The 72,089-nt window shown below is 41.8% G+C and overlaps 3 protein-coding genes across 4 annotated transcripts; 2 read left to right on the plus strand and 1 right to left on the minus strand.

The window, feature by feature from the left end:
* The first annotated feature begins 21,522 nt into the window (after positions 1-21,522).
* LOC137816875 (probable UDP-N-acetylglucosamine--peptide N-acetylglucosaminyltransferase SEC) lies at positions 21,523-31,010 on the plus strand. The gene is made up of 28 exons (XM_068620035.1): positions 21,523-22,183; positions 22,622-22,767; positions 22,894-22,992; positions 23,103-23,153; positions 23,566-23,682; positions 23,822-23,878; positions 24,626-24,745; positions 25,042-25,104; positions 25,184-25,262; positions 25,980-26,089; positions 26,185-26,238; positions 26,331-26,398; positions 26,488-26,590; positions 26,784-26,986; positions 27,303-27,399; positions 27,948-28,019; positions 28,129-28,205; positions 28,304-28,420; positions 28,512-28,596; positions 28,696-28,863; positions 28,999-29,109; positions 29,203-29,289; positions 29,395-29,522; positions 29,659-29,741; positions 29,866-29,971; positions 30,105-30,251; positions 30,426-30,546; positions 30,634-31,010. The coding sequence occupies exons 1-28, from the start codon at positions 21,997-21,999 to the stop codon at positions 30,745-30,747; spliced, it is 2,970 nt and encodes a 989-aa protein (XP_068476136.1). The 5' UTR covers positions 21,523-21,996; the 3' UTR covers positions 30,748-31,010.
* Positions 31,011-33,348: 2,338 nt separating this feature from the next.
* Positions 33,349-34,478, plus strand: LOC137816876 (germin-like protein subfamily 1 member 7). 2 transcript variants are annotated; one of them, XM_068620036.1, is made up of 2 exons: positions 33,349-33,631; positions 33,728-34,478. In XM_068620036.1, exons 1-2 carry the CDS (start codon positions 33,502-33,504, stop codon positions 34,282-34,284), a joined length of 687 nt encoding a protein of 228 aa, XP_068476137.1. In that variant the 5' UTR covers positions 33,349-33,501; the 3' UTR covers positions 34,285-34,478. The 2 variants fall into 2 exon arrangements, with proteins under 2 accessions (XP_068476137.1, XP_068476138.1); XM_068620037.1 differs by having other exon boundaries at positions 33,397-33,619.
* A 21,164-nt stretch (positions 34,479-55,642) lies between these two features.
* LOC137816893 (leucine-rich repeat extensin-like protein 5) lies at positions 55,643-56,458 on the minus strand. Its single transcript, XM_068620054.1, has one exon. The coding sequence runs from the start codon at positions 56,456-56,458 to the stop codon at positions 55,643-55,645; it is 816 nt and encodes a 271-aa protein (XP_068476155.1).
* Between the last annotated feature and the right edge of the window lie 15,631 nt (positions 56,459-72,089).

Here is a 72,089-nt window from a genome sequence, read left to right on the forward strand (position 1 = left end):
TATGATTTCATCAACATAGATTTGCACGAGGATAATTTCAGAATTTGACTTCTTGATGAAGAGAGTCTTGTCAATCATTCCTCTTTCATAACCATGTGACAAAAGGAAGTTGCTAAGCCTCTCATACCACTGCCTTGGAGCTTGCTTAAGCCCATATAATGCCTTTTTCAGCTTAAAGACATGATTAGGGTGTTGATGATCTTCAAAGCCTGGTGATTGATCCACATATACTTCCTCATTGATGTAGCCATTGAGAAAAGCACTCTTTACATCCAGTTGAAAGAGTTTAAATCCACTCATACATGCAAAAGCCAGCAGCAACCTCGTAGCCTCCAATCTTGCAACAGGAGCAAAGGTTTCCCCATAGTCAATTCCCTCCTCTTGATTGTAGCCTTTGGCAACTAGCCTTGCCTTGTTCCTTGTGATCATTCCATCCTCATCCAGTTTGTTTCTGAAGACCTATTTCAATCCAGTGATGTTCATATCAGTTGTTTTAGGGACAAGAAACCATACCTCTAGCAAACTAATTCAGTTATTCATGCATAGCTTCAACCCACTTTTCATCCTTGAGAGCTAATTCAATTGACTTTAGTTCAATTTGAGAGACAAAGGTAGTGTGCCTGTAGAAGTTTGAGATAGAGCAACGTGTAGAAACACCCTCCTTTATTTGCCCAATGATGTTCTCCACTGACAGATCTCTAGGGATCCTCCATTCTTTGGGTAACTCACTCTGCTGCAGAATTTCAATCGGTTGTTTCGAGCATTCAACCGGTTGTTTTTCTACACAATAGTCCAACTTCTCAAAATTGATGTTTTGTTCATCCTCTTCAGTGCTGTTCTTTGAGACTTGAATGCTTTTGCGGTCAACTTCATCAAAGACCACGTGAACAGACTCTTCTACAGTCATTAGCCTCTTGTTGTAGATCCTATATGCATGACTATTTAGGAAATAGCCAATAAAGATCCCATGATCAGCTTTTTCATCAAATTTCCCTAGGTTTTCCTTTCCATTATTTAGAAAAAAATAGTTGCACCCAAATACTCTAAGGTGACTGATGTTTGGTTTCCTTCCATTGAAGAGTTCATAGGGAGTCTTCTTCAAGATTGGCCTTATTAGCACTATATTCATCATATAGCAAGAGGTGCTAACAGCATCAGCCCAAAAATACTTGGGTAGAAAAGATTCACTTAGCATTATTCTTGCTAATTCTTCAAGGGATCTATTCTTCCTTTCCACTACACCTTTCTATTATAGAGTTCTTGGAGCAGAGAAGTTGTGCAGAATACCCATCTTCTCACAGAATTTGTTGAATTTCTCATTTTGAAATTCCCCTCCATGATCACTTCTTATTGATCCAATTTTGTTGTTCTTTGTATTTTGCAACCTTCTAGCAAGCTTCTTGAAGGCAGAGAAGGCATCACTTTTTGATTCCAAGAAGAGAGTCCATGTGTACCTAGAAAAGTCATCCACAATAACAAGGGCATAATAGTTGCCACCAAGACTCATGGTTCTTGAAGGTCCAAAAAGATCCATGTGAAGTAGCTAAAGGGGTTTTAAAGAAGAAACAACATTTTTTATTTTGAAAGAATTTTTAACTTGTTTCCCCTTTTGACATGCTTCACAAATGTGGTCCTTCTCAAACTTGAGTTTGGGCAGCCCAATCACAAGATCTTTTGAGATTAATTTGTTTAAGTGATTCATGTGAAAGTGAGCAATTCTTCTATGCCATAGCCAAGACTCATCATGCTTAGAAAGAAGGCAACCAATAGAACAAGGAGAAGAGATATCCAAGAGATAGACATTGTTGATTCTCTTACCAATCAACATTACCTCTTTTGAGTTGGGAAGACAGATTTCACATGAGTTTATCTTGAAGATCACTTGATATCCTTTGTCACACAGTTGACTAATGGTTAGCAAGTTGTGCTTTAAGCCTTCTACAAACAAAACATCATGGATGATCAAGATATCCTTGTCTCCTATAGAGCCTCTTCCAAGAATTCTTCCCTTGTTGTCTCCATAAGTTACATGGCCTTCTTGTTTAAAGGTGATGCTTACAAACTTTGATTTATCTCCAGTCATGTGCTTTGAGCAGCCACTATCCAGATACCATTGTTGCATGTTCTCCTTCAAAGTTTCCTACAAAGTAGATTTTCAAGTACAAAGATTTGGTCCCCTTATGAATGTGGGTCCAATTGGTTTACATTCATCATTTGAAACTTCACAGCATTTGGGAATCCACTTCATGAAACCTCTAGGAACAACATATTTTCTTATTTTACAGAATCTAATAGAATGACCTCTTTTCATGCAATAAAAGCATGTAACAACCAGTTGTTTCGACAGATCAATCGGTTGTTTTTCTGGCAGTTTTGAAAATGACTTTGAAAATTTGTCTTGCTTGTTCTGTTGATTAAAACCTAATCCTGCTTTTCCAAAAACACAATTTTGAGATGCCAAGACATTCTCAAAGTTTGATTCACCTTTTGAAAGCTAATCCATAGTTTTAACAAGATAATGAACTTTCTTTTCAAGATTTTCACAATTTTCACAAATAAGAGTGTCACACTTGCAAGAAGAGTTTTTGTAAACGATTTCAAGGTTTTCAAAATCTGTTTTTGAAATTTCCAGTTCTTCTTCAAGCGTTTTGACTCTGTTTTCAAGCCAGCTGTTCATTCCCTTTAACCATTTAATCAAGAGAGCCAATCGGTTAGCTTCCTCATGTGTTTCTTGAAAAGCTTGAAGCAATTGACTGTAATTTTAAGTATTTGAAGAATTAGAGGAACTTACACTGCTTGAATCATCTTCCTTTTTGGCCATGAAGCAGAGGTTGAGGCTTTTTCGATTTTGCCTCCTTTTTCTTCTTGCTTGACTTCTTGTCTTTATTTCCTTTGATTCAATGATGTTTCCATGAGTAGCTTTGAGTGTGTCCCACATTTCTTTAGCATATTTGCATTCTAATATCCTGAAAACAATTGGTTGTTTCGACAAAACAACAGGTTGTTTTTCACTTAGTTTGAAAAACACTTTAAACATAAAAGATTTGAAAACACTTAAGCTTTATATTCAACAAAGAGTGGATTACAAAGATAATCTACCCCAGATCCTTCTCTAAAAAACATCAGCAACTCTAGCCTTCCATCAAACGCTAGGATTTGGATTCTTCAAAGCTTGAACACACTTGATTCAAAAAAGTTATCAAAAGGTAAGAAAACGTGTAAGTCTGTAAATAAACAGGAATACATATAGAAGAAAGGTTGCTCGGTGGGAGACCGACCCATACATATGGTCTCGGTCGGCAAGCAAGGCTCAACGGTCAGAAGGTCAAGGCTAGCATATGCCTTCAAAATCGGGACCCTTCCCAAAAAATTCGAAACAAAGGTCCCGCTTCTAAAAGAAAAGGTGATCCTAGTCACCTTAGGATCCACCCAGTCAAGCTACGGGGGGAGATGACTTGCTCAGGGGAACCCAATCGGTCGACAACACCTACCGGGTCATCCCCTTAACCACATTCTCCACAGGGTGCAACACTTGGATTGCACTAACCGATATAGGCTAGGTCGTGGAAGAATTGGAAGAATAAGATGGAGAAGAAGAGGACGAGGACGAAGGACCCACAGGAAAGGAGAGAAAAGGGAGTCGGAGAAGAAGGGGTAGAACAAGACAAAGAAGACATCCCTAACCTTTTTGAAGGCTCGGAAAGCGCTCGATAGGACAAAAGATTACTCGATTGTTTGAGCAAGAAAGCACAGTAGAAGAGCAGTGCCTCGACACTATTTATAACCCTAGGAGTCTCAGAAGGCGAAACGTCACACCCACCTCAACCGTTAGATCTCCCTAGATCCAACGGTCCTCATCCAATGGCACCAAAAAAACCCCTCATTAATGTGGGTCACGTCACGCGTGCAGCCGCCGCCTGACGTCATGTCAGACCTCGAGAAACCCAACTATCACCACGAACCTGGGGAAGCCCGCCCATCACATCTTCGGATTAATCATCCTCGAGCCTGGGGGAAAGTGTACAAGTGAGAGTCGTACGATTGGTTACATGTCTCGGTCCCCACCATTGGGCCAACCGATATCATTGTCCACCTCAATGGGTCGATCGATACCTCAGACCTAGTTACGCTTAAATAGAGTCAGTAAACTTAATCCGCGATTAAGAGCTAGGTAATGTATTTCTAAACGTGGTTCAAATCCCTAATTTGGCTCAATAAGGAAACCCACTAAAGGTTATATAAATAACACATATTCCAAGATCCAGGAATGTCATCATATACAGTGCTCTAACAACTGAACGCCAAATGTTTTTACTGACTTGAATGTCGAAGTTCCTTTTACACTGTTACAGGAAGACTGAGAGGTATGACGAGTAAAGAGGAGGAAGGAGCTGGCAGGGAGGGAAGTTGAAGTACAATACAATCGACCGAAAAAGACAGAAGAAGAGTGATCTCAATAATTGTATCGGCTCCAACCTCGTTCGAGAACATACTTCATTTAAAAATGAAGAAAAACGAATTTTAAAATTTTAAAATAAAAACTATTACCTTAAAAAACAATTATTTTAAAAAATTATTTTGAATAAAATTATAGAAAAATATATATTTTAAAAAAATAAAAGTTCGAAAGGTAAATTATATGGAGAAATAATATTTAGAAAAATAAATATATTAAATAAAACTAATTATATTAAGAAATAATTATTTAAAAATGTTATATTTTAAAACTAATTATTTAGAAAAGTATTTCTTTTAAGAATTAATTAATTAGAAAATTAAAAATGTGAAAAATTTAATTTGTTAGAAAATTAAAAATATAGATAGTGATTATTTAGTTTTGTATTGAAATAAAAAATTAATATTAATGACGATTCATTTATAAATAAAATACACATTAAGGATTAAGGAAAGGAAAATGTAAAAAAAAAAATCTTATGTTAAAAAACTATTCTAAGATCATTTACAATTTTCTTATTTATACAATTTTAAAATTTATTTTTAATCACACACATAATTATTAAACAAATATTGTACTGACAATACTTGGTTTTCAATAGGACTTTGTGAATGCTCGATTCCTGGGTGGAGTGGAAGGACAACTTGGTTGTTGGGCCCGAACGAGACTCGCACAAATGGCCCTCATTCAAATGGGCCAAAGCGCAATAGGCCATTACACGAAACAATTTTATATGTTCGTACTTATAAATATATTTGGGGCGGGGAATAGAATGTTTTTTCATTATTTTGTATATTTGTTGGGAGATGCACTAGTAACAAAAGGTGGGCAAGCGGATAGCACTTGAAGATCATTGGTGCCCGTTGCAGGTGGTTTTTCTATTAGATATAAAAGTTTAATATGATTATTTTCAGTTAAGATTTGCTTATAAAGGTTTGTTACATGTTGCATGTGTGGTGATAAAAGGAGAGTAGGTCTCCAGGTAAAGGAACGTTGTTTTTTGCATACTAAACTAAAAACTGTTTACTTTTGGTGAACCCTAGCTGACTTGATCGTCGGAGTGTAATCAACATGTAGGGCGCCCTCTATCCCAACGGAGCCTTAATCTAGCACCCAGGGGGTACGTGAGCCTGATTCCCAAAGAGGTAATCCAGGAGGAGGCGTTCAACCTAGTCAACCAGCAGGAGAGTCAACCGGCGAGAACATTTGGCGTCCACTGTGGGACCCGCTAAAAACTTGATCCCATCCACATTCTGGTTTGAGTCTACAAATGATGATGCGGAATACGAGACAAGTGCCATCAGGACAAGAAGAAGGTGAGGCTCGCACACTGCAGCAACTTATGGAGACCATTAGGATTCTCTAGGAGGCCAACAAACAGCTCAGACAACAGCAAGAAAGAGTACGAGAAGAGTTACGTAAAACCAATGAGGATCTGCATAGAGACCGACAACAATGAGATCAGCGTATCTCGAGGGAGCGGGATTCAAACCCGCCTAAGAGAGATTGCCCAGAGTCTTTCTCACGAGCCAGTACCCGCGCATTACGTGGCACCTAAGATCACTTTCACGGGAGTAGAAGACCCTGAAAGTCATCTTACTATGTTTAAAGTTCAGATCATCATCTCAGGTGGGTCAGACGCAGTGAGGTGCAAGATGTTCATGGGCACTTTCACGGGTACGGCGATTCAGTGGTTCAGCAAACTCCCGGACGACCATATTACCACTTTTACACAATTTGCTAGGCTGTTTCGAAAGCAGTTTTATGCCAACCGGGTTAAACCCCAAGTCTTATATGATCTCTTCAATGTGCGCCAGAGGAAGAGAAGACGTTGAAGGATTATCTGAACCGATTTTGGGCTCTCACTGTGAGACTCTCAACTCATGATGAGAACATCCTGGTGTCCGCCTTCAAGCAAGGAGTCGCTCCAAGACCGTTTTGCGATTCCCTTATCAGAAATCCGATAGAGACTTTCTCCGAAATTAGACAAAGAGCGGTTGCCCACATTAATGCTGAAGAAGCAGTGGTGGCTAGAAACAATGGTTCACATTCCCGGCTGGCTAAGCCGAAGGAGGTTAGCAAAGCTTCTCTGCCTTTGAGGGTTAATGAGACCTCAGTTGGGAAGAGGGTAGAGACCAAACATCACCCTTAGCAGGAAGGGCGAGTTCAAGGCAGGAGGCAAAGAGGAGTTTCGTCCTAAGTTTCACATATCGTACAAGGAGCTGATAAGCATACCTGCAAGGAGCTGATAAGCATACGTGCAATGGCTGAAAAGCTGAGGTTCCCCCAAAAGTCTGACAAAAATTTAGGGGGAAGAAAGGATATTTGGTGTGAATTCCACAAGGGATTCGAGCATGATGTTGAGCGGTGTATGGCTCTAGGCTACCAGTTGGTCGAGTTGTTGAAGGATGGTCACTTGAAGGAATATCTTGAAGCTGACCAATGAGAACCGCAGGGGGAATTTGTCCTAAGGGACCAGGCACATGAGGTCCCCGTGCACGCCGAGTTAAATACGATCTCAGGCGGGTTCTCTTGGGGAGGCAGCATGGCTACCAAACGCAAAAGGTACGCAAGTGTGGTAATGTCATTGGAAGCAAGGGATCACAATGATACGCCCGAGCTAGATCTCTGCTTCACGAAGGCAGACTTGGTAGGTGTAGTCCCTCACGACAACGACCCAGTAGTGATATTCGTCGTCATGGTGGGAAGGAAGGTGCATCGGGTTCTCATCGACCAGGGGAGCTCAGCTGATGTGTTGTTTTGGTCCATGTTTATCAATCTACAATTATCCCCCGATCAGCTAAGACCGCATGATGGTTGCTTAGTTGGTTTCGCATGAGACCAAATGGAGGTATGGGGCTATATTGATTTGAGGACGACTTTTTCAAATAAGGAAACAGCCAGGACTATCGTCGTCAGGTATGTTGTGGACAACGCTCCCTCCGCTTATAACCTGCTATTAGGAAAACCCTCGTTGAACAAGTTATTGAGAGAAAGGTAATTACGATAAAATCCAACCAGAAGGCTACTCAGAAGTGTTATGAGAGTAGCCTGAAGAACAGAAGGAGTTTCAACTCGGCCACCATCTCTCATGAGGGAAAGGTGGTCGAGGTCTTAGAAGCGGAGATAGGCCACATACAACGGCCGGGACCAGCTGGTGATGTTCATAAACGAGAAATCGAGGGAAAACTTTTCAAACTCGATATCTCGTTAGGTCAAGAGTTGCAAAACCAAATAGTTGGGGTGATAGCCAGGCACCTGAACGCGTTTGCATGGTCCTCTGCTGACATGTCGGGTGCCACAGGCTCACTATGGATAGTAGGGTTCGACCAATAGTGCAAAGGAGGAGGAAATTTAATGAAGAGAGATGCCTAATCATCAAGACGGAAACTCAGAATTTGTTGAAGACTAACCATATTAGGGAGGTCCAGTACCCTGAATGGTTGGCAAACGTGGTGCTAGTTCAGAAGGCCAACGGCAAATGAAGGATGTGCGTCGACTTCACGGACTTGAACAAGGCATGTCCGAAAGATTCTTACCCACTCCCAAGCATCGATTCCTTGGTGGACAGCGCCTCGGGTTGCCGACTACTGAGTTTTTTGGATGCCTTCTCGGGGTACAATCAGATCCGGATACACCCCAATGATGAGAACAAGACTACTTTCATGACAGAGCTCGTTAGCTATTGCTACAAGGTCATGCCCTTTGGCCTAAAAAACGCGGGCGCTACTTACCAGCGTTTGATGGACAGGATTCTCGCCCCTTTGCTCGGGTGAAATGTGCAGGCATACGTAGACAACATGGTCGTTACCTCCAAGGAGAAAGAACAGCATGTGACAGATCTTGATGAGTTATTCGCGACCATAGCCAAGTATAACCTGAAGTTAAACCCTGAAAAATGTGTGTTCAGGGTGGAGGCAGGGAAGTTCCTCAAATTTCTCTTAACTAAGAGAGGCATAGAAGCTAACCCTGACAAGTGTACCGCAATCATCAAAATGAGGAGCCTTGCCACCATCAAAGAAGTCCAACAACTGACTGGACAGATGGCTACTCTCTCTCTCGTTTCCTGTCAGCTAGTGGAGACAAGGGTTACCCGTAGTTCCAGTGCCTAAAGAAGAACAATCGCTTTGTGTGGACTTCTGAGTGCGAGGAAGCTTTCGTCCAGTTGAAGGAGTATTTAGCCAACCCTCCCGTTCTCGGAAATCTGATGGTCAATGTTCGTCTCCGCCTGTATTTTTCCATCACATATCGCGCGATTAGCTCAATGCAGGATCAGGACCAAGTTTAAAAACCAATTTACTTCATCAGCAAGGTGTTACAGGGGCCTGCGGAACGTTACCAAGTGATTGAGAAAGTTGCGCTGGCAGTAATGTTCAAAATTAGGAGATTACGACACTATTTTCACATCTTCACTGTGATAGTGATGACCGATCTGCCCATCCGTAAGGTTTTACAGAAATCTGACATAGCGAGGTGCATGGTGCGATGGTCGGTAAAGCTGTCCGAGTTTGACATCCACTACGAAACAAGAGGGCCGATTAAAGGACAAATATATGTTGACTTTGTTGTTGAATTGATGCTTGGGGGCCCTCACTCAGACCCCAAGGATTTTCAGTGGATATTGTTGGTGGATGGATCTTCCAATCAACAGGGCAACGGAGTCAGGGTTATCCTAGAAGGGCCCAGTGGCTTGTTGATCGAACAGTCATTGAAGTTCGCATTCAAGGCTAGCAACAATCAAGCCGAGTATGAAGCACTGATAGAAGGGATGCAGCTATCCCAGGAGTTGGGACCTCAAAATCTGTTGGTGAAGAGCAACTCGTTACTTGTTAACGAACAGGTAACAGGCAGATATCAGGCCACGAACCCGCAAAGGGCTACATATCTCAAGTACGTCACGTTACTGGAAGAAGCTTTCACTAAGTTTGAACTTGTTCACGTACCAAGGGAACAAAATTTCGGGCCAACCTCTTGGCCAAACTAGCCAGCTCGGGAAAGGGAAACCGGCAAAGGTCGGTGATCCAGGAAACCTTGAAGGACCCTAGAATGACGGAAGAGAACCCACCTAAGGAGGTCTTGGTGGTAGGTTCCTGGGGAGGTGGGAGTCACCGGTCGTTGACCCAATAAACACTGAAAGTTCCCTGAGTAGTGGTGTGCAAGGTGCTAGAGGAGGAAGTAATGGCTATCTCCCGAGGTAGCACTGCAGATACATGTATCACTCCTTACTAACGCTACTTAGCCGATGGATTGCTTTCCAATGAGCCCGCAGAGGCGAAAACAACCAAGAGAAACTCGGGAAAGTACACGTTGATTGATAGCAAGTTTTTTCGTCATGGATATGCTCATCCTGCCCTTATTTGCATCAGTGGGGACCAGTGTGTGCGTGTAATGACCAATTTGCACGAAGGCATATGTGGAAGTCACATTGGAGACCTCGCACTCACGTTGAAAGTCGTTCGAGTTGGATACTATTGGCTGACGATGAAAGAAGATTGTGGGAGATACGCTCAACAGTGTGAGCAGTGCCAAAAACACGTTGATTGGCATCACGCACCCGCAGAGGAGCTGTGGTCGATCTACAGTCAATGGTCATTTCATACTTGGGGGATAGACATTTTAGGTCTTTTCCCTTTGGCAATACGCCAAATGAAGTACTTGGTGGTAGCCATCGAATACTTCACCAAGTGGGTTGAAGCCGAGCTGGTTGCACAGATCATTGTCCACAAGGTACAACACTTCGTATGGAAGCACATAGTATGCCGCTTCAGGGTTCCCAGGCATCTGGTGTCGGATAACGGGACACAATTCACCAGTCAACAATTAGGCAAGTTATGTTCGGAACTCGAAATAAAACAGATATTTGTCTCTGTGGAGCACCCTCAGACGAATGGCCAAGTAGAATCGCCCAACAGAGTTTTGCTCAGAGGCTTGAAGAGAAGGTTGGAGAAAGCCCAGGGACATGGGTAGAGGAGGTTCCCCGAATTCTGTCGGCTTACCACACCACGCTCCAGTCCACCAACAAAAAAACGCCATTCAGCTTGGTGTATGGGACAAACGCCATGATTCCCGTAGAAATTCATGAGAACTCTCCTCGTTTTTAGAATTTCGTTGTTGAAGAGTCTAATGAAGGGAGGAAGGTGAATTTAGACCTATTAGATGAGGTCTGTGAGCAAGCACACATTAACTCTGAGGTGCTGAAAAGAAGGGTCGAGTTGAAACAAAAAACCAAGGTCAGACCTAGGCATTTCTAGGTGGCTGACTTGGTAATGCGGAAAGCTCATCCTTACCAGTTGGAGAATAAGTTGTCTCCAAAGTGGACAGGACCGTTTCGTGTGGTTGAAGTGCTCGGAAATGGTGCGTACAAGTTAAACACCTTGGAGGGAGGACCTATTCCTCGGACATGGAACGCTGCTAACCTCAAATTTTATTTCAGATAATTCATGAGATATTTGCGTTGGGTTTATTAGTGTCTAAGTTCAAGAGGGGAGGGGTGAATTGAAGTTATAATATTTCGCAAACACAAACTGGTTTACAGATCAGACGAAAAAGAACAGATTGATTTTAAAATGAACAGATTGATTCTTCAAATACACTTTAACACAATCAGGAATTATTCAGATTAAGATTGAGATCAAACAAAGAAAGTTTAATATAACAAGATTGGTTGATATTCAAACAGCTTGAAGAACACAATTTATACTAAGAGATCAACTAAATTCTTACACCACAAATCTTCAAAGAAAATAAATCTTTAACCAAGATTTAATGAAGAAACTGTTTGTTCTTAAACCAATTAAAACCTCATATTCAAAAGGTTTGTTTATGATTAAAGAGATTTTCCAGATCAAGAGGAACAGTTTGAGTAAACCCAGAAATAACAAGTTCAATTTTAAATGAACAGACTTCTTTCTTGACAGATTATTTGAAATATCAAAAATGAATGCAGAGATGAGAAGAATAAGGCAAGCACACTTTATACTGATTCACTCATAATGAGCTACATCCAGTTTCACCTTACTCCAAGGTGGAATTCACTAAACACCAGTTGCAATCAATTACAACACACAATAGTTCTTGAACTCTACAAGAACATTACAACCAAAGCTGAAAAACCCTATTTCAGCACACCTTGCACTCCAAGAAACCCTATCAAGGAGTGACTAACACAAATCACCTTTACAAACAAGAATTAAAGGAATGATAACACCTGAAAGAAGATGCAAGAACTAAAACCAGTTGTCCCAATTGCAGCAGAACAACACCAACACCTTCACCAAGATCAAGGTTCTTTTAGAACTAGCACACTTGAAGATCTCTTTGAAAAATCTTTCAAAATCTTATTTCAATCCTTCTTCTCACACAAAAAATGTTTAATCTCTGTTAAAACCATGATTGCTCAACAACCTTTCATGTGAGAAAAGCCTTTCATTATATAGAAATCAGTTTCTAACAACTTTTCAAAAAACAGTTAAAAAGTTGTTATAAAAACAACAGATTGAATTTAAACTAACAGATTATTTGTCAGAAAAACTATCAGCTCAGCTTAATCGAAATAACTGACTGAACTGCACTTTTGGTGCCCTAACAAAATTTCGAAAATTCTTTCAGCAGAACAAAAATAAACCTATTGTTTTCCAAACAAACAGATTTATGTTTGTGCAGTAACCTGATTCTTGAGAAAACTTTAAAAAGCTTTTTGGAAAACATTTAATCACTTCATGTGCTTCATCTTACCACCTTGATTAGGCATCTAGGATAGGTCATGTAGCAAAAGGCAACCTTAAACTCACACTAGTCTAAATACAAGATCATCTAAAGACACATTACAATCTTCAAAGCAAACTAGTTATTTTCTACATCAAACACATACTAAGACTAGGTAGAGAAGAAGCTTCATCCATCTTCAACAATCTCCCCCTGTTTGATGGAGACAAATCTCCTTTACTTTGCATAGCTTTGAAGGAAAGTCATGATCAATACCTGTACTACACTAGGTTCCAGTATATGCACAGAAAACTGTTAAAGACAAAACCAGAACATAACACATCAACAACTTATATGAACAATTCTTCAACTATCATAATTTGTATCAAGCTATTCTTCTCCCCCTTTGGATTCATCAAACATAATGGGAGCATGGGATAAAAGAAACACACCATAGTCATACATGATAGTTCAAAATAAAACAGCATAAAGTTCTATTACAAACCAGAAAACAAAACATAACTAGTGCAGAAAATCAGAAACCAAATTGTTCAACAAGACATAAAAGAGAAAGATTTGAAAAGGATCACATGTGCTTATAGTAAAGCAGTATTAAGTCTTCCTCATGAAGAATAGCACGTTTTCTTCCTCTAGGAGTGACTTGCCAAGCAATGATGTGAGCTGAGAGAGTCTTGGAATTAAAGTCAAATTACCTGCATGAAACCTAGTCACTGGTTCAATAGGATTCCTCACACAGCTTCTATAAAACTGCATCTTGTTGAACCCTTGAATTCCAGCAGTGTTCCCTTTGCTCACTTTCAGCCTTGAGTATTTGATTCCACCAATATTGCTCCATATTTATCTAGTGATTTTCAGCTTTACTCCTTTCACAAAGGGGACAAGATTATTTCCATCTTGTACAAGGTTGCTATAGAACACCTTCACTAGGTCTAGATAGACATTTCCAGTCATTTCCAAAAAGCTTTTCAGTTTTTGATGCTTAAGCAAAGTTTTTTGCTTCTATCAGATTTTCATCCCTCAGCCATGAAACTTCCAGCACCTTAGGTACATTGATTTGCTTTCTGCTTGTCTCATGTATGAACCTTGTCATAGCTTCAGAATCTTCAGCAAACCAGTTTTCCAAAATACCTTGGTTGTTGTTAGGTTACTCTCTGGATTTCTTCTTTCTGTGTGAAGAGGATTTCATTGTTAAATCTGTTTTCATTTGCATCTATTCACCAAGAGACATTTCCAGCTAGAAGGAAATTTAGTAGAAAATTCATATGATAAACAATAAAAGAAACAAAACTAATAAAACATCAGATTTGAACCTGGACACCTTGTAGTAAGGAAGAGAAAGTGTGAAATACAATTGATATAAACTAGATTTATACAGAGCACAAACCATATTTCAAGGATCACGGGTTTTGAAAACAAAATCAAGAAAACAGATACAGTACAGATTTGATTCTTATGTGGTACAGCAGGTGCAGTTTTGAATGATGCAAAAATATATTGGAAACATGTTTCTGCTTAGCAAATCAAATATGTTGCATAATCAAAGTATCAAATCAGTTTGGATTTTCACACATGAATGTCATAAATCTGCTGGTCAATAACCATAAAAGCAGTCAATGGTCAAGGAGAGAGAGAAAAATAATTACTTCTCTTTCCTAGTCATAGTTGTGATTCTGAAACAGAAAAAACAACACATTAAAGCATAAGATAACATATTTACATTTTTACTGCAATGGATGATGACTTTTTACGGCAAGCGCACCGCTTTGCCAAAAGTAATAATTGTCCCTAAGGACGGATATCAATCCCACAAGGAACAGTGAATTATCAAATACAATAATTGCTAAATATAGAACAAAACAATTAAAAGTGTGTTGAAAGTGGTTGTGTTGGCGATGATCAATAAGAAAACAGACAAAGAATTGGTTGTTTCAAGTTGGAAAAATAGGGATTAGGTTTCATCTCTCTCACTCTCATGTATTTTGATTAGCATGTCAATATTAAGTTCTTTGATTGAAATTGATGCCCGTATAAAAATCATCTATATTGATTCCTTGCATATAAAATCCTTAAGAACGTCCCCTAATTATCGATCCCTCGCATAATTATAAGAACAACTTAGAACGAAGCTCAGACATTTAATAGAAATTAACATTTCAAGTCTATTCCTAGCACTCAAATATGTTAAGTATTGTTGTTTAGGTCTGAACCCTAAAAATACCTCCCGATCATATTTAAGATTCTCAATTTGTCACAGAAAGTTAAAAGTAAAACAACAATACCAATAATCAATCAAGAAATGAGTATTAATATATAAGATATCACCTCAATATATAAGAGTTCGAGCATATTACTCCTAATCCCAAATGGTAGAATTAGCCACGCATACTTTTAGCACCTTCCATTCTCCCAATTGGGTTACCATTCACTCTATGGTGTTTTCCTCTCAATCTGACACACTAGGGTTGAGCCTCTAGTCCTCTATTTATCCTAGTTTTCTAGGGTTAGGTCGCTTCCTGTGTCGCGCTAATGACCTAAGTGATAAAACATAAAAAAATGCCCAATCTTTCTTGACATCTTTTTCCATTCTAGGACCTTCCATCTTTCTTTAGCTCAAATTATTCTCCTTTACTCCAAATCTTTAATCATCCCTAAAAATATGCAATTAACACCAAATTTCGGAATCAAATGCTCTTATTCAAATAAAGCTCATAAAAAATGTAAAAAGGTATAAATTCATAAATTATGGATTATTTTATATGTAACTTAGCAATAAATCATGATAAGTGCCTATATTTTAATATGAAATATTACTGAAATTAGACACTTATCAGTGGACAATTTAAGTTAATGATACCCAATTCGTTTAATAGAAAGTAAAACCTATCTTTAGCAAGAGGTTTAGTAAACAAATCTGACAATTGAAATTCAGTACCACATGAATAGATTCTTCCACAGTAAGCAATCTTTTGTTATACACCCTGTAAGCATGTCCATTAATAGCATATCCAATATGTATCCCTTCATCAGATTTAGGATAAAATTTTCCCATATTATCTTTCCCATTATTCAAAATAAAGCATTTGCAACCAAAGACCCTAAGATGACTAATGCTAGGCTTCCTACCTTTATACAGTTCATAGGGAGTTTTCTTAAGAATAGGTTTAATCAAAGTTCTGTTAAGCAGATAAAAAGCAGTGTATACTGCATCTGCCCAGAAATATTTAGGTAGATTAGATTCATTTAACATGGTCCTAGCTAACTCCTCTAGTGATCTATTATTCCTTTTAACTACAACATTTTGTTGGGGTGTCCTAGGAGCAGAATAACTATGTATGATCCCATGTTTTTTACAAAACCTATCAAACTTTGCATTTTGAAACTCTCCCCCATGATCACTACAAGTCTGTTTTATGTTATTTTCATTTTCATTATTCAGAACCTTAGCCAGTTTCTTAAAAGCTTTATATGCATCATTTTTAGAAGCAAGAAAGAGAGTCCATGTATATCTTGAGAAATCATCAACAATTACCAAAGCATATAAGTTTCCAACTAAACTAGGAGTCCTAGAAAGTCCAAACAAATCCATATGCAGAACATTCAAAGCTTTATTTGTAGAAACCACATCCTTTGTTTTAAAAGAAGTTCTTATTTGTTTACCCTTTACACATGCATCACACAATCTGTTATTTTGAAACTTTATATTTGGTAAACCAGGAACAAGATCCTTAGACTTCAACTTATTCATGTGATTTGTATGGATATGTGCTAACCTCCTGTGCCACAGCCAAGACGTCACATTTTGATAGCAAACATTCATTTTCAGAGCAACTATTCATAATATCTAAGAGATAAATGTTGTTTACCCTTCTACCTGTGAACAACACCTTACCATAGGTTTCATTTGAAATTGTACAGGTGTTGGCTTCAAAATTAACCTTGTAGCCCTTGTCACACAGTTGACTAATACTTAGAAGACTATGCTTTAGTCCTTCCACGTATAAGACATTCTCAATTGTGATTGAATCTTCAGTACCAACATTTCCTCTTCCAAGAATTTTTCCTCTATTGTTGTCTCCATATGTGACATGCCCCTCAGCTTTAAGTTTCAGATTTGTGAATTGAGCCAAATCACCAGTCATATGCTTTGAACATCCGCTATCCAAGTACCACTGGTTTTTCCTGCTGTTTCTCTGCAAAACAGATTTAACACATATGGTACCCCTTTTTAGTCTAGGGTCCAACATGATTAATACCTTTCCTTAGGAAGCCATTTGGCAATCCTTTAGGAACAAGGTACCTTATAACTTTACATGTTCTAGAGATATGTACAGATTTCATACAGTAAAAGCAAGATGCAGTATGCATTGTATTTGAACTGTTAAAAGAAGAAAAACCTATTTTGGAAGGAACAAAAAAATTGGACAACTTTTTCACATTGTTCTTTATTCCAGGATTATATCCTAGCCCATTTTTATTAAAAACAACATTTTGAGATCCCAACAATGTTTCAATATTTTCTCTACCTTTGGTGAAATTTGATAAGGTTTTCAGCAAATATTCAACTTGTTTTTCCAGCTTCTTACAATTTTCACAGGTTTTTATAGATGCATGCAAACATGTCAACTCAAGACTAACCAAATCAGTTTTAGCTTTATGTAATTTTTCCTCAAGTGACTTAACCTTAGGTTCAAGTACCCTGTTTACTTTGTTCAGTTTGTTACATATGACAACCAATCTGTTTGCTTCATCATGTGTTTCCTTAAAGGCAATTAACAATTGATCATAACTTTCAGAATCAGTGGAAAAGTCACTCACCAAATCAGAGATTGATCCTTCATCATTCACCATGAAGCACATATTTGCTTCTTCACTTCCAGTTGAGGAGTCACTTGTTGAGGATACTTCATTTTCCTCCTAAGAGATATATGATCTTTTTCCTTTGCCCCTTTCACTCTTCTTGCTTGCTGGTTTTTCTTTGTTTTGATTGTTTGGACAATCAATTTTTATGTGACCTGGTTTACCACAACCAAAGCACGTATAACTAGAAGAGTTTGAGTCATTGGATTTTGAGTACCTTTTTCTTTGTTGAGTTTTGTCTCGATTCTTCCTTTAAGAAATTTGCTGAATTTTCTAGTGAGCAGACTCAAGGTCTCATCATGTTTAGGATTCTCTTCTTCCTCACTTGTATCATGTTCTATAGTAGTCTTCAAAGCAATTCTCTTTTCTCTTAGATATAAAAGTTTAATATGATTATTTTAAGTTAAGATTTGCTTATCTCCAGGGAAAGTTGTTACATGTTGCATGTGCAGTGATAAAAGGAGAGTAGGTCTTCAAGTAAAGGGACGTTGTTTTTTGCATACTAAACTGAAAATTGTTTACTTTTGGTGAACCCTAGCTGACTTGATCGTCGGAGTGTAATCAACAGGTATGGTGCTCTCTGTCCCAACAAAGCCACCCAGGGAGATACGTGAGCCTGATTCCTAAAGAGGTAGTCCAGGAGGAGGCGTTCAACCTAGTCAACCGGTGGGAGAGTCAACCGGCGAAAACAAATATGATGGTAACAATAGGATATAAAAAAGGATAATAGTTTTCTTTATAAGAAAAATATTTTTACAAATTATTATTTTTCTTCCAATAATTATTTATAAAAATATTTATTACATTCATAAATATTTTAATTATTGTATTTATTATTCACAAATAAAAAATTTAAGTTATATGAAACAATTTACACTATTTTTTAAATTCTTTCTTTCCACTTTTTCCTAAGAAATTTAAATTATTTCAAAATTTATAACTGTTAATTTTTATTTTTTCTTTATTTACATATCTTTTCTAAATAATTATTGTTTAATATATATGTTTTTATAAATATTTAAATAATTAATTTTTTAATTATTATATTCTCAAAAAATATTTTTCTAAATAAAATTTAAAAAAATATCAAACCAATTACTTTTTAAAAGTACAAAATTATAAATTTTCTTCTTTCATTTTTAAATAAAAAAAAAATTAAAGAAAGAAAAACCAGCTCACAACTCAGTCCGAAAATCTAATTCTAGTTGGTATTCTGGCCAAATTTATCCAATCATATTCAGAATTTGATTAACTTTAGACCGTGATGTTTGAGTAATTATCTAGATAATATATTCTTAAAGTAAAATAATAGAAATAAGCTATTTTAGACAAAAAAAATTAACATAATGTTGCATTATAATATTGTATTTTTTCAGTTTACTTAACATACTCAATATTCAGTTGCATAATAATAATTTTATTTTTCTTTGTTGCATAATAATATTATATTCTCACGACCAAATATTTTTTAAAAAATATTAAAAATAAGTTATATAATTCACATTTAGTGTTTAGTGTCACAACACTACATATAATTATTATTAAATATTTTTTCATTAAATAAGTTATATTATATATTTTCGTTTGATCACTTACATTAAATTAAAGTTTACATTTGTAATAAAAAATTCACTAATTATATTGTTTCGGTAAGATTGACTTTAATATTAATTATTAAATCAAGCGACTATTAGATTAAATTATATCTATATAACTAAAGTATAACTCTTTCTATTAAACAACTTAAGAATTTAAATTCATAATTTAATTATAACTTAACTTACTTGATATTAAGAAATTTGATTATGACTTAACTTACTTGATATTAAGAGATAATTTATGTTATTTACAATAATTTTATTATTTTATTTTTATTATTAATACATAATTATTGTTTTGTTATTATTATTACCGACCATTATCATTGATTCCACTAGAATTCCATATTGTTATCTATTTTTTATGTCTTTAGATATATTTTTAATATATTTTAAAATATAAAAATTCATATAAATTAGAAAGCAACAAATCAATAGAGAATCTAGCTTATTATTAAACTAAGTAATTTAAGTTTGATGAATAATTCGTATTAATATTATAGTTATACATAAGTAATAATGGTTTTCATCAAATTATCAAACTTTCATAATTAAAAAAAAAAAACGTGTAGATGTATAGATGTACACAAATACTTAATTTGAACTTTTTAATATAAATAGTTTTAAATTGTGACTTAACTACAAAATTACTCATTTAAATTCTAATATCGTTTATAAACATTTAAACTGAATGAAGTACTGATAACTCACAATAAGAATAATTTTATTGAAATGATATTTTGTCTCGAAAGAAAGGAAATATGCAGATTATTCATTTATTATTATAATTACTGACAACGTCATTTTACATAGGAAATAGTAAGTAAATACACTAATTTATTCTTGTTTATAATACTTATATATATATATGTATATTAAAATTATGATTAAGATTAAGATTAAATAAGATAAGATAAAATAAAAAGCAACAACATTATGACACATACAATTTAGTAACAAGGTGTTCCGAGATGCTTTGGAATGCTAACAGTAGAAGGAAAAACAGAAGCAAACACTTTTTTGGATCAAAATAGTGTCTTTTATTCCATAAAAAAGGTATCTTAATTAGACGTTTATACAAAGTTCAAATCATGTTAAATAGTCTCAAAACATGATTAAACAACTGACTGTTGAAGAAAAATAATGAATAAAAATAAAGTGGTGTAGAATTAAATTTAAATAAACCAAAGTATCTAACCTTTAACTTTTGATGTAAAGAGAAAAATAAAATATTTGTGCACTTTTAACCATCATTTACATTTTTTTTTCAAAGAAAAAAATTAAAAGCGGGAAAAGAAAACATAAGAACATAAAATGAGAAATAAAAATGTAATAATAAATAAATATATTTAACTTTTTTTTATTTCTATTTATATTATTTATTCAAACAATTTTGACTTTTCCTTCTTTTTCCTTACTTTCTTTCTTCTAATGCCAATAAAACATTTTCATGTATATCTTGATATGATAAAATATTAATTTTTTTATCTTGATATGATAAAATATTTTTTTTTTAAGTTGAAGTTGGAAACTCGAGCTACTATATATTGTTGTAATGTGTAATTTATCTGCATCTTTTACTCATGTATATTATATGCCTTTTCATCTTAATTAACCAATTTAATCATTAAATAATGAATATGATATTAATAGTTCAATTTAGTGTAACATAGAACAATAAAATACATCAATCATAAATTATGAAAACATTCATTTCATATCTATTCTCTTAGATGATTTATCAAGTTTTAAAGAATCTTTGGAACATATTATAAGATGAAATATTTGACTTATTTATGTTTTAAAAACAATATTTTTATTTGTTGAACATTGAATCTCATATCATTTCAACTACAATTATTTTATTATTTTATGTTGGTAAATTTTATCCTAATATATTGAATCTTAAATATAACACATTATTTTTAAAAGGTTAGATTTTTTTTATGAATATTCGATTATTGGTCATCGTTTTCGACTTCTTAGTACAATCTCATAAATGTCATGTATGAATTGAGTAACTACTTTTTAACGCTTAAGTCAATTCAAATTCAATTTGTAAATATAAATTATATTTTTTTATATATATTAATTAACTAAAGATATTCTTTTATTTATATTAATTGTATTGGATTTATAATGATAGAAAGAAATAGATTAAATTCAATATAACTCAATAATATCTTAATTATGATTTATGATATTTCATTATATATTATTTATTATTTACTATTCGGTAATACCACTAACTACACTTATCAACAACCAGATGTAGATATAGTGTTAGATAATAGACTATTTAGCATATCTATATTTTATTTTAAAATAAGAAAAATAAGAATAACGTGGAAGAAAGAAATATGTTTTTCTTTATATTCCATAAATTAAATTGAAAGGAATTATTCTTTTCTATATTTAAATATTTAATCACTTTTTTTGTGTGTGTTTCACTTCAAATTCTTCTATCTTGAGTTTCATGTATTTTATTTTTTATTTCATTCTCATTATGATATGATAGGAAAATTTATACTAAATTGACAAATGATTAATGTTAATGTACATATTTTTATTTATTTTTCCTATACAGAGAAGTGTGTTAGCTTTGTGAGAAATTGAAGAAAAATGTAGAAGAAAATAAATAGAAAACAATGCTACTAATCGTATATGTTCGAAAACATCACATTAATTATGTTTTGAAAGGTAGTTTATGATGTTAGAACATGATGAAATAATTTCTGCATAAACTCATTCGCTTCTGTGATGAAATTAACAGACATGTTTCTTTTTACCATGAACTCTGAACACAATATTGATTAATCAAATATTATTTTCCAATAATATTATTTCCATTCATACATATATAAATGTTAATGTCTATCCACAATTAATATTACTCTGTTTGTTATTTAGAAAAAGCAAGGAAAAGTTGTGAAAATGCATCATGGTATGTCGGAGGAAAAATATAATAGAATTATTACATAATAGAATTATTACATAACAATAAATACGAGCACTTACGTGTCGAAGAATAATGAAATCTGCCTTTACCAACGGTGGCCTTCATTTGCTGTCTCACATCAACGTCCCAGATCAGTCCACAGAGAGATCCTCATCACCTATTAAACACTTCTCCGCCGTGTCATCATTTCCACTTTCAACAGGAACGAAGCCCCGAGAAGAGAGAAAGAAGAAGAAATACTCGAGAAATTTCTCACATAGGGTTGGATTTTTCGAGCAATCTTCTTTCTCCGCCACTTCATCTCAAGCGATCTCGTTCTGATCCCACTCTTTTTCATGATCGTCTTCTACGGTGACCTCTGATTCGACTCATCGTTTTCGCCGTCTCTCTACGCCGGAACCATGATCTCCGTGCAGGGAGACCACCACCACCCCAGCCGCCACCACTACCACCACCAGCCGCAGCTTCCTGGTCCCGCCGACACTTCTCGCCCGCAGTTCACCGGGGATCACGTCGAGCCCTTCTCCGTCAAGCAGGAGCCCGCGTCGCTCACTCTTTTACCGTTACGCGGTCATGATTCTACCGAAGGTTTGTTGAATTTTAATTATTTATTTAATCTCTATTCACTCCCTATCCAGCTCGTTATTGATTTTGTTTTGACACTTTTTACCCCGTCTTGCACTATGTTTTGGGTTTGTATTTTTGCTTCCGTGCTTCATTTTCATGGTTGTTATTGATGTAGTTAATTCAGCTGGAATCGGATTCTTCAGGAGGTTTTACACTTGTACATTTGATTTTTGTTCTCGCTTTATCTACATCATCATTAGGGGTTTGATAGTGGACTTATAATAGGGAGTAGTTTGTATTGTATTTTTCAATGTTTTATTTCCTTTGTTGTTGCCATTTCGTTTTTTAGTTGGTAATTGTGAGTGCTTGGAGAAAAGTCACAAGTTTTACTATTGAATCGCTTCCATGCTTCCGTGAAATATTTTGTCTGATTATTTGGAAAAATTCACCTTGACGCAGTCGAAGAAGATATGCACTTATCTCTTGCACATCAAATGTACAAGAGTGGCAATTATAAGCAAGCCCTAGAACACAGCAATACTGTCTACGAGAGAAATCCGCTCCGTACTGACAACTTACTATTGCTGGGTGCAATTTATTATCAGGTTTGTTCTTCTTGCATTGTCGTTCCGTTGTCTGTCATTTGTTGGATGATTTTTTTATAATTCTCGGTGCTGATTTCTTGTTCCTTTTGTACTGCATTCTGAACTAATGCTACTATTTGCCCGCAGTTGCATGATTTTGATATGTGTGTTGCAAAAAATGAAGAAGCACTGAGGATTGAGCCGCACTTTGCTGAGTGTTACGGTAACATGGCTAATGCCTGGAAGGTAAGTAAGCTAATCCATGATTACGGTGATGGAATTCTCTATACTACTCTGTCTGCAGTTGGCAGATTTCATGCTTTTTCCAGAATAAACAGAGCTTCATTTTTGTGCAGGAGAAAGGAAACATTGACCTTGCAATTCGCTACTATTTGATTGCAATTGAGGTCTGCATGCAATTCTCGACTAATAACTATAGTTTGTATTGTTTTGACCTTATAATTCGCTACTATTTGATTGCAATTCAGGTCTGCATGCAATTCTTGGCTAATAACTATACTTTGTATTGTTTTGTTTTGTTTTTATTACGAATTTACGACCTCAATTGTGGTAGTTCTGTACCCGTGTTTCTTAATAAAATCCCCGTCATTTTTGTTCAGCAACTAGAAATCAGATTTTTGGTAGTGACATATCTTATATTAATACAATTGATTATTTTTGGCTTGCTACCTTAATTTTATATATTTTTTTTGTTAAAGACAATCATTGTAATAGTTTAGTATTCCCCCCCTCATTTGATGCCATTGTTCCTTACGATTAGTTTTTTTAACCAGTTGCCTCTTGATTTTGTTGTTGTAGCTCCGTCCCAATTTTGCTGATGCATGGTCAAATCTAGCTAGTGCATACATGCGAAAAGGAAGACTCAGTGAAGCAGCGCAGTGCTGTCGTCAAGCACTTGCTATAAATCCTTTAATGGTATTTTTTGCCTTTTTTGATGTTCAGTAGCTTTTCATGCTAAGTAGTTATTTAGAAAGCATAGAGTTTAACCTTTTACTCTTTCCTTCTGCACTGTTTTATCATGTGGTTTATGTGATTGCTTTCTTTTGCACTACAGGTTGATGCCCATAGCAACTTGGGTAATTTAATGAAAGCTCAAGGCTTGGTGCAAGAAGTAAGTCCTAACATTGGATATTATTTAAATAGTGTTCTTGAGTTTTGAGGTTTTCTACAACCAATTGGTTTATGAACTATCACTTCATATCTCATAGGAGATAAAGTCTTTTCTTGATCCACAGTGGAACATATTTGAAATTGGATATATTGTACCACTTCCTTCCAATTTGTAGCAAGTGCAGTTTCTCTCTAAAGAGAAATTGAGCTTCCTAGTTTTAGATGATACCCTACTTGATTACAAAGTATCAGTGATTCGCGATCTCGTTGGATTAGTCTGAGAGATTTGATTTTTTAAGACCTCTTCTGCCACTATACCAGTTACCCAGGTCTGGGTGTACCGCATCCACATCTTACTGTCAAAGCTATTGTAGTTTCTTTACCCTAATATTTCTTCTTGGTTAGGTGATTATCTACTGGATTCCCTAGAAAGGGTGACAGCATTGGTTATTATTCGGGTCATCATCATCTTCCATTTTCTGTCTAGCCAGATAAAATTAGTAAAAATAGCTGTGTGCTGGCCTGGAAGCATGGAACGCTCCTTCAATGCTTAGTATTTTGTACCCTAAATCTTTTTTTTTTCATTTTAGATACTGATTTAAATAATTCGTGCGTGGAACTGTGTTCAAATCCACGGTTCTATACAGATATCAAGTTGTTGTCTTCAAGCGTCCGACTCAGATGATGGTTCTTGTTGTAACTTCCATCTCCAAGACTGCAAATAGTCAGAATCTAACATTTTTTGCAGGCCTACAGTTGTTATCTTGAGGCATTGGGCATTCAACCCACCTTTGCTATTGCATGGTCAAATCTTGCTGGTCTGTTCATGGAGTCTGGTGATTTCAACAGAGCCGTTGAGTATTACAAGGTATGTCTCTTTTCTACATTTCTTGTGGAATTCTTGAACTCTTGATAGAAGTTAGTGGAGCATATATTGTCTTATTAATTTTGTTGAGTTTGCTTGTGATGCTTCATTTCTCATCATTAAATGGTGCTTACTTACTGGAAGTTTTGCTATATCATAGATACGCTCTGTGCTTTTATCTTTTTTAAATTTGTGTTTTTTTGCTTAATGCTCGTGAGGTTCTGATGTATTTACATTTAGAATTGCCTCTGATGCTTCCCAGACATTTCTGTCACTATAATTTATATGTTCTTTTTCAGGAAGCAGTTAAATTAAAACCTTCCTTCCCTGATGCATATCTGAACCTTGGGAATGTCTACAAGGTATGGTCTTAAGCATGATTGGTTGAATTGGATTAGTACTTGTTGGAACTTGAAAATTTTCTTTTTTTCCCTATATCAGGCTTTAGGGATGTCTCAAGAAGCTATTGCATGTTATCAACATGCTCTTCAGACACGGCCAAAGTATGCCATGGCTTATGGTGGGTTCTGTGTTTTTTCTCTCTACTGTTTGCTGCTAATTTATTTTCTTTGTACAACATCACTGGAAAGACTTTTGATATAATGAAGATCTAAAACACTTCTCATTTTCGTTCTTTTAAAAGTCTGATTTTGATCTTCTGAGTGTTAATATGCGGTAGCCTTGATTCCAAAGGGTTTGTTTTGGTGCTGCAACCAGATGTTATATAAAATCAATCAATTCTTTAGAGTCTTATAATCAGTTGTATAACCATTACACAACTGGAATACTTATCTGATGGACTATCTATTTCTAAAATCAATATCAATAATTTGTTGTGAACGATCATTGATGTATTGTAGCATAACTGATTTATATATTTTGCTGTTTATGGAAAATAACAATTCCAAAATTATAGGACAGTGAATAGATGATTGTCCCACACGCAGATAGATATCTATTTTACCAACGGCATATCTATTTCTAAAATCAATATCAATAATTTGTTGTGAACGATCATTGATGTATTGTAGCATAACTGATTTATATATTTTGCTGTTTATGGAAAATAACAATTCCAAAATTATAGGACAGTGAATAGATGATTGTCCCACACGCAGATAGATATCTATTTTACCAACGGCATATCCAAATTTCCTTTTGTTTAGTCAAATTATGTGGCTTTACAATTTCTGGTAAAAGTATCTGACTTACACTAATAACTTCAATTGGTGCACAGGTAACCTGGCCAGTATATATTATGAGCAGGGTCAACTGGACATGGCAATTCTGCACTACAAGCAAGCTATTGCATGTGACCCTCGATTTTTGGAAGCTTACAATAACTTGGTTGGATTCTTCTTTTGGTCATAGATAGTTTAAAAATGCCGAATGTGCATTTTTTTTATATATATTGTATGGTATTTTATTTGATTTTCTTATAGGGTAATGCTCTAAAAGATGTTGGTAGAGTGGAGGAAGCAATCCAGTGCTATAATGTATTTTTTTCTTATCTTGTTACCTCTCATTACATAATATATAATATTTTTCTAAAATCCTTACTCAATGTACTTTATTTTGTGGGATGTAGCAATGTCTTACATTACAGCCTAACCACCCACAAGCATTGACCAATCTTGGAAATATATATATGGAATGGTATGTGATCCCCCTGTATCGTACTAATGGTAGTAATTTTGGTGTTACATGTTAGAATGATTTTTCTTGGTTAAAATTCTGTGATGCAGGAACATGGTGGCTGCTGCTGCTTCATATTATAAAGCTACACTGAATGTAACAACTGGATTGTCTGCTCCTTATAACAACCTTGCCATAATCTATAAACAGCAGGTAATGCATATGTGAAATATAGTCCATGCATGCATACTTGTATGAGTAATTATTAACACATAGTTGGGCTAGATCATGCTTGATAAAACATTGGGGGAACAGTAAGTATCAGAATTCAGAAGCTTCTGCAAAATCATTGTTTATGACTATACCAGTTCTGGCAGTTTTTTCATTCAAAGACAAATTATTGTAGGGGAATTATTTGGATGCCATATCATGCTACAACGAGGTCCTCCGCATTGATCCCTTGGCAGCTGATGGGCTAGTAAATAGAGGCAATACATACAAGGAGATTGGCAGAGTTACTGATGCTATCCAGGATTATATACGTGCCATTGCTGTCAGGCCTACCATGGCTGAAGCACATGCAAATTTGGCTTCTGCTTATAAAGATAGGTAGACTAATTTTTTAGTTTTGCTTTCATGGTGATGAAGCCAGCAGTATAGTACTCTTATATTGAGAAAATAAGGCAAATTACATTCTTAGAACCACGATCTTAAAGTTATAATATCTTTTAGTCGCATTGAAATTGAACCTGGAACTTACATTGTTTAGGGATTATTTTTCTTATTCCTTTTTTACTCCAGTTGGATGTGTTACTAGTTATAAGTTTCTTCTTGTGCTGTCTAGACTTTATATCCTTCCATTGCCCATGCAGAACCTGTCTGTGCATAGCTATAAGCTAATCTAAATTATGTCACCCCATTTCAGTTTACATGTAGAGGCTGCTGTAAAGAGCTATAAGCAGGCTTTGATTCTACGTCCCGACTTCCCCGAAGCAACTTGCAATCTTCTACACACACTTCAGGTTTTGTTCATTCATTATTATAATATGCATTATTTTCAGCAAGTTTGTCAGAGCATCTTTTGATATAATCCTGTCGCAGATGCCTTTCATTATTACTTTTCCTGTCCCAATGCAACTTCCATATTAAGTGGCTATTTAATTGATTGGCTTCTGATAGATTATGTTGGTCAGATCATGTGGTTGGAATGAATATTAAAAGTAGTATTACCTCCTGTATGTTACCTGATTGGACTCTTTTTTGGTTTTGGATGATCTTTTCAGTATAATTGATTGGACTCATAATTTATATGATGCGCTGTATGTTGTAATGCAGCAATGTTGTTTCTTGTTGTGATATCACTCTAGTACCTTTCCCTCGAGCCAAAAAGGAACTAAGATGTTTATCCTGTCTTGTGATGTGTGTATTTAAATGCCATTGCTCTGTTGTCTGCTTTTCACAATTCTTTACTCTGCTAGTTCATGAGCATATGTTGGTAGTAGTATTAAATTTTTTAATGTAGTATGTAATTTCATTTGGCAATCAGTATAATATTTTTATCATATTGCAGTGTGTCTGCTGTTGGGAGGATCGTGATAAAATGTTCAAGGAGGTTGAAGAGATAATCAGGAAGCAGATTAATGTCAGGAGCAGTCAATGCTCTGTTTTACTTGATCTTCTATTAATATAATAATATGATACACGAATACTTGTTTGAGTATCCTTCAATTATTATTCTTTCTGTTCTTCAGATGTCCGTTCTTCCTAGTGTCCAGCCTTTCCATGCCATAGCATATCCACTTGACCCAATGCTTGCTCTGGAAATTAGGTATGAATATTACTGTTCACAGGAGGCACAACCAATTAAAAAATATCAAGTGCTCTATTCAGCGTATATAGTATGTCCTTCCCTTTCTCTCTTTGCAGCCGTAAATATGCTGCACACTGCTCTGTAATTGCATCTCGTTTTGCACTTCCTGCATTCACCCATCCCGCTCCTATTCCAATCAAGCGGGATGGAGGATATGAAAGACTGAGGCTTGGGTATGTCATCATTATGTAGCTAAATTTCCTGTTCTGTGTACCAAAATGTTTTTTGTTTTATATTTAAGTAAGGGAAACATGTGGGTTGCAGGTATGTGAGTAGTGACTTCGGGAATCACCCCTTGTCACATCTCATGGGATCTGTTTTTGGTATGCACAACAAGAAGAATGTTGAGGTATTTAATGTGGTTTTGTTCAGCCTATTTGTCTTTTATGTTTTATTCCTTCTGTTCTCGATGTATTATGTATCTATCTGTGTATCTCTATATATACAGGTATTCTGCTATGCATTGAGTGCAAATGATGGTACTGAATGGAGGCAACGTATTCAGTCTGAAGCAGAGCACTTTGTGGATGTGTCTGCCATGTCATCTGATTCAATAGCAAAAATGATCAACGAGGATAAGATACATATCCTTGTCAACCTCAATGGTTATACAAAGGTAGGGAGTAGTTATTGTCTGAACTTTGTTTTAAAGTATTCAAACCATAGTACAAATTGTTATTTCGTAGTTGACTTTATTTTATTTTTTTACTAGTAGTTTTTTGACTGACCTTTTTTTCTCGTTATTTTTCAGGGTGCCAGAAATGAGATATTTGCTATGCAACCTGCACCAATTCAAGTTTCATATATGGGATTCCCTGGAACAACCGGGGCTACTTACATAGATTACTTGGTCACTGATGAGGTGAGATAGATATTACATAAAAAAGAGTAAACGAGTTTTTACCAACTCATTCATATTACATGCATCCTTATTTCGTATTATTTCTTTTTGCAGTTTGTTTCTCCACTACGATATGCACACATTTATTCTGAGAAGATTGTCCATCTCCCGCATTGCTACTTTGTAAATGATTATAAACAGGTTATATTTTACTGACATTTAATGTAGAACTTTGTTTTAATTTAATTATGTGTTTTTGTATGCATGGCATTGAGTGTCCTTGTCCTGTATGTTTTCTTTATTCAGAAAAATCAGGATGTGTTAAATCCAAACTGCCCGCACAAACGATCTGACTATGGTCTACCAGAGGACAAATTTATATTTGCATGCTTCAATCAACTTTACAAAATGGATCCTGAAATATTTAATACATGGTAATGTCAGGATGCTCTCTATTATTTCTTTATATGAAATATTATAACCCTCTATTATATTCCATTCTTGTCTCCTATTTTTCCAAACTTTTTCATCTTATTCTTTTCATGTCTGACAATGCTTGTATTATTTTAGGTGTAATATTCTTAAACGGGTACCCAACAGTGCACTGTGGCTCCTGAGATTTCCAGCAGCTGGAGAAATGAGACTGAGGGCATGTATGTGTTCTCGTACTTATACCTTTTAGAATTTGATCAATTAGATCTGAATGGGCGGATGCTTCTCAATTTTTTTTATCTTATATTATATTGTATTTTTTTTTAATTCGTGGACCACTTTCAGATGTTGCTGCACAAGGGGTACAGCCAGATCAAATTATTTTTACAGATGTTGCAATGAAGAACGAACACATCAGACGGAGTTCTTTAGCTGATTTATTCCTTGACACGTAATTACTGACCCGCGTTTTTGTGTCTATCTTCATTTTCCTATTTGCAACCCTTACTGTTATACACTTGCAGTTGTTTGTGTACATTGTTCTTCTATTCTTCGTCTTATATGTGTGAATTGTACACTTTTAGGCCTTTATGCAATGCACATACAACAGGAACAGATATACTGTGGGCAGGTTTGCCGATGGTTACTCTGCCTCTGGAGAAAATGGCTACTAGGGTTGCCGGGTCACTCTGCCTTGCCACTGGACTGGGGGAGGAGATGATTGTGAGCAGGTCAGCACTTTCAAGTTTGTTTTTCTGTTCAGGGTGCTCTTGCCAGACTTTCCTGGCTTTTCAATATCACGTTTTCCTCAACTTTTCAGAGGATTAGGCAGTGCCAATATGCTTATGCCTCTTGACAATTATTTTTGTTAACCTGCTTTCCAACTTCTGTGGAACCGTGTGTAGCATGAAAGAGTATGAAGAAAGAGCAGTATCCTTGGCTCTGAATCGGCCGAAGCTTCAAGCTCTTACTTCTAAGCTTAAAGCTGTACGCATGACATGCCCTCTGTTTGACACAGCCCGCTGGGTGAGTGGAGATTATGTTGACTACACACAATCTATATGGTATTTTTATTTTCTGTACGGTTCTTTAAGTTGATCTTGAATCTTACAGGTGAGGAATCTTGAGAGATCATATTTTAGAATGTGGAATCTGCATTGCTCTGGTCAACGCCCACAGCATTTCAAGGTCACTGAAAATGATCTCGAATGCCCTTATGACAGATAGATATAGGAATTAGACGGGAATGTAGATAAGAAAATTTAAGAGAAAGTCGTATAGAAGCTACCCACATTGTTGAGACGTAGTTACTCAAATATATTGTGGGTTATTTAGTTACTCAGTGATGATGTATTACCTTGTATTAGTAAAAGCGAAATTTGTGACATACTACTTACTGTTTACCTTGTAGTAGTAAAGATTCTAAGAGAGTAAAACAATGTTACTTATTTTTTTTATAACAAAATGTTTGGCTTTGGAGTTCTGCCTTATGTATCTGTGTGGTTACGATGGATTTGGATGAGGAATTTGGTATATATTTAATTTTCGAGTGATTTCAAATGTCATTAATAAAAGTGAATTGTTTGGACATGGGATTTATACAAGTTTTGAAACATGAAATTCTGATATTTTTTTAAGTAAAGTGAACATCTTTTAATGGAAAATGAAATTATTTTTAATGGAAAATGAAATTATTTTATCGGATTCTTGTTTGAAATTGGAATTTCATTGGAGCTGTGAGTTCTCTCTTGTAGTCCTTATATTTTGGATACACGATAATAATACAGTAAAATAGTGCAGTATTTTAGAAGTACTTGATTATTTAAATTATAGTTTACATAATTTTATTTAGTACATACATACAGATCAACTGGCTGGAAAATAATTCTCAGCATAGCAATGGTAGGGTTGGGCTTTGGTTGAATTTGAAGGCTGCTTCTTCCTGCATCTCATGGTTGGACTGTTTCTTCCTGCACCTCCATACACAACATGAAAATACATTTTTATTTTCATCCTTCTTGTGTCACTCCTATAGAATAACTTTCGGATTATGAAATCCAGAAATGCATTTGAAAAAAGACTTCTGGATTATATAATCCGAAAGTTAAAAAAGACTTTCAGATTATGTAATTCAAAAAGTAATCATGTATATGAAAAAAGCCTTTCAGATTATCCGGAAACTAATTACAAATTTAAAAAATGACTTCCGGATTATGTAATCCAGAATATTACAGAAGGACATTTTTGGAAATATGAAAAAAGACTTCCGGATTATCCAGAAGCTAATTACAAATTTGAAAAATGACTTCCGGATTATGTAATCCAGAATATTACAGAGGGATATTTTTGAAAATATGAAAATCTATGGAGGTGAGAGAAGAAGGTATGGAGGTGCAGGAAGAAGCAGCCTCTGCACTAACCCATTCACATATATGGCCCAAAAGCATTTGTCGCTTCATGGATTCAAGGTTCGTACTTTACCTTTTCATGTTCTTAAATTCTAACTCTCCCAGACGCTATAACTACAGTTATTTAGAATCGTCATTGCCACTATCCATCCCTCCATCATTACCTCCATTATCTTCATCTTCATCTTAATTTTTCAAAAAGATAACTATGTCATGTTTATATTATCATCATTAAGTTATATATTGAGTACACATAAAATACTAAAGAAGATAAGGCTACACATTATAGACATTTTGCATTAGTCCATCCAATACTTATTCTATCAAACATCATACAGTAAGAAAAAATATTTGCCTAGGTTCTATTTCTCCATAATATATTATTATATGCACATTTTGTTTGTCGAACTATGGACTGCTTAAGATATTAATAATGTGTACATTTGTTGCAAAAGAATAAAGATAAATAAAAAGTGTCATAAATTATTTCATATTACAATGGCTAAACTACAAAATAAAAAATATTTTATTAAAATATGAGTTTATGAGAGAAGGTGGTGTCAAAGTAACATTTTCAGGGTTTGAGAACGATCACAATCTTTCCATTGGAAGTTTCGTAAACTAAATTATAATTAGTTTTAGAGTCATTGTCATGAAACTTCTTAATTACCTGCTTTATAACAACTCTTCTTTTCGGTACAAGTCCTATCGTATATGTTAATATACGTTAACTTCATTTTTTTCTCGAGTATGGGTAGAAAAAAGAAATAGACTGGAACAGTAGTCAAAGAGAAGGGACATGATAAATGTTTTGGTGAAAAATGAAAAATATATAAAATGAACAGAAAAATAAAGTAAAAGTATGGTAATAATTACTCGTTGTACAAAATCTGATATCTTTCTTGGGTAGGAAGTAGGAACCATTCATTTAGGTCGCTTGTGTGAGTGAGTCATTTGAAATCTCTGGGTAGTGTAAGAAAATTAACGAATCAAGGAAGCAACTAATTAGTTCCTTGCACGGATAGAGATCAGAGACTTTGGGAGAAGATAAGTTAATGAAAATTTTGCCTTAAAATATTTCCATTATCCTCCACTTAGTAACACGAAGGACCAATTAAAGACTGGAAAATAAAAAAATAAAAGCAATGAGGTCTAGCACTAGTTACGGTGGTTTACACGTTCTAGAAATGCTCAGAAAATTTTAGCCGCCGGTTCTCAAAACTAACAACTCCGAGTCCTACTTCACCAGCTCCCATTAGAAAACTAATATTTCAAGCACAGATAGTGGATACGTACAGTGTCGATTGTACAAGGCAATACTGAATTTGTCATGACGTTGTTGTGGAGGAGAATATTAATCTAGTATTTTCTCTTTTTTGCTCATGACCTAATCCAAGATATTTGACGAACCAGTAGTCATTAAGAATGTTTCAACCATCAAATAGTTAACTAATTCTGGAATCGGTGACATATGCATCAATGGCCTCGTCCTATAAATAGCTAGCTTCCCATACAACACAATCAACTCTCACAAACACTCTCTTACATACTTACAAAGTAGCTAGGAACAAAAATGAAGGTTGTTCAGTTCCTTGTTGTGCTATTGGCTTTGGCATCCTCCGTTGCCTTTGCTTATGATCCAAGCCCTCTGCAAGACTTCTGTGTGGCTATCAATGATACCAAAACTGGTGGTATATATGGCGGTATATATATATATATATAGTAATTAGTTTTTCGTGTGAAGAATAATCTGCATGTATATAAAAGTTTCTTAATTAGTGATTTGGTTTAATATGCAGTGTTCGTGAATGGAAAATTTTGCAAGGATCCAAAGTTTGCTAATGCTGACGATTTCTTCTTTCGTGGATTGGGAGCCGGTGACACTGCTAACCCAGTAGGCTCAAAGGTGACACCAGTGGCTGTTAATGAAATATTAGGTCTGAACACACTTGGCATATCCTTGGCTCGCATAGACTTTGCACCAAAGGGTTTGAACCCTCCCCACACTCACCCTCGAGGAACAGAGATTCTTGTAGTCTTGGAAGGTACCCTTTACGTTGGCTTTGTAGCATCCAACCAAAACGACAACCGGTTATTCACCAAAGTGTTGAACAAAGGTGATGTATTTGTGTTCCCCATTGGTCTCATCCACTTTCAGCAAAACGTTGGTTATGGAAATGCTGTGGCCATTGCCGGTCTTAGTAGCCAAAACCCGGGTGTTATCACTATTGCAAATGCTGTGTTTGGATCTAAACCTCCTATCTCTGATGAAATTCTCGCCAAAGCGTTTCAAGTTGACAAAAACACTATCGACTACCTTCAGAAGCAATTCTGGTACAATAATAACAAAAGCTAGAGTGGGAACATGAAACACTTTGCTCGGACCATGGGTAAATGATTTTCTAAATGTGTAGCCTTTCATGCAAAAGTCTCCCAAGCAATTACTACAACATTAAATAAAATGCATGTAGCTTATGTCTGTAACACAGTTGTTTTGTGTGGATTTATTGCAAGTCTAATAAAAGACGGTAACGTGGCATCTTTAATATAGTTTACTTGATCTGAAAAATGTTGATCTTTAAAATTCGAAGTCGGTATAGTTTTACTTGTTTGATTCGTGAAGTGGCTGTGTAAACAGCATGTTCTTATTATAAATTAATAAATAAATATTAAGAAAGCATCTATGACAACTTCAAAACATTATAAAAAATCATTGAGAAAAAAAATTAGTTATTATATTAACTAAATTAGATGAAATTAAAACCTAAAATAATTTTTATTATTAATAAAAATTTGTAAAATAATTTTTAAATTACATTAATAAAAATTAGTTGAATAGTGATACAAATTTGTGGACACTAATAGTGATCAAAATGGTGGTGTTCGTTGGCAGTGGTAACAGTGGGGGCGAAAGTGGCATTGGATGGGTGAAGTAATTGGAGAACGAAATTGTAAAGTAGAGTGTTCATAATCTGCATTGGTTGATCTGAATGTAGAGGGAGCCAACTAATATTGTAAAATTAATTAAAATAGGTAGAGAATTATTTTTTATCGGAATTTTTTTTATGATGAATATATTTATTATATATTTGATAGATGAGGCTTTACATAATGATAGATTTTAAGTTGCAAAATAATAGCATGAAAAAATTTTAAACGATCATAATTTTTGATAGAGAAGTCGGATTAAAAAACATAAAAAATGAAAGTTGTTCGAAATTAAGTAAGGAAGCCCATAGCTAATATACAAAGGGGATTGAGTCCACCAAAATTTCAAAAATCTACCAAAATTTTCATTTTTGTTCATATTATTTTGAGTCTCCATGTGCAAACAATGAGAAATAAAGTAAGTCGCAATGACGATAGAGGTGAAGATGAAGAAGTTCACCAAACATCAACCATTTTTAATCATCCTGATTGCTTTAGTGGAGTTTCTTCAAGTATGTATTTAAATAAGAGAGAATTAGAAGTTGCACATTTGCATGTATTACTTAATTGTGAAGAAGTGCAACCATTGATCAAGTAAGTACCTAAGTTGATTTTGACATGCATATTTTAAGCATGTATATAGTAATTAACATAATGTTATGTATACATGTTACAATATTTCAAAAATTTCAAGAAGTAGTAAATTCAAATATCACTCTAAGAGAAATTGAGGCTAGGATTGTGATGAAAATCATCCGGCTTCAAAACTTTCGACTAAGAAGATAGATGGAGATCAAAACTTATTAAAGAGATTGCAAAGTTGTTTTCTTATTCTTAGCCTTGTAAAAATTGCATAGAGTAGTTAGGAAGTATTAAGCCTTGTATTTTAGGCCAAAGTAGAGTAGGGTGTAAATAGAAAAGAAAGTAGAGTGTATAATAGTAAAAGAGGGGTGCAAATAGAAATGTAGACAAGGAAGGCATGAGGCTCCACATCTCATCTCCTAAATGGAGAGGATTTTACTCTAATTAAGGCATGCCACTTGTCACTCTCTCAATGGAAAGGATTTCCACCAATAAGTTGGTGACACTTGTCACACTCTCATTTGAGAGGTTTTGAGAGACTTTCTTCTATAAATAGGAGTCTCTTGTACATGTTTTTTTAACTTTGATTTGAGTAATGAAATGTTGTCTAACTTGAGACACTTTTACTTGTTTAAAGTTCTCTCTAGAGTTGTCTTGCTAAATAATTTTCTAGACTCTTCTTAGTACTGTTGGCCCAACCTCACTCTAGAAAATAAGTGTTGGCCTAACCTCACTTAGATCTCTTCCAAATTTCTACAATTCTTCATGCTTCCACAATAATGCTAATCATCAGCACAAGATATTCAAATTAAAACAATGAAGAAGAAAATCTACAAATGAAGATGCAAGCTAGGAATGCATCAGATTGCTTCCAATTTTCCTACATGTTTTTTTTTTATATATGTACCGCCCTGGTGGTCGGGAGTGATGACGTGGCACCCTGCTACAGTATAGGCGTGTTTGCAAGGCGCCAGGTTGGCAAGAGGGAAGGAAGTCGGGGGGCTCGTGTAGTCGCCAGTTGTTAAGTTGGCGTGTTCCGACCTCCAGCATATCAGAATCGGCGATCACCAGGTTAAAGATGAAGTCGCCAGATGAAGGAGATCGCCAGAGTGAGCACATCGCCAAAGATGAAGGAGAAGCAGATTGTGAAGGCGGCCGGCGAGACCACAGGGAAGGTGTATGAAGACCCCTAACTCGCCAGTTCCAGTAGAGATCGCACTCCCAAGTTAGCTATGCACTGGGCAGTACCATGCATAAGTAACTTAGCCAAAATGAAAGTAGAAGCAGCGCCAAGTCAGGGAGCCTCCAGATGATGGCACGTGTACAGTTGGATGCGAGCCACGTGTCCAAGTCTGTAACTGCCAGGAGAGAGAAAGCTACCAGGTATATAAGAGTTCTTAACAAACTTTCTGAGGTACGCACGTTCAGTTTATACACTTTACGCTTGCGAGTGATAGAGCTGACTGTGAGAGAGGATTTGCACGGTTCTTGTTCTCTTAGTATTTGGTGATACCGTCACTGACTTGAGCGTTGGAGTGCGATCGGCCGCAGCGGCGCCGTACTGTTTCTTTGCAGGTTCTTGAGGTAGATCCCGAAGAGGAACGGAGGTGAGAAGCGGTGCGCACGTCGATCCTTTGACGAGGCAGTTTCCAGCGTTCCGGTCAACAGGCAGGATCATCAGGCGCCCACCGTGGGGCCGTGTAAAACTTGCTCCCATCCACAGCGTGAGTTCTTAGAAGTTTTCGAAGTTTTCTGCGTGGTTGTGTGCTGGTGCAACCATCGTTCGCTGTTTGTTTGAGTTTTGTTCGGTGAATTTGCGTTTTGTACCATTCGTTTGGCTTTTCGATCGGTGGAGTGAGGTTTTCTGCTGCTTACGCGCAATCTGTTTGGTGGAAGTTCGAGTTCTTTCGCTCGTTTGGTTGTCCGCGGGGAAACGTTGGTTTCTGGTGAAGTTGTGGTTTTCTTCGAAGGTTTACGGTGTTCTTGAGTTTTCTTGATCGCTGATTCGATCGTGGTTGAAGTGTTGTTCGCTGCATTCCTGTGATTCACTGAAGTTCATGAGAAAAATGAGAAGCAATCGTTCAAGCCCCGTGGTGCCTGTCGCTGCTGAAGGCGACGCCGCCATGACCATGGCGCAGATGGCAGAGATGATGCGCTCGTTGCAGGCAACTGTAGAAGCCTCACGCGTAGAGCAGGCGAGAATACATGAGGACCTGGTCGCCTCTCGCGCCAGGAACGAGGAGCTTAGCAAGGTGACTGAGGAGCTGCGTCAAGCTCTTATGGAGCAGCAAGGACGTTCTTCTGCTGAAGAGGTGGCGCCGTCGACGCCACCTCGTGTTTTCCCAATGCCTTTTGTTCAGGCGATTACCGACACGCCTATTCCCACGAGCGTGGTTCCGGTTAAGGCTGTCTTTACCGGCGTGGAGGATCCAGAGGCTCATCTGACCACGTTCCACACGCAGATGATGCTGTCGGGAGGGTCAGACGCCGTCTACTGCAAGATGTTCGTGAGTACGCTCCAGGGAACGGCGATGGAGTGGTTTGTGAGCCTGCCTAACGGCCACATAACCAGTTTTCAACAGTTCTCGCAGATCTTTGTCGAGCAGTACATCGTGAATAAGGCACCGCCCAGGGTGTCTTATGATCTGTTTGATATAAGCCAGTACCATGGGGAGTCCCTCAGAGACTACCTAAATCGCTTTGGAGCGCAAATGGTCAGATCGCTGGCTAAGGATGAAGAAATGCTGGTCTATGCCTTCAAGAAGGGCGTGCAGCCAGGACCATTCTGCGAGGCCTTGATCAGGGCTCACCCCGCGACGTTTGCTGAAGTCAGGCGACTTGCGGTGGCTCACATCGCCGACGAGAGTGAAGTCGCCGAGAAGAGAGGCAGCGTGGCTCCCGCCAGGCCACGCGCCCAGACCAGGATCCAGCCGCAGAGGGTGCTGGAAACAGCGGCGGCGGCCAGAAAGGACCAAAGGACTCGCCATCCTTACGACAGGAGGAACAAGGGAAGGAGCCAGGGGCGCCAGCAACCAGCACGCCGGGAATACAATCGCCCGCCTAAGCACAAGTTTGTCATGGGATTAGCGGATCTAATCGCCATTCCTAATATCTCTGCTAGGTTGAAAGCGCCTGAGAAGGTGGGCGACAAGGTGCTGGGGTCAAAGCCGGACGCCTGGTGCGAGTTCCACCAATGTTTTGGCCACACCTTGGACTCGTGTTTGTCTTTGGGATATCAGCTCGACGATCTGGTTAAGAGCGGGTTCCTAAATGACTATCTGCTGGACAGGAGGACGGGGGGAGCATCGAGTTCCCAGCCAGCAGGTGGAGAAGCCCAGCAACACGAGATGCCTATCCACGGGGAGATCCACACCATTGCAGGGGGTTTCTCAGGTGGTGGATGCACCGCATCGCAGAGGAAAAAGTACGCGCGATCGGTGATGACAGTGGATATGTTTGAAGATCACTCGCCGGAAGTGGACATTACGTTCACCAAGCAGGATCTTCGGGACGTTGTGCCTCATGACAACGATCCCATAGTTATTTCGTTGGTCACAGCGGGAAGGAAGGTCCACAGAGTTCTGGTGGACCAAGGAAGCTCGGCAGACGTGATGTTCTGGCCGACTTTCACGCAGCTGGAGTTGCCCCTTGACCAGCTAAGGCCCTATGAAGGGTGCCTATATGGGTTCGCTGGTGACCAGGTGGAGGTTAGGGGGTACATTGAGCTGAGAACCACGTTTACAGATGAGGCTGGGTCGAGGACGGAGAAAATCAAGTACCTCATTGTAAACGCCCCCTCAGCATATAACATCCTGTTGGGAAGGCCCACACTTAACAGGATAGGCGCCATTCCGTCGACTTGGCACATGAAGGTAAAGTTGCCGTCCATGGAAGGGGTGGTGATCACGATCAAGTCTGATCAGAAAGAAGCGAAAAGGTGCTATGAGAATAGCCTGAAAAACAAAAGATCAGTGAGTTATGTAACAACCACCCCACCTCCCGGTGTGAAGCCCAGATCGACGGCAACAGAGGAGGCTGCCGGAAGAGATGTGGAGATGATAGACGCTGAGCTAGGGGAGAGGAATGCTGGCCTGGAGGAGGAAGAGGCGCGGAATCGCCCCGAGGAAGCAAGGGAACAGGGAATCGCCAGGGCGGTGATCGCCAGAGAATCCAGGCCTAAACCTGTCGAGCAGTGGCTCGAAAAGGAGATCGGAGGAAAAATCTTCAAGCTAGGAAGATCTCTGGAGGTCGATCTCCAGGACCAGATCGCCAAGGTGATTGAGCGGCATCTGGACGCATTTGCATGGTCCGCTTCGGACATGCCCGGGATTGATCCCGACTTCTTGTGCCATCATCTGGCGATGGACAATTTGGTGAGACCGGTGCGACAAAGGAGAAGAAAATTCAACGAGGAGAGGAGGCAGGCGATCAGGGACGAAACACATAAACTCCTCGCTGCAAGCCACATCAGGGAAGTCCAGTACCCTGAATGGTTGGCAAATGTCGTGCTGGTGAAGAAGAGTAACGGGAAATGGCGCATGTGCGTCGATTTCACCGACCTGAACAAAGCTTGCCCAAAGGATTCGTATCCTTTACCAAGCATAGATGCCCTGGTTGATAGTGCTGCAGGGTGTAAGTTGCTGAGTTTCCTGGATGCCTTCTCAGGATATAATCAGATCAAGATGCATCCCATGGATGAAGAGAAAACAGCCTTCATGACGGAGAGATCGTGCTGCTGCTATAAGGTGATGCCGTTTGGGCTGAAGAACGCGGGGCCACGTACCAGAGGCTGATGGATCGAGTACTTGCACCAATGCTGGGAAGGAACGTGCAAGCTTACGTCGATGACATGGTCGTTACCTCGCAGGAAAAAAGCAAGCACGTGGCAGACTTGGAAGAATTATTCACGACGATCGCCAAGTTCAAGTTAAAGCTCAACCCGGAGAAATGCATTTTCGGCGTGGAGGCTGGAAAGTTTTTGGGTTTCCTCTTGACTGAAAGAGGAATAGAAGCCAACCCAGACAAGTGTGCCGCCATCTTGGCGATGAGGAGCCCGGCTACGGTGAAAGAAGTCCAGCAGCTAACAGGTCGGATGGCAGCCCTATCTCGCTTCGTGTCAGCTAGCGGAGAAAAGGGGCATCCCTATTTTCAATGTCTGCGGCGCAATAATAAGTTTGCTTGGACGAAAGAGTGCGAGGAAGCTTTCGTCAAACTGAAGGAGTATCTGGCGAGCCCGCCGGTTCTGTGCAAACCGCTGGCGGGAATCCCTCTCAGGTTGTATTTTGCTGTGACTGAGAGGGCGGTGAGTGCGGTGCTCGCCCAGGATCAAGATCAGGCTCAGAAGCCTATTTATTTCGTGAGCAAGGTGTTGCAGGGCCTAGAAACGAGATATCAGGCCCTGGAGAAGGCTGCGCTGGCTGTGGTGTTTTCGGCGAGGAGGTTGCGCCACTACTTCCACAGTTTCACGATACTGGTGATGACTGACCTACCCATCCAGAAGGTCTTGAAGAAACCCGACGTTGCGGGAAGGATGGTGAAGTGGGCGGTAGAGTTGTCGGAGTTTGATATTAAGTACGAGCCCCGAGGCCCGATCAAGGGGCAAATCTTTGCAGATTTTGTGGTTGAGCTCTCATCAGAGGCGACGCGGGTTGAAGGGGACGATTTCCGTTGGGTACTTTCGGTGGATGGATCGTCGAACCAGCAGGGCAGCGGTGCTGGAGTCATATTGGAAGGACCCAACGGCGTGCTGATCGAACAATCTCTGAGGTTCGCCTTCAAAGCCAGCAACAATCAAGCAGAGTATGAGGCGCTGATCGCCGAAATTTTGCTGGCCAAGGAGATGGGAGCTAGGGTGCTGATGGCTAAGAGTGACTCGCTGCTAGTCACGGGGCAGGTAACAGGCGAGTTCCAGGCTAAAGATCCACAAATGGCGGCTTACTTGGCGTATGTGCAGGAATTGAAGAGTTCCTTTGCCTCCTTTGAAGTAGTACATGTGCCCAGAGAGCAGAATGCCCGAGCTGACTTGCTTGCTAAGCTTGCCAGCTCAGGCAAGGGGGGTAGGCAGAGGACGGTGATTCAAGAAACTCTGAAGACGCCAAGGGCATTTGTAGCAGATCACCTGGTCTTTCAGATAAGCAAGTCGACGGAGAGAGCAGCGAGAAGCCATAAGTCCTTGACGCAAGAAACTCTGAGATCGCCGAGAATTAGAGCATGTCGAGGAGAGAAGGTGGACGTGATGCAGGTCTGCGCCGCCCATGAGCCAGACACTTGGATAACACAGTACAAGCGGTGCCTGGCAGATGGCCTCCTCCCACTGGATCCAACAGAAGCTAGGAAGGTAAAGAAAAATTCCAGCAAGTACACGTTGATCGATGGCGATCTGTACAGGTTTGGGTTCACTCACCCACTCCTGGAATGTATACACGGCGAGAAGTGCACGAGAATCATGGTGGAGCTCCACGAAGGTATATGCGGAAGCCACGTCGGGGGTCGAGCTCTGGCCGCGAGGACTCTCCGTGCAGGCTACTACTGGCCATCCATGAGAGAAGATTGCAAGAAATATGCCCAATGTTGTAAACAATGCCAGCAGCACGCCGATTGGCATAAGGCACCTCCCGAGGAGTTGAAGTCGATCTATAGCCCTTGGCCGTTTCATACTTGGGGAATCGACATCCTGGGACCTTTCCCGCTGGCGATCAGGCAGATGAAGTACTTGGTGGTGGCGATTGAGTATTTCACCAAGTGGATTGAAGCAGAACCAGTGGCCCAGATCACCGCACACAAGATCGAAGGTTTCGTGTGGAAGAACATCGTGTGCCGGTTTGGAGTGCCTAAACGCCTGGTGTCGGATAATGGGACGCAGTTTGCAAGCCACCTGTTGAAGAAGCTTTGCGATGGGGTGGGAATTCAACAAGTGTTTGCATCCGTCGAGCACCCTCAGACAAATGGCCAGGTGGAGTCAGCTAATCGGGTGTTGTCGAGAGGTTTGAAGAGAAGGCTTGAGAAAGCCAAGGGAAGTTGGGCTGAGGAGGTGCCCCGTATAGTCTGGGCGTACCACACCACCGAGCAGTCAGGAACCCATGAGACCCCGTTCAGCTTGGTCTATGGGTGTGATGCCATGATTCCGGTGGAGATCCAGGAGAGCTCGCCGAGATTCCAGAACTTCGTAGAGGAAGACTCGAATGAAGAAAGAAGGCTGAACCTGGATCTACTGGATGAGGTCAGGGAAGAGGCGAGGTTGAAGGCTGAAGCTGTGAAGAGAAGGGTTGAACGAAGATACAACTCGAAGGTGATGCCAAGGCAGTTTAGAGAAGGCGATCTGGTGATGAGGAAGGCCCACCAGTACGAGATGGAGAATAAACTGTCACCCAAGTGGACTGGACCGTTCAGAATAACCGAGGCACTCGGGAACGGAGCCTACCGCTTAGAGACGCTGGAAGGAGGGGCGATTCCTCGCACCTGGAACGCCACACACCTGAAGTTGTACTATAGTTAAGAGCTTTGTAAGTAAAGACAAACACAAAGGTTATATTACAATGTCTCTGTTAAAACAGTTTGAAGGGGGCACTCTTTTTTCCCTAAGGAGGGTTTTTAATGAGGCCACCCAATAAAAGAAGAGTTTTCGAAGTATGAGGCGTTTTCAGATTGCATGTTTGCTTTTTTCCAAGAGTTTTGAAGAAAGACCTTGTCACTTGTAAGTGATTTAAGGCAAGAAAAGATATATCGCATGCTTTCAGTTAAAGTTTTTAAGTCCTCATCGTTTTTCGGCGATTGGAGGCATCAGTTAAAGTTTTTAAGTCCTCATCGTTTTTCGGCGATTGGAGGCATCAGTTAAGGTTTTTAAGTCCTCATCGTTTTTCAGCGATTGGAGGCACCAGTTAAAGATTTAAAGTTCTCATCGTCTTTCGGCGATCGGAGGCACCAGGTGAAAGACCTCAACGCCCTCGCGCGCTTTGAGGCAAGTTAAAGACCTCCTCGCCGTCGAGCGAGTGCAGGCGAGAAAGAGAAAAAGTCCTCCGTGTTTCTGGGGGCGAGAAGATGTAACCTCTGGGGCAATGTAGAGGCAAGTTAAAGACCTCCTTGCCGTCGAGCGAGTGCAGGCGAGAAAGAGAAAGGTCCTCAGTGCATCCAGGGGGGAGGAGATGTACACCCTGGGCAAGTTGAGGCACCAGATAAAGACCTTCTCGCCGATGAGCGAGTTCAGGCAAGATAAAGACCTTCTCGCCGATGAGCGAGTTCAGGCGAGTTAAAGACCTTCTCGCCGATGAGCGAGTTCAGGCGAGTTAAAGACCTTCTCGCTTACATGCGAGCTTAGGCGAGATAAAATTCTTCTCGTCTCGAACGAGTTCAGGTATGGCGCAGAGGGTGGAAGAAGTTTGGAAGGTGGCTAAGGTAGGTTCGAAGAGAACGCCTAGTCAGCCGGTCTTTGTTCTGAAGTCCAGGAGGGTAAAGAGAGATCCCAAAAGGCGTCTCTGCCCCCATGCAAAGAAACAATTGCCAAAGCATGAGGCTAGGAAAAGCTGATATCACCAAGAGTCCTTGGCGATCAGGAGGAGTTCAAACAGCGCCGAGAAGGTTAAAAGACCTGTTTGATGAAGCAGGACGAGTGGGATGGTGTTTTGAGCCAATAACTGAGTTACAGTTCGTTGCTTGAAGGGTATTCTTACGATAAGGTTAGTGCCTTAAGAGTACAAGTTGGTTAAAGTGATTATTGCTTAAGTTTGAAGTGGTTCGAAGCAGTTAAGTCAAAAGTCGTGTTTGCAAAATCGTTAAGTTAAATCCGATAAAGTTAAACATGCAAAGAAGGTTAAAGCGCTTAAAGAAGTCAGGAGAGGGAATACCCAAACTTTGTCATTAAGATAAGTATCTGTTAAAGGCACATATACACGAGTTTATTACAGAATAATACAAGGGAAATCATAAAAGTAGCAGATGAAGAGGAGTTGATTAGTCTTCAGCAGGAACGACTTTCCCATCTACTACTTCATTGTTCAGTGACACCAGGCTGAGATCCAGGTCGAGGAATAGGCAAGCGAATTGTTCCCGCGCAGCTTCGAATCCAGCAGCCAGAATCTGAGCAGAGTTTAGCTTGAGTTCTCCAATTTGCCCCTGAAGTTCCTCAATCCGCTTCTTGAGGTCTTCAGTTTGCTCTTTCAGCTCTTTATTCTGCTGCTCCAGCTCTTCAACCTGTTTTTTAAGTTGTTCGTTGGTCTCTTGAGCCTGGAGAAGGTCTTCAGTAACCTTTTTGGATTCCGATTGTGCTTGGGCCAACTCAGCAGCCACCTTTCCCTTCTCTTTGTTGGCCTCGACGAGATCAGCCATGGCGTCGTCCCTCGCCTTTTCTACTTGCCCAAGTAGTTTCTCTCGGTCGATCGACCTCTGCTCCAGTTTTTGCACCTTAGCGGCGTCAGCTTTCATGAGAGCCTCCAGGTCGACCGCCTTGGCGCGAAGAGGCACAATTTTGCTTTCCAGCTCGACCTTCTCTTGGGCAAGTTGGTGAACTTTGCGGCGAAGGTCAGTAGCCTCCTTGCGCGCCAGCCTGAGCTCGGTATTCATTGCATCCTCCACTCGGGAGTGTTCGATTTCTGCAAGCGTCAGGCTGAAAGACAACTTCTCCACCTCGATCCTCATGGTGCTGTTTTCGGTTTTGAGGTTGAAGAGGTCATCTTGGAGCCTCCTGGTTGAGCCTTCCACAGCCCTGGTTATGATTGCTGGGATATCCTCTGCTATGGTTTTCAGCTTGGCAGTTAGAGGCTCCCACATCCTTGTGACCTCAAGGGGAAGGTTTGCTGCTTGGAGAGGCGCCAGGTGGGCTTGTTGTGGGTTCTCGTCGCCACCTTCCTTAGCAGGTTCTTCAGTAGTTTCTTCCTGGCGTGGCGACGCAATCGGGGATTCGGTAATCAGAATCGGAGAGGTATGAGCAACCTCATCCCCGATTGGAGCATTTTCTGCAGCTGAAGCGTTTGAAGGGGGGCCCCCTCCAGCTGACACATATGGCGTAGAGGCGCTTGGGGGGTCCTCCAGGAAATTTGGCTCTTGGGCTTCAGCTGCAGGTGGCGCAGTGGCCAGTGGAATCGCTTGGACTGGAGAGGCAGGAGCCTGTGGGGGTGGCGATGATGGAGGAGGAGCAGGCGTCGATGGTGGTGTTGAGGTTGGAAGAGGGGGTGGAGCAGGTGGTGGAGAAGGTGCCACCCTCTTCCTCTTCGTAACGAGGCCATCCTCGGTGACCTCGTCGTCCTCTTCTTCCTCCTCATGGATGACTTGAGGGGCTTTCCTTTTAGGTCTCTTAAGGACCAGTTTCTTGCGTTGGGCGGGTTCCTTGGGTGGTGATCGCCCTTGGACAATGGCGGCCTCCACCACCGAGTTGGGCACCGTTTGGGAACCGGTCGCCAACCCGTGGTTTCGGGCGAGCGCCTTCAGTTCAGCGAGCATGTTTCTGGGCAACATGTCGTCTGCATGGAACGAAGATGCACGGGTTAACTCAAGAAAAACAAATAAGTGCATAAGGTAATAAACAGCAAAGCAGATGATATGTGCAGGAAAGGTAAAGCCAAAGTCTTGCGCATAACGCACAAGACGCCCAGAAACAGCTAAACAAGAAGCGGCATCAAGACAAGAGTTTAATGTCCTAACCTATTCGAATTTCTAGCTGATCTTCGTAGAATTCGAAGCATATCAAGGTGGTGGTAAGGAATGTTATATTGGCGTCCGCCACCTTCTTCCAGAAGAGACAGAGGTCTCTGTCCAATGCTCCCATGCTGTCAGGACTTCTGGGCCTCCTGAAGCAGCTCTTGGATTCTTTCTTCCCCTTGTCCACCCAGTACAAGGGGAAGCCATCGAGAAGGGAGGTGTCCTTGTCGTTCGCACGCACTTGGACGAATTTCCCCTTCCAGTCCTTGTAAGATTGCTGGAAGATGGCAAAGATGGACCTCCCAGCAATCGCGTTCAAGCTGACCCACAGGCGGTCTCCTGGGTGCTTGGCTTCGAAGAGGAATAAAAACACGTCCACCGACGCGGGCAACCCCAGGTGGGCGCACATTACTTGAAAAGCTCGAACAAACGCCCAGCTGTTGGGGTGGAGCTGGGCGGCAGCAATGTTGAGCTCGGTGAGAAGTTCCCTCTCGAATCGGGTGAAAGGGAACCTGAGCTTGACCTTCTTGAACAAAGTCGTATAGACAAAGCAGAAGGGCCCGTCGGCGCTTACTTTGTCATCAGCACACACGGGCAGATCGGGGGCAAGGCAGCACCATCATCTTCTCGTCGTGCTCCTTGTGAAACGATTGGTAAATCTCGTCCCCCTTAGTCAGCCGCAAGACTGCTCCCGCGGTGTTCACAGAGGATGTCTCTTTCAGAAGGGTCGAGTTGGCCCAGGGATACAAAGTTTTGAAGTCTGGCAGAGGAACGGGGGCTCCTCCGGCGATAGGTGGAGTCGCCTGGGCCAGGACAGGTTGGGAAGACGCAGGCCTCTCAGCCTGCGAAGATGAAGCGCCACGAACTGGTGTTGGGTCGTGTGCTTGTGAAGGAAGGTTTCGTGCTGAAGGAGGAGGGTTCGGGGTAATCTTGGTGCGAGTCATGATAGCAGCTGCAAAGGAAGAAGAAAGGAAAAATGATCAGGGGGTTACAAAGGCTGACTCGATCATAGAAGGAAGGTGAAAGACGAACGAATGTAGGTTCGTTGCGATGATTGACGAAGCCCTAAGTTACGCAGAAGAATAAATGGAAAAACAACCCACAGCGTATGCACCAGGCAGTTACAGGATGATGCGAATCGGTTAAAATGCAAGGAAAGCCAGCAGAAGAAGGAAAGTAGGTACCTTTTGATGATCAGGGAGACGATGAATGTTGATGGTGATTCAGAATGCTGGAGAGCGCTGAGAGTTTTTCGCAGAAGAAAGTTGGAGCGTTCGTGAATGCGAGGGAAAGTGATGGAACAGTGCTGAGTGAAAATGGGTTTAAGGGTTTTTTCGAAATGGGTTTAGGAAGCGCAAACGGCAACTGAAGAGAGCCGTTGATGAAGCCACGCGTCAAACGATGAATGAGGGGTTTGGTGGAGCGTCAGAGCAGCAGAAGGTACAACCGCTTGGAATTCTGCGTCAGTGCCACGTAGACCGGTGTTGAAGTGACTTTTTCAGTCTTTTCGCTAGACAAGTCTTCGCTTAAGACTGGGGGGCTTGTGTACCGCCCTGGTGGTCGGGAGTGATGACGTGGCACCCTGCTACAGTATAGGCGTGTTTGCAAGGCGCCAGGTTGGCAAGAGGGAAGGAAGTCGGGGGGCTCGTGTAGTCGCCAGTTGTTAAGTTGGCGTGTTCCGACCTCCAGCATATCAGAATCGGCGATCACCAGGTTAAAGATGAAGTCGCCAGATGAAGGAGATCGCCAGAGTGAGCACATCGCCAAAGATGAAGGAGAAGCAGATTGTGAAGGCGGCCGGCGAGACCACAGGGAAGGTGTATGAAGACCCCTAACTCGCCAGTTCCAGTAGAGATCGCACTCCCAAGTTAGCTATGCACTGGGCAGTACCATGCATAAGTAACTTAGCCAAAATGAAAGTAGAAGCAGCGCCAAGTCAGGGAGCCTCCAGATGATGGCACGTGTACAGTTGGATGCGAGCCACGTGTCCAAGTCTGTAACTGCCAGGAGAGAGAAAGCTACCAGGTATATAAGAGTTCTTAACAAACTTTCTGAGGTACGCACGTTCAGTTTATACACTTTACGCTTGCGAGTGATAAAGCTGACTGTGAGAGAGGATTTGCACGGTTCTTGTTCTCTTAGTATTTGGTGATACCGTCACTGACTTGAGCGTTGGAGTGCGATCGGCCGCAGCGGCGCCGTACTGTTTCTTTGCAGGTTCTTGAGGTAGATCCCGAAGAGGAACGGAGGTGAGAAGCGGTGCGCACGTCGATCCTTTGACGAGGCAGTTTCCAGCGTTCCGGTCAACAGGCAGGATCAATATATAAAAACATTCATGTTAGGCATCAGTATGCAACTTGGCATCTCAGATAGCTCACACCTCAAGTAACAACAATCAAAATGATGAAGAATGTTATTACTTTAAACAATGTTTACAAAAAAAGTAATTGTTCAAGAGATAGGCTCACCAAGCTTAGTGGACTGGAGATGGAGAAACTTATTATCATGGTATAATTAAAGATATTATGCAACTTCAATACATAGAAGAACCAACAAAGCAATTAGTTTTATTCAACTGCCAATGGTTTGATTGTGAAAGGAATTGTGGTGTAAAAGTTCATAAGGAATATGATATTGTGAAGGTTCATCATCGTAAAAGGTATTTGAAATATGATCCTTTCATACTTGCAACAAATGCAATTCGGGTATATTTTATGCCTTATCCTAAAAAATTTAAGGAAAAGATAGATTGTCATTAAAACAAAAGCAAGAAGTGTGGTTGATAATCAATGTACATTGGAGGTTGCATATCAAGATGGCCTTTCTAGTACAAAATTTGTGTTAAATGATGAGCTACTTGGTCAACTAAGAGATGATGAAGGGTGGAAATGAAGAAGTAGTACAATGAAGATGAAAGTCATGATGCTAACAATAATATCGGTAATGATCATGAATTTTATGAAGAAGAAAAAGATGATCATGATCAAGATCAAGATCATGATGATGAATGATCTTTGTATTTTAATTTTGGTGACTATTTAATGATATTGTGTGTTTATATTAGGTTACAAACATTTTGACATTATGTTTTTCATGACCTTTTGTTATATATATACATATATATGTACACATATATATGTATATATATATGTACGTACGTATATATATATATATACGTACGTATATATATATATATATATATATATATATATATGTACGTGTATATATATATATATATATATATATATATATATATATATATATATATACGTATATATATGTATATGTACGTATATATATGTATGTATGTACCGTCCCGGGGCATTGACCAGAACTCAAAGTCAAAGTCAACACATGGTGAGACCGCTCGAGGGCCACAAGGAAGGGAAGGAAGGTCAACAGGTTGACTGCTTTGGGCATCGCCCAAGAAAGGCGTCGCCCTTGAAAGGCGTCGCCTCGTAAAGGCGTCGCCTAAGAAAGGCGTCGCCAGGCTAAGGCATCGCCAGGTTAAGGCGTCACCAAGTTAAGAAATAGTCAAAGTGAAGACATCAGCGGTGTTACCCCCCGATACCCTTGGGCAGGAAAGACCATGGAGGGGGTAATATCGTGAGGAAGTCACGGGCCCCGGAGGCCCAGAACAACAATGAAGAAGAAGAGAAAGGTGGCTTCAAAGCCATAAGTTCTAGTACCAGTAGGGGGTAACCTGACTCGTGAAGTACCCACACCACCGCTGGGAAATCCTGAGACAGATACGGCCCATGAGGAGGCCACGCCCAGGGGAGAACCACATGGTGGTACAAGAGAAAGGTAGATACACTCTCAAAGTGACTGACTAGAGGTTGGGACGCATGAGTTGACACCCAGGAAGTCACCCCACGCGCCAGAAGCACTTCGAGGAGAGAGGACTCACGCAATGGAATAACCCTAAGTCGGGTTACGGCGCTGAGGGACCCTCTGCGCAGAATAACGATCAAGTCAGAAGAACACGTGGCAATAAGCACGTGCTTGTTAAATGTTTCAGTGAAAGTTTTGTCAAGGTACGCGCTAATTCAGTTAAGATTCGAACGTTCCAAGGAATATTTTTATACGCTTTCAATGCGCTTTAATGCGTTTTAAACACGAGAGATGTATAAAAAGGGACCTTGGGGCATTTGAAAGGGGATCCGAGTTTTGACCTAATTCTCGCAGTTTTACACAGAGCACAAACCCTAGTTGCTTTCGCTGCACACCCACTGTGTGCACAAGACGATTAGGGCAACACAGTTTCAGTCGTTCAGTATAGTTTTCGACCACCTTCAGAGGGTGTGTCACCTTTGATGTTTCTCGCTAGCTGACTTGATCGTCTGAGTGCAAACGGCCGCGAGGGCGCCCCTTTGTTCACTTCTTTTCAGGTATTCACAGACGGAGCAGAACGAAGGTGCCCTAGCTCGTAAGGACAAGCCACACACAAAGGCGAACCTGGTCAACCGGCGAGAACATTTGGCGCCCACCATGGAGCCCGATATAAAACATCAGTCCCACTACTCAAGTTTTTCCAGTTCCAGTTCTCAAAACCCAGATAAGTTAAGAAGGTTTCCAGAAAGCCACGAACATGAGACCTGCACGCTCTAGGAGTGAAGAGATGACCATGCAACAACTAGTGGGCATGATGCAAGGGCTGCAGGAAGCAATGGCAGCATCGAAAGTGGAGCAAGAGCGCATGCAGGCAGATCTCACAGCATCTTAGGCGAGAAACGATGAGCTCCACCGCGCCAATGAGGGATTACGCCGTGGATGGCGCGACGCAGATGAGCCTGAGACTGCCACCCCACCTAGAGAATTCTCAACGCCATTCTCACAGGCAATCCTCGAGACAACAATCCCCAACACATTCATGGGGCCCAAGGTAACCTTCACATGGATGGAGGATCCTGAGGCACATCTCACTGCGTTCCACACCCAGATGATGCTGGTTCTAATGCCGTAAGATGCAAGCTCTTTATGAGTACTTTGACTGGGATGGCCATGGACTGGTTCATCAGCCTCCCAGAGGGTCACATCACGTCTTTCGCACAGCTGTCGCGGCTATTTAGAGAGCAGTATTTGGCTAACAGGGCCCCAGCCCCAGTCTCATACGACCTTTTCGACGTAAAGCAATATCAGGGGGACACCTTGAAAGAGTACATAAGCCGCTTCGGGACGCAGGTGGTGAAAGTGGGTACCACCGACGAACCCATGATCGTGTACGCATTCAGGAACGGGGTGAGTCCTGGATCTTTTAGCAAATCACTCAATCGCAGCCGCCCCAAAACTTTTGCTGAAGTAAGGCGTTGAGCGGTAGAACACATTGCCTCTGAGGGTGAGGCATACGAGAAATGCACGACAGCTGCACCTACACGCCCCAGAGCACAGATGCGTGCGCAACCCGCCAGAGTCCACGAGGCCACTACAGAAAGAAAGAATCAAGATAGCAGGCGCACCTACGAGACAAGGAGAACCGAACCTAAGGGTCGGTCAGAAGGAAGGAGAGAGGTCAATAGACCTCTAAGGCACAACTTTGTGGTAGAACTTAAAGACCTCATCGTTGTGCCCAAGATAGCTGACAGGTTGAGGCTACTAGTGAAGTCAGACAAGGTAGTGGGACCTCACAAGGAATCGTGGTGCGAATTTCACGAAGTATTCGGACACCATATTAACAACTGCTTGGCGCTAGGCTATCAGTTGGATGAGCTCGTGAAGAATGGATTTTTGAAAGATTATCTCGCCGGGTCCACTGCGACCCCAGTCGCGAAAACGCCAGAGGAAGGTAAAGCGCATGAAGTCCCAACTCATGGAGAAGTGCACACCATCTCTGGCGGCTTTTCCGGAGGAGGACCCACTGCCTCTCAATGAAAGAAATACGTAAGGTCAGTAAATTTGGTTGCAGAAAAATTTCCGGACGACCCGTAGGAGTCAGACCTCGTTTTCACAAGGGCTGACCTGCGGGATGTCATCCCACATGATAAGGACCCGGTGGTCATTTCGGTAGTCACAGCGGGAAGAAAGGTACTTTGGGTCCTCGTCGACCAAGGCAGTTCTGCAGACGTCATGTTTTGGTCGACCTTCAACAAGCTACAATTGTCCCCTGACCTGTTGAGACCCTATACTGGATGCTTGTATGGGTTTGCAGATAACCCAGTAGAGGTACGTGGCTACTTGGAGCTATGGACGACGTTCACAGATGGAGCGACATCGTGCACCGAGGGCATTCGATACTTGGTGGTTAACGCCAACTCAGCTTACAACATTCTGTTAGGAAGACCCGCCTTGAACAGATTAAGGGTGGTGTCCTCCATGCGCCACATGAAGATGAAGCTGGCCAGCTCAGGCAAGGGGGGAAGACAGAGGACCGTAATACAGGAGACCCTCAAGACGCCGCGAAAGTTTGTTGCAGACAACAGAGTGGACGTCCATCACATTAGTACAGCAAGAGGAAAGCCAAGGAATCATCGCTCTTTGAGTCAAGATATTGCGAGGGCACCCTGCATCAGCACTTACGCGACCTTGCCAGAAGAAGAAAAAGGTGTACAGGTATGTGCTTTGGAGGAAGGCGACACATGGATGACCCCTTACAGGCGATACCTAGAGGACGGAATCCTCCCAGCAGAACCAGAAGAAGGCAAGAAGATCAAGAGGAACGCCGCAAGGTACACCTTAGTGGATGGGATATTATTCCGACACAGGTTTACGCACCCTATATTGACGTGCGTAAGTGGCGACGAGTGCACCAGGATAATGGCTGAACTCCACGAAGGTATTTGTGGGAGCCATGTGGGAGAAAGATCCTTGGCATCCAAGGTAATACGTGCAGGTTTTTTCTGGCCAATAGTAAGAGAGGATTGCGTGCGATACGCCCAACATTGCAAGCAGTGTCAGATGCACGCTGATTGGCACAAGACGCCGCCAGAAGAACTGAGATCCATTTACAGCCCATGGCCTTTCCATACTTGGGGAATTGATATCTTAGGCCCGTTCCCATTGGCAATAAGACAAATGAAGTACTTGATCGTTGCCATCGAATACTTCACGATGTGGATAGAGGCCGAACCAGTGGCGCAGATCACCGCACACAAAGTACAACACTTCGTGTGGAAGAACATTGTGTGTCGTTTCGGGGTGCCAAGGCGTCTCATTTCGGACAATGGCACCCAGTTCGCGAGCCAAGAGTTGGGGAAGCTATGTACAAAAGTAGGAATCAAGCAGGTGTTTGCATCAGTCGAACACCCCTAGACAAATGGACAGGTCGAGTCAGCAAACAGAGTTTTGTTGAGGGGTTTGAAACGCAGATTAGAAAAGGCTAAAGGGACGTGGGCATAAGAAGTGCCGAGGATTGTATGGGCTTACCACACCACGCCTCAATCCTCCACCATGGAGACGCCTTTCAGCCTAGTGTATGGGTCGGACGCCATGATCCCAGTGAAGATCCACGAGAGCACGCCACGTTTCCTACGTTTCGTGGCAGAAGAGTCCAACGAAGAAAGGAGTCAACCTGGACCTAATAGATGAAGCCAGAGAAGAAGCGAAAATTAAGGCTCATGCCGTGAAGAGAAGAGTGGAGCGTCAATACAGCTCTAAGGTGAAGCTACGACAATTCCAGGTTGGCGATCTGGTCATGAGGAAAGCTCACCCTTACGAGTTAGAAAACAAGTAGTCACCCAAGTGGACCGGACCGTTCAGAATAACCAAAGCCAAAGGGAATGGTTCGTATAAGTTAGAAACTCTAGAAGGGGGCCCCATCCCACGTAGTTGGAACGCGGCTAATTTAAAATTTTATTTTAGTTGAAATTTTGTAAAGGGGACACTCTTTCCCCCCTCCCCCCCCCCGGGGGTTTTTTAATGAGGTCACCCAAATAAAGGGAAGAAAAGTTGAAGATATTTTCTGCCTTAGTTTTTCCTTTCTTGTAAGATCAAAGAAACAGAGACAAATATGAGGCGTCGCCCAGATAAGGTATCGCCAAGTTAGCGACGCCACGATCATGCGTCGCCAGAACAAGGTGTCGCCAGAAGTAAGCGTCGCCACCAAATAATCAAGCAGAGGTCAAATTCAGAGCGAGATAACAGGTACGTCTAGTACAAGTTAAAAATCCGGGAACCTAGTCTTTGAGTAGGGATTAAGGGATTACTTCGGGATGCCCCCTTCTCAGGTATGAATAGCTAGCCCCAGTATCAGATGAGTTAAAAACCCGAGCGCTTAGTCCTTGGGCAGGGGTTAAGGGATTCCTTCGGGACGTCCCCTCCTCAGGTATGAACAACTGGCTCCAACGTCTGATGTTCAGAACATTTCGCCTTGGTGTTTTCAAACACCCTGAGGACGATACGGCGTTGCTATAGCAGGCCTCTTCTCAGGCGTGGGCACCAAACGCAAAAAGATAAGGGCTAAATTGCCCTAGTGTTTTAGACACTCCATGGACGATACGATACTATTGTATAGACCTCTCCGTGGGCGTGGGCACCAGAGCGCGACTTTTATCCCAAAGTGTTTAGACACGCTGAGGACACCCAGAGCAGGTCTCTCCTTGAGCGTAGATACCCAGTACAGGTGTGATAAGTTCCCCACGCCTTTGAGCGATGTCGAGGCACCAGAAATGAACAGATATAGTCCTCCCTCGCCTTTGAGCGATGCTGAGGCCAAAATAGAGATCAAATTCTCTTTTGCCTTTGGGCAATGACGAGGCAGGCGACGCCTCCATAAGGAAGATTCCTCGCAGATAGAAAGACCAAGTGGAGTCCTAAGTGAAGAGATCAAAAGAAGCGATGCACCGAAAGTAAGTACCAATTACGCCCTTGATTTAGTAAAGCAAGAAATAAAGCAGAGAAGTTACAAGTACACGAGAATGCAGAAATAAAGCTCGAATGAGCATTTAAAATAAAGTTAAGCGTCATAATCACAGAGCAAGTGTTAGAAAATGAAAATTTACAAATGAAGTTTAAATAAGTGGAGTTCAATCCCCAAGGTCAAGGGGAACTACTTTCCCGTCAACTATATGGTGGAGAGGGCTGCAGTTGGAGATGTCGATTCCCGGGTTTTCACAAGAAGCTTGAGCCAGAGCCTCCTTGAATCCCTCCGCAAAGGTATCGACCATATTATCGATAAGTTTCCCCTTTGCCTTCTCCAATTCTGCAATGGAGGAGTCTCGGATTTCCTTCTCTGCAATGAGCTCCCCCTTTGCCCTCTCCAACTCTTCAATCGTGGAGTCGCCAGAGGCTAGCTGTTTCTCAAGAGCTTCCTTCTCCACTTGAAACCTTTTCAGTTCAGTCTGAAACTGATCATGCTCGGTTTGAAGAAGGTTGAGCTTGTCCATCTTTTCAGCCAACTCCCCCTCGGTCCCCCAGGCAGCACATTGATCAGCAAGCAGTTTTTGTTGTGCCTCGGAGGTTCGCATCGTCGCTTCAAGAGCAACGATCTTGGACTGACGGGACGCTACCTGCTCAAGAAGCTTAGTAAGCTGGTTGCAGGCTGCAGCATTGGATTCTCGGGCATCTCGCAAGGAGGCCTTGTATACCTCCTCCTGACACGCCCAGCTTTCCTTCTCTTCCTTCAGAGCAGCCACTTCCTGTCAGAGAGCTTGAAGCGCACGTGCCTCAACAACTTTGGACTTAGCTTGGGCACGCCACTCAAGGGCCACGGCCAAGAAAGCACCCATGTAGTAAGGCATGCCCTCTGACCGTGGGGTACCGAAAGGCTCCCCTGGTGACGTCTTATCATTAAAACCCCTCATCAACTGCATGATGGGAGGGGGAATTGCTATGAGTCCTGGGATAGTTGTTGGGGCGGTTGGTGTTGGAGTTGTTGCTGATATTGGAATTGGTGTTGGTGTTGTTGTTGACGGTGGAGGTGGTGTTGGTATTGGTGATGGTAAGGGCATGGACTCCACCACCCCCTCATCTTGGACTGATTGGCATAGGGGAGACATGGCGCTAGGGGGATTGTCCCTCACGGATCCCCCATGTGGAGGTGTAGGAGAACGCGAGTGGACGACCCAGTTGGTCCTCCTTCTTTTGTAGGTAGGCTCCACATCCGAGTCGTCGTCATCAGAAGAAATAGTAAGCACCCTCTTGCCCTTGTCAAGAGGGGCAGTGGAAGGGACGCTAGCTGCAGCCAGAGGGACTGCAGCAATGGGAGGGGGTGAGTGAGGTGTTTGGATTATTGGGGAAGAGTGAGGTGTTTGGGTTGTGGAAGGTGTTTCTGTTGAAAGAGGGGAATTTGGTGTTTGGTGGGGAGAGTTGGGTGTTCCAAAAGAGCGGGGTGGTAATGATGGTGGTGATGAGTTGGACTTGAGGGGGGAAGTGATGGAGGCACCAGCCTTTGTAGACTGCACGTCAAGGTGAGCCTTCAGAGACCTGGCCAATTCAGCCCTTGTTGCAGAATCCATCACCGATGCTGCACCAAGGCAAACAAGCAACAAAGGTTAATTAAGGAGGAAGTATCAAATGTATATGGCGATACACGAAGGCATGCAATCGATGTTTGAACACAGAACCAGGCATATGATTCAATTCTACTACTAAAGTAAATTTACAGAGCAACAACACGCAAGGAGATTAGAGCAGACTAACGTTGATCACAACAATTGGAGAGAAGCATGACTAAAGAATCAGATATGAAGAAAAAGTAAAAGGCGAGGCTCCCTACCAAAGTATGCAGAGAGGGCGTCGGCCATAAATTCACAAGAAATCAAGGTTGGGGTGTGAAATATGACTTTCAGGCCAGCCAACACCACACAGACCTCCCTGTCTGCGGAGGCCAACTCATCCAATAACTTAGGTTTGGTGCGGTTGGGCTTCTTCGTCCAGTACAGGGGAAAGCCATCCAAGGCTGTAGGGTCGCGCTTGGCGCAACACACCCTGAAGAAGTTGCCCTTCCAACCTTTGAAGGAGGTTAGGAAGAGGGTGAAGAGGATCCTGCTGGCGACCCCGAAAAAGCTCACCCAGAGACTTTTCCCTTGCTTTTTTACTTCAAAGAAGTAGAGGAAAACATCCACTGATGTGGGATGCCCAGATACCCACACAAGATTTGGAAGGCTCTTATGAAGGCCCAACCGTTCGGATGTAGTTGAGCAGGGGCAACGTTGACCTCCGTGAGCAGCTTCCTCTCGAAGGGTGTGAATGGGAGGCATAGACCAATGCGTTTGAAAACCGCCTAGTAGAGGAAGAAGAAAGGCTTTCCCCCATTGGACCTGTCGTCCACACAAACTGGCTCCCCAAGGGTGCCATGACGAACAGAGATATGAGAATCATGGGTTTTGCAGAAGGAGTTAAAGTTGTATAACCGCAAGTCACCCAAGTGACTCTCTACGTCTTCAACAGTGGTCAGTTTGGTGCATTCGTTCAGTAGCTCTTCAGAAGCCCATGAATAGAGGGCCTTGTAATGGGCACTTAGGGGAGGGGGATTGAGAGTTATTTTTGTTCGCGCCATGGATGGAAGAAGAGCTGAAGAAAGAAGAAAAAGGCAAAGGTTCTGCAAAGAAGGCTCGAAGAAGCAAAGGGGGGAGAAAACCCTAGAAAAATCCTACCCACGCGGAAAAGAGAAGAACGGGGAAAAACGAAGAAAACAAGTAGAACACAGAAATGCAGAGAAAATAAACAGTCCCAGGTAGTTATAAGGGCAATACAGTAAAGAGAAGAAGTCATCGAAGAAGAAAAACCGTACCTTTGAGTGATCGGATTAACAAAGGGTAGGGTGCGAAGAAAGAGTGCAGAGAAAATTTCGGAGAAGAAGGTGAACAGTACGAGAGAAATGAGAAGTGATGGAACAGTACTCTAAGCACGCATTTTTTGAAAGGTTATAAGGTTAACTCAAAGAAGCGCTAACGACGTGTCGAGAGATTGAGCGCCAACTTGAAGCGCAAAGGGCACCAAGTGCTGACTGTGCGATCGAGCCATGTGTGAAGAGATTATCGCAAGACCCAAAGCGTCACCTTTCTCGCTCAGAGAGTGTCACATCGGCAGAGCACTCCAAGGTGCGTCACATCAGCGGTACGGAGAATGCCACGTGGACAATAGGGCGAGGCCTTAGTCTTTTCGCTGAAAACAAGTTATCAGCTCAAGACTGGGGGCTTGTGTACCGTCCCGGGTCATTGACCAGAAGTCAAAGTCAACACATGGTGGCACCGCTCGAGGGCCCCAAGGAAGGGAAGGAAGGTCAATAGGTTGACCGCTTGGGGCATCGCCCAAGAAAGGCGTCGCCTCGCAAAGGCGTCGCCCCAGAAAGGCGTCGCCTCGTAAAGGCGTCGCTCAAGAAAGGCGTCGCCAGGCTAAGGCATCGCCAGGTTAAGGCGTCACCAAGTTAAGAAATAGTCAAAGTTAAGACATCAGCGGTGTTACCCCCCGATACCCATGGGCAGGAAAGACCATGGAGGGGGTAATATCGTGAGGAAGTCACGGGCCCCGAAGGCCCAGAACAACAATGAAGAAGAAGAGAAAGGTGGCTTCCAAGCCATAAGTTCTAGTACCAGTAGGGGGTAACCTGACTCGTGAAGTACCCACACCACCGCTGGGAAACCCTGAGACAGATACGGCCCATGAGGAGGCCACGCCCAGGGGAGAACCACGTGGTGGTACGAGAGAAAGGTAGATACACTCTCAAAGTGAGTGACTAGAGGTTGGGACGCATGAGTTGACACCCAGGAAGTCACCCCACGCGCCAGAAGCACTTCGAGGAGAGAGGGCTCACGCAATGGAATAACCCTAAGTTGGGTTACGGCACTGAGGGACATAAGCCCCCCAGGCTCGAGCTGTAACTTATTTCAGCGAAGAGGCTAAATGACCGCCCATGGCGACCTACGTGGCGAATGAGTGACGTTTCACCATACTTTTTTATCATCGTACACGTGGCAAGATCAACGGTCGAGGCTTGGTGTGGCTTGCGCTTCCTCTTATACGTTAAACCCCTAGACTCTTACACTCCTTTCACTGTTTCATTCATTCTCTTAAGCATTTTTCAAACATTTTTGCCTCTCAAACACTCTGTCTTCTTCCCCAAAACACTTCGCCTCCTTAACATATAATTACTTCAAGGTATGCTTTTTACTCCATAACTGCCTTCGCCTTGTAATTCCGATGTTCTTAATCTGCTTTAAATGTTCTGGGACTGTTTATGTTTTTCGCATTTACGATTTCTATTTTTCGTTTTTCTGTTTATCTGTTTTCCTTTTTGGGGCGCGCAAACTTCTCCTTTTGAGTTTTGCATTTCTTCTTCTTCGTTTTAGCTTTCCTCGTAGGATGGATCAAGCAAACCTAGTTCCTCCCTCCCCAAGAATTACATACTTCTTTGAAAATTGTTTGTGTGTTGACATTTTTTAATTTTTATATTTTAAAGATTTTTTTTTTGTTAACGTAGATTAGAGTATAGAGTATATGATAGTCCAAATGATTATATTTAATATCTTTATAAATCATAAAATAAACGAAGATGGTGTAAACATATGCATTGATATTGTAGATTGTAACGTAACTTTTTTTTAAAATGGTGTCTTCGACCATGCTTATAAATTAACATATAACCCATAAAACTACCAGAAAGAAATAGCAAAATAAAGAAAGTGATGGGCCGAATACAATTTTTTTAAAAAAACATGGTTGTTGGCCTGTATAAAAAAACAAAAGGTGAGTAATGAGTCAAAAATGAACGAACCCAAATTTAAGTAAGAAAAAAAAGTTGTACCGGTATGACCGACCGACATCATGACGTGTCTCGGTCTCTCTGTCCGAGATGACAGAGACACACGCTGACGTGTCTCTGTCTACTTGGCCGACCGACCGACACATGACGCACGGTTAGACCGACTGACACGTATAACCATTAACGCTCAAACCAAGGTCAGTGAAGCTAATTTGTCATTAAGGATTAGGTAATACATCCATAAGTGTGATACATTCCACTAATCAGGCCCAATAAGGTAAGCCCATTAAAATAATATAAATAACACACATTCCAAGGAGAAAGGTACGTAATTTATTACTTTGCACCTACCCGAATACCGATCACCCGCTTTACTGACTTGAGCGTCGGAGTGCCTTCCGTAGGTACCCCCCCCATTCGGTGTTCACCCAAGACCAAGAGCCGAAGGAGAAGCACGAAGACGAAAAAGACCCTAGTCAAGCACCCAACAACCTGCCTGACCGAAGGAGGAAGACGAAGACTTCAAAGTTCTCTAGGTCCCATCTCCCTAGCAGGAACAATTGGCGCCCACCGTGGGGCCGAGAGAAACTAGATGAAGAAATAAAGTAGATGGTCTCAACCAGAAGTATGGAGAGAATGACTGAAGCTGACCAAATGATGTTGTTGCTGTCTCTCCAGAGAGAGATGGCCGAGATGAAGAGAAAGACCGAGGAGACTGCTCAGAAGAACGAGCAGGAGCTGCAGGTTCTGTGCAGGGAGAATGAAGACATGAAAAAGAAGCTGGGGGAGGGAGGACCTTCTGTTGTACCGACCAATGTTGTCGGTAGGTCCTACACCACTCCCCCCAACCCAAGACCGACCGAAGGGACGAGGGACAGACTCCCTCCCCAGGAGACCGAGATGGAATGCCACGCACCTCAAGTTTTATTACAGCTGAATTAAATAAAGTCACACACTCTTTCCTCACCCTACTAGGGAGGTTTTGACGAGGCGTTTTCATCAAAGTACTAGCACTGTTCTCCTGCAACCCCTTGGCTCGGTCTGGATGAAGGATTAACCGGCTTACCCTAATGAGACCGATCAAGTAGGTTTGGTCAGGACGAAGCCTTAACCGGCATACCCTGCCAACACCTCACACTCGGCTCAGTGTGGATGAAGCCTTAACCGACATACCCTGCCGAGACCGATCAACTAGGTTTGGTCTGGACGAAGCATTAACCGACACATCCTGCCAACACCTCACACTCGACTCGGTCTGGATGAAGCCTTAACTGGCATACCCTACCGAGACCGATCAACTAGGTTTGGTCTGGACAAAGCCTTAAACAACATACCCTGCCAACACCTCACACTCGGCTCGGTTTGGATGAAGCCTTAACCGGCATACCCTACCGAGACTGATCAACTAGGTTTGGTCTAAACGAAGCCTTAAACGACATACCCTGCCAACACCTCTCACTCGGCTCGGTCTAGATGAAGCCTTAACCGACATACCCTGCTGAGACTGACCGGCACACCCAAGTTAACACTATAACTTGGCATAAATAAACTCACATATCAACGACCGACCGTCCGTTCAAATTGTTCGATTAACGCAATCACAATTAATGGCCGACCATTCAACTTGTTCGATTAACTTAAATCACAATTACTGGCTGACCGCCTGTTCAAATTGTTCGATTAACGCAATCACAATTAATGGCCGACCGACCATTCAATTTGTTCGATTAACAAAATCACAATTAATGGCCGACCGCCCACTTAACTTGTTCGATTAACGCAATCACAATTAATGATCGACTGCCCACCCAATTTTGTTCAATTAATGCAATCACAATTAATGGCCGACAGCCCATTCAATTTGTTCGATTAAGAAATGGCCGACAACCACTTATACTTGTTCGAATACGTCTTCAAATTAATTGCCGAGCGCCCAAACAAATGTAGACCGACACTTTTAACTTGGGAAAATTTTTAATAATATGAGAGACCGAGACACAATAGTAAAGAAAAGAGGGTGATATATTCAATTACAAAATGGGTAGGCCACACCCCGGCCTTGGAGGAGAGAGAAAGTTGCAAAACGAAAGAAAAGTTCACAGCCCGGCCGAAGGCAAACCTACTCTTGAGGGACTTCAATGCACTCGCCCTCCTCGACCCCGGTCGGCCCAACCTCTTGTGCCGCCAGAGCACTCGCCTCGGCATTAGGCATCAGCCGACCCTAGTACACCTCGTGGTCGAGGTCAAAAGCACCAGAGGTCGGCGACCTCCTATAGAGCACATGGGCCTGGCGGACAACCCGAAGAAAGCTTTGCTTGAGCAACTCCTTGGTCTCCTCAAAGTTGCGATCAAGCTCGACCTCAACCTCTTCTTTGGTGGCCTGAATGGTGGCCAACTCATCAGCCGAGGACGAGAGTTTCTCATCTCTTTCCTCGACCATTTTCTTCAAGTTGACATTCTCGGCCACCACCCTGGCCATCTCGGCCTTCAACTCCCCCAGCCGACGCCCAACTTCGGCGGCCTCATGCTGAGCCAATTCCCGCTCGGTCCCCTCCCGAGCTATCTTCTCTGATAGCTCGGTGTTCGTAGCTAGAGCCTGCTTCAGGCGATCGACGCTCTCGGCCACCTCATGCTCCAGCCGGGAGATATCCTCAGCATGACGATCCTCTCCTGGATGCCCAGCTGAACCATAACGAACGACTGGGTGAGCATCTCCAGGCCGCCCCTTATTAAATCCGCCGAAGGCATGCCTCGGATGACCTCCAAGGTGTCCTCGGGAAGGGTCTAGCAAACCCTTCGCATGAATTGCAGGTCATCCCCAGAAGGCGAAGGGGCGACATTGAGACCTCCATCACCTGGTCGACCTCTAGAGGAGGAGCCACTTGCTCCACACGCCTGGGTGGGGGCGAGTCCACTTCGACCGTCTCCCGGTGAGGTGGAGGTGTTGGTAGGGAGCCGGGGGACCGAGTGGTGGTGGCGATATTACCACCATCCCTCAACCTCTTCTTGGACTGTTGGGAAGGGCCGACCGAGCCTTGTCAGCATGGGCATCTGAGCCCTTTGTAGAAGGAAGGACGTCGATGCTTTGACGCCCCTTCCTTTTGGTCGCCCGTTGACGATACTTGTCCAGCACGCTAGCACCGACCGGTTTATCTTGAACCATGATTGCTGCAAAATAAAAAATAAAACGTGTTAAAAGACGAGAACAATACACCGACCGACAAAGCAATTAAAGATCGAGACCCATACCCCTAACGGTGTCTCGGCATAAGCATCGATCAGCCTCCTGCATGGAAGCTTCCTCGGGAGTGCGTCGAAGAGAAAGAGGATCTCCACCTCATCATCACTCTCCATCGGCCTCAACCACACCTTAAAATCCCAAGGGTTGGCAGTCCAGTACATGGGGAACCGAGACCGACCGACCTCATCAAAAAGGAAGGTCGTCGCCTCTGGCCGAATGACAACTTTAACAAACCTCTCCTTGAACCTTTTGTAAGAGACTGCAAAGGAGTCAAATAAAACGCTCCCCGACCGACCGACCAAAGAGAGCCAATAAACCTTTTGGGCAAGGTGAGAGACGTAATAAGAAAGAAAACAAGAAGGAGTGAGATGAAGACGCATTACATCACACAACAGGCAAAAGGCCTGGAGGGACGCCCAGGTGTTTGGATGAACCTGGGTGGGAGCCACGTTGAGCACCTGAAGGACGCCCATTATGAATTTATCAAATGGGAGGGAGACATGTAGGTCTGAGAAGAGACAAGTGTACATGTAGAAGAAGGGGGGATTGGTACCCGAGAATGCCCGCCCGCCTTTAAAATCGGGTGCTTGTCCAAGAACTTGGTCACAACATCCTCGGTCTTATAAGTGGAAGAGATCTCAACCACCTTAGGGTCCACCCAGCTAAGGTCCACCAGAGGAATGGCCGTCAGGGGAGAGTCTGACTGGTCAACAACATTGGTCGGATCGTCCCCCATGACGACCTCTACCTGGGGTGGCGCCTCGGCCACGCCGATCGACAAGGAGTCGGTGGTAGATGAAGAAGAGGATGAAGAGGAAGAAGAAGAAGAAGAGGAAGAAGATTGTCCAAGAGGGAGAGGGGCGACCGAGAGGAGAGGAAGGGTGACCAGAAGAAGAGGACGTAGGCCGAGATATGGTCGACATAACTACCCTTATAAAAAAGAAGGGACGAGACTTAATCAAACGAGGAGGGCGAGATATCACTCGGTTCTTAGAGCTATGGACGAGAAAATGCTCGGTTATCAGAAAACTCACAAAGAAAAAGCACAGGGTCTCGGCACGGTTGGGACCACTATTTGTAGGGCCCACGGGCCTCGGAATTTGAAACGTTGGATCAATCTCAACCGTTAGATCTCTTGGATCCAACGGTACACAATGCTTCCCTCCCGAAAAACCCCTCATCAATGTGCGTCACGTCATGCCGCCGAAAGGTCACATCACGCCTCGGAAAGCCCAATAGTCACGAACCCAAGGGAGGCCGACCGACACCCTACCATTCAAGACTCATTGGATGTATCCATCCTCGAGCCTGGGGGGAAACTGTACCGGTATGGCCGACCGACATCATGACGTGTCTCGGTCTCTTTGCCCGAGATGACCGAGACACACGCTGACGTGTCTCTGTCTACCTGGCCGACCGACCGACACATGACGCACGAGCAGACTGACTGACACGTATAACCATTAACGCTCAAACCAAGGTCAGTGAAACTAATTTGTCATTAAGGATTTGGTAATACATCCATAAGTGTGATCCATTCCACTAATCAGGCCTAATAAGGTAAGCCCATTAAAATAATATAAATAACACACATTCCAAGGAGAAAGGTACGTCATTTATTACTGTGCACCTACCGAATATCGATCACCCGCTTTACTGACTTGAGCGTCAGAGGGCCTTCCGCAGGTACCCCCCATTCGGTGTTCATCCAAGACTAAGAGCCGAAGGAGAAGCACGAAGAAGAGAAGGACCCCAGTCAAGCACCCAGCAACCTGCCCGACTGAAGGAGGAAGACGAAGACTTCGATAGTTCTCTAGGTCCCATCTCCCTAACAGGAACAATTGACGCCCACCGTGGGCCCGAGAGAAACTAGCTGAAGAAAGAAAGTAGATGGTCTCAACCAGAAGTATGGGGAGAATGACTGAAGCCGACCAGACGATGCTGTTGTTGTCTCTCCAGAAAGAGATGGCCGAGATGAAGAGAAAGACCGAGGAGACTACTCAAAAGAACGAGCAGGAGTTGCAGGTTCTCTACAGGAAGAACGAAGACATGAAAAAGAAGTTGGGGGAGGGAGGACCTTCTGCTGTACCGACCAATGTTGTCGGCAGGTCCTGCACCTCTCCCCCCAACCCAAGACCGGCCGAAGGGACGAGGGACAAACTCCCTCCCCACCTCTCCCCCCCCCATTCATCATTCTATTTTTTGTTGCCTTTTTCTCCATTTTTCTCCTATTTTTTATTTTTTATTTGTTACTTTTATCACAATTTCGACAAAAATGGATTAAGGTTGATTTTGACTTATTTTATTTTTGGTTTCTCAATTTCTCTTTTTGTACACTTTTTGTTCATTGTGATTTTTTTATTTATGATTTGTTAATGTTTTTTTTATAACAGCATGTTAATATTTAGATATTGCTTCATATTTGTGTATGAGACTTTGTTTACAATGAATATGAATATTTATGATTCTATTGTATTTGTTATAGTACCACAAATACAAAATTTTGACAATTTGGATGATATCTGAACAATTGATTCCAAGGGAAAGTTCCAGACAGTGGATATCTTAAACGAGGTATCCTGTCTTTTATTATTATTTTGTATTTTAGATTACAATTAACAAAGATGTAACGTGTTTTTTTAAGGATCATGGATTTGTATCTGCCTAAGTTGACTGGAGGATGGTATGAAATCTGGGAATATTATGGGCTACGTGGTGATCATGTTGTATATTTTTATTACGCAGGAAATAACTGCTTTAGGATTTTAGTGTTTAAGGGTAAATCAACTTCTTCATCTGTAAACAAATGTTATGATCGGATCCAGAATCGTGCTCCAGTCATTGATGGTCCGTATGTTCATTTCACTGTTATATTATCTCACTATTAGTGCAATTCAAGCCACTAGTAATATTTTTATTGCATAATTTTTTTTTAACTTTATTTACTTCATTACTGATTTATATACACGTGTTTCTTTGCATGATCTTCCTATTGCTTTTGCGAAATTCATTCGTGAAAGCAGGTTAAAGTGTACTCTGCTTCATGGACATAATATGGAAGTAAAAAGCAAAATTTTCATAAGAGCACCTCCGAAGCCTTATGTTAAATTCGGGTGGGATGGAGAGAGTTTTGTCAGATCCATGAACTTCGTCAAGGAGATAAGTTGAGATAAGTTGATATTTGAGGCAAATAATGGGATAACCCCGATTCATATTAAGGTGTTGTTAATGCTGTAAAAAGTCAAGTGTTTTATTTTTTGTGAATGTAATTTGGCAAATATATTTTTGCGAAGAACAATGTTATGCTTCTTTTAATATTACAATTTTTTTTTTGTTACATGTTGTTTGTTTGATTTTAATTTGGCAAATAGGTTTTTGCCAAGGACGATGTTATGGTTAATTTAATATTACAAGTTTCATTATTTTAATATGGCAAGTTTCGTTTTGTAATAAATGAAATGATATAGAAACAAATGAAATGAAATGATTTATAAGTAACTACATTAATTCATTCTCAAAATAAATGAAATGATATAGAAATTATTTAAAATATAGAAAAAATTGATAAAAATAAAACTTAATACTGAGATAAAAAAAAGCTATTTAACTTAGATATAATGTATATTGAAAATTAGTATAATGTATATTTTTAAAATAGACGAAGAGTAATTATAGTTATAATAATATGAAATTATAATTTAAGGTTTAGAAAAGAAATGTAATAATTAATTTCTGATTCATATATCTTTTTTTGTAACAACTGTTATAGAACAACTTTGAAGTGCGAGAAATTAGAAAACCTATTTAGGACACAAACTTGGACACGTGGCACATAAAGAAAGCTTTTGTATATTTAAGGTCCACATAAAATTTAAGTCCCACATAAAATAAATAAAGAAAAACGCAAAAATTATGTTGGGTCCACATAATAACTATCAGTATATGATGTATATTTTGAAGTATATAATGTATATTTTTAAAGTAGATGAAGAGAATTATAGTTATAATAATATGAAATTATAATTTAAGGTTTACAATAAAATAATTTGTAAGAATTAATTTCTGATTCATATATATACACATGGTATTTTAGAAACAATTTAAGTTAATTTGTTTTACACACAGAATTAATAATATCTATATCTATATCTATAATAATTTTAGGTAGCACAACCGGTAACTTTTTTCACGTATCATTGTCACGTTCTTTTGTAAAAAAAAATTATATCTATATCTATATTTTTAACAATTCTAGGTAGTACAACTGGTAACTTTTTCTATGTGTGATTATAATGTATTTTTGGAAAAAAAAATTATATTTATCTATATCTATATTTGTACTGGACGAGAGTGCTGAGTTTAATGCTTGGTGGTCGGACATCAGCATCTATGTTAAACAGGTCAGCTCGATCGTTGGATCGGGTTGATGGGCCATCTGAGTAGGCTCTAGGTAGGTGTGTATTGAATTTCATTTATATACGTAATGTAATCTTTCGCGTATAGAGCCTTATCAGGTCAGCGAAGAGGGTTCGTGGGCCTAAGGGTGTATTTAGTACATTCGGGTCTACTACCAGTAAAACGTTCTCCATTAAGCCTAAGCCCAAGAGCGTTAGGGTTTTGGAGAACAGGTTGCATGCATGATACATAAAGGCTTATACGCCTACCATGGACAGATTGGACCCCTAATGCCAGTACATGAATTGGTACCTAGCGGCCATCTTGTTAAGATTTATATGCACTCCAAGGAGGTAAGATTATGTGCGATTGCAACACTAAGATTGTGCGCATTGTAACAAACTCTCTTCTTGTTAAACATGTTGTCACTCGAGATAAGGTTCTCATAAGAGAAGGTTGTTACAAGAGGTAACCTAAAAGTAGTCTATAAAAGGGACTTGGGATCACAGGTAAACACACACGGTTAAAACTACTTACTTACTTATTGTTTCTATAAGCCCTGTATTGACTTGATCATTGGAATGCAATCAACAGGTAGGCCCCCCTCTGTTTCAAACGGAGCCGCATTCCAGCATCCAAAGGAAGAGCAGATTTCCAGCGAGATAGACAGAGCCACAACTTGTTTCCACAGTCAACCGACGACCAGGTCAACCGACAAGAACAATAACAATTATAGGTAGCACAACCCGAAACTTGAAATCAGATGAAAAATGAGAAATGAAATATAACAATTCTAGGAGTACAACCAGTAAGTTTTGCTAGGTGGGATTGTAATGTTTTCTTTTTTTGGAACAAAAATTTATATCTATCTGTATATATAACAATTCTAGGTAGCACAATCCGAAACTTGAAATCGGATGAGAAATTAGAACCTATATAAACTGATCCTGCCTGTTGACCAAAATGCTGGAGCTTTGCCTCGTCAAACTTGGATCGACGTATGCGCCGTGTTTGCCTCCGTCCTTCACCGCGATCCACCTCAAGAACCTGCAAAAGACGAAACGGAGCCGCTGCGGCCGATCGCACTCCAACGCCCAAGTCAGTGACTGAACCACCAATTACTAAGAGTACACTCAAGAACTCTCAAGGAACCGTGAACCAGTTCTCTCTCTCAGTATACTCAAGAACTCGCAAGCGTAAAGAAGACAATCTGAACGTGCGTAAAGAAGACAATCTAAACGTGCGTACCTCAGAAGTTCGTTGGGAAACTCTTATATACCTGGACACTTTCTCTCTCCTGGCAGTTACACACCTGGACACGTGGCTTGCATCCAGCTGTACACGTGCCTTCATCTGGAGCATCCTTGACTTGGGCGCTACTTCTGACTCTCCTTTGGCTAAGTTACTTATGCATGATACTACTCAGTGCATAGTTGTCTTGGAGCGCGATCTCTACTGGATTGGCGAGTTAGGGTGCCATCGTACACACCTTCCCTGTGGTCTCGCCGACCGCCTTCATGATCTGCACCACCTGTTTCACCGTGTATGCTCAAGCAAGCTGTCCCCCGACCTCATCCTCTGGCCAGCTGGGAAATGTCTATCTGCCTTCATCTCCGGCGATGTCCTTGTTTCGGCGATCTCTAATCACTTGGTCGCCTGGGTTTACATCTGGCGACTTCATCTTTAACCCGGTGACCGCCGGTTCTGGTGCGCTGGAGATCGGAGCACGCCAACTTAATAACTGGCGACTACACGAGCCCCCCGACTTCCTTCCCTTCTGCCAGCCAGGCGTCCTGTCAACACGCCTATACAATAGCTTGATGCCACGTCATCACTTCCGACTACCAGGGCGGTACACAAGCCCCCCAGTCTTAAGCGAAGACTTGTCCAGCGAAAAGACTAAAGGAGTCACGTCAATACCGATCTACGTGGCGCTGGCGCAGAATTCCAAGCGGTTGTACTTTCTGCTTTCCTGACTCTCCACCAAACACTCCTCCAATCGCTCGACACGTGGCTTCATCAACGGTTACCTTTAATTGTCGTTTGCGCTTCCCAAACCCATTCGAAAAACCCTTAAACCCATTTCGCTTCTACTGTTCCATCACTTCTTCGTTTCCTAAAACGCTTCAAGTTTCTTCTGCAAAAGCTCACGACGCTCTTCAACCCCCTGAATCCTCAACTTCCTTCATCGCTCTTCCGATCATAAAAAGGTACTCCCTTTACTTCTTCTGCTGATTTTTCCTGCATTTTAACCGATTTGCATCATCCATTAACTGTCTGGTGCATACGCTGTGGGCTGTTTCTTCTATTTCTCCTTTCTCGTAACTTAGGGCTTCGTCTTCGTTACAACGAACCTTCGTTCGTTCGTTTTTCACCCTTCTTTCACGATCGAGTCAGCCTCTGCGAACTCTGATCACCTTTTCTTTTCTTCTTCCTTTGCAGCTTCCGCGATGGCTCGCTCAAAGATCACCCCAAATCCTCCTCCCTCGTCACGAAACCCTTCATCTCAAGCTCACCACCCACCGCGAGCACTTGGTGCTTCTTCTTCCCAGGCTGAGAGGCCTGCAACCTCCCGCCCTAACCTGGCTCAGGCTACTCCACCTGTCGCCGGAGGAGCCTCCGTTCTTTCCCCAGACTTCAAAAAATTATACCCATGGGCCACCCCGACCTTGTTGAAGGAAACCTCCTCAGTAAACTCTGCTGGGGCAGTTCTTCGATTGAAGAAAAGGGACGAGCCTCACCTGTCGTTCCACAAGGAGCATGACGACAAGATGATGGTGCTACCTTGCCCCCCCGACATGCCAGTGTGCGCCGACGACAAAGGGAACAACGGCGGGTTGTTCTGCTTCGTATACACCACCATGTTCAAGAAGGTGAAACTTAGGTTTCCCTTCACTCGTTTTGAAAGGGAGCTACTTACCGAGCTCGACATCGCCGCCGCCCAGCTCCATCCCAACAGCTGGGCGTTCGTGCGGGCGTTCCAAATCATGTGCGCACATTTGGGGCTGCCAGCGTCAGTGGACGTTTTTCTCTTCTTGTTTGAAGCCAAACACCCAGGAGATCGCCTGTGGGTGAGCCTGAACGGGATTGCTGGAAGGTCGATCTTCTCCATCTTCTAGCAATCCTACAAGGATTGGAAAGGCAAGTTTGTCCAGGTGCGCCCAAACGACAAGGATGCCTCGCTGCTCGACGGCTTCCCCTTGTATTGGGTAAACAAGGGGAATAAAGAGTCCAAGGGAAGCTTCAGGAGGCCAAGGAGCCCCGACAACATGGGAGCCTTGGACAAAGATCTGTGCCTCTTCTGGAAGAGCGTGGCAGATCTCAACATCACTTCCTTACCACGGCGCTCATCTCCTTCGAGTTCTTCGAAGATCAACTCGAGACTCGCATAGGTTAGTGCCTCAATTTTTAAGTCTTTGCCTTGTGCCATTCCTCTGTTAACTGTTGCTGGGCGTCTTGTCTGCCGTGCACAAGACTTTGGTTTTATTTTCTGCACCACTTATCTGCTTTTCTTGCATACTGACTTATGCGTTTTTCTTTCTCTCTAAGCTGACCCATGTTCCTTTGCATTATGCAGACCTCATGTTGGGCAAGGGAAAGCTGGCTGAGTTGAGGGCACTCGCCCGAACCCACGGGTTGGCGTCGGGCTCCCAAACCGTGCCAAACGCAGTTGTGGAGATCGCCGCTGCACAGGGCAGATCGCCACCCAAAAGCCCAACTCCTTCCGAGGCCCAGCCCGCCAATCAGCGCAAAAAGCTCATCCTCAGGAAACCAAAGAGGAAAACCCCTCAAGTGGTTCATGAGGAAGAAGAAGAAGACGATGAGGCGAATGAAGATGGCCTTATCACCAAGAGGAAGAGGGTGGCACCTTCTTCACCATCTGCTCTGCCTCCTCCTCCAACATCAACACCACCTTCCACCCCAGCTCCACCTCCAACACTGCTTCCTCCACCAGCTCCCACCTCACCAGTCCAAGCAGTTCCTCTGGCGTCTGCACTTCCTGTGGTTGAGGCCGCCGAGCCCAACTTCATGGAGAACCCCCCGAGCGCCTCCACGCCCTATGTATCAGCTGGAGGGGGTCCTCCTTCAAACGCCTCAACCGCAAACGCCGCACCAGTCGGGGATGAGGGTGCTCACAACTCTCCAATCCTCATCACCGAATCCCCGACGTCGCCATCACGCCAAGAAGCACTCATTGAACAACCAACTCAAGAAGGTGGCGGCGAGAACCAACAACAAGCCCCCCCGGTGCCTCCACAAGCAAACCTCTCTCTTGAGGTCAAAAGGGTGTGGGATCCCTTCTCAGCAAAACTGAAGATGATGGCGGAGGATTTTCCCTCCATCATATCCAAGGCTGTGGAGAGTTCCACCAAGAAGCTCCAAGATGACATCTTCACACTCCGAGCGGAGAATCGCTCCATAAGGATTGAGGCGGAGAGGTTATCCTGCAATCTAACGCTCGCCGAAATCGATCACTCCCGAGTGGAAGATGCTATGAGCACTGAGCTCCGGGTGGCACGCAAGGAGGCCACCGATCTACGCCATAAGGTGCAGCTCTTAGCTCAAGAGAAGATTGAGCTGGAGAGCAAGCTGGTACCCTATCGCGTCAAAGTAGCTGACCTGGAGGCGTCAATCAAAGCAGATGCTGCCAAGGTAAAAAACCTCGAGAAAAGGTCAGCAGATCGGGAGGTCTTTTTGGGCAAAGTTGAGAAGGAGAGAGACGACACCGTGGCAAAACTTGCCGAAG

The sequence above is a fragment of the Phaseolus vulgaris genome, unplaced genomic scaffold (genome assembly GCF_000499845.2).
Source record: "Phaseolus vulgaris cultivar G19833 unplaced genomic scaffold, P. vulgaris v2.0 scaffold_12, whole genome shotgun sequence".
In the NCBI taxonomy this organism is placed as follows: domain Eukaryota; kingdom Viridiplantae; phylum Streptophyta; class Magnoliopsida; order Fabales; family Fabaceae; genus Phaseolus; species Phaseolus vulgaris.

Excerpts from the sequence above, each read along its gene's own strand:
- LOC137816893 (XM_068620054.1), bottom strand. The coding sequence starts at position 56,458 with ATGGATTCTGCAACAAGGGCTGAATTGGCCAGGTCTCTGAAGGCTCAC.
- LOC137816875 (XM_068620035.1), top strand. The coding sequence starts at position 21,997 with ATGATCTCCGTGCAGGGAGACCACCACCACCCCAGCCGCCACCACTAC. Across the intron at positions 22,768-22,893 it reads TGGGTGCAATTTATTATCAG|TTGCATGATTTTGATATGTG; the intron begins GTTTGTTCTTCT and ends ATTTGCCCGCAG. Across the intron at positions 30,547-30,633 it reads TGTTTGACACAGCCCGCTGG|GTGAGGAATCTTGAGAGATC; the intron begins GTGAGTGGAGAT and ends TGAATCTTACAG.
- LOC137816876 (XM_068620036.1), top strand. The coding sequence starts at position 33,502 with ATGAAGGTTGTTCAGTTCCTTGTTGTGCTATTGGCTTTGGCATCCTCC. Across the intron at positions 33,632-33,727 it reads AACTGGTGGTATATATGGCG|TGTTCGTGAATGGAAAATTT; the intron begins GTATATATATAT and ends TTTAATATGCAG.